At 36.4% G+C, this 71,855-nt stretch overlaps 2 protein-coding genes across 5 annotated transcripts; both read left to right on the top strand.

Annotated features, from left to right (window-relative positions):
• The first annotated feature begins 24,132 nt into the window (after window positions 1-24,132).
• Window positions 24,133-53,677, top strand: LOC139736283 (uncharacterized). Of its 4 annotated transcripts, none has more exons than XR_011711249.1 (10): window positions 24,133-24,316; window positions 32,836-33,147; window positions 35,372-35,713; window positions 36,161-36,286; window positions 45,272-45,346; window positions 46,387-46,551; window positions 47,764-47,937; window positions 50,403-50,586; window positions 51,305-51,372; window positions 52,218-52,249. XR_011711249.1 is itself a non-coding variant. In XM_071647014.1 (10 exons), exons 1-10 carry the CDS (start codon window positions 24,214-24,216, stop codon window positions 52,448-52,450), a joined length of 1,683 nt encoding a protein of 560 aa, XP_071503115.1. In that variant the 5' UTR covers window positions 24,133-24,213; the 3' UTR covers window positions 52,451-53,677. The 4 variants fall into 4 exon arrangements, 2 of the variants coding, with proteins under 2 accessions (XP_071503115.1, XP_071503116.1); XR_011711248.1 differs by having other exon boundaries at window positions 49,964-50,586; XM_071647014.1 differs by lacking the exon at window positions 50,403-50,586 and adding an exon at window positions 49,964-50,050 and having other exon boundaries at window positions 51,307-51,372; window positions 52,218-53,677.
• Window positions 53,678-66,243: 12,566 nt separating this feature from the next.
• On the top strand, window positions 66,244-67,926 carry LOC139736271 (uncharacterized). The gene has a single exon (XM_071647000.1). The coding sequence runs from the start codon at window positions 66,244-66,246 to the stop codon at window positions 67,924-67,926; it is 1,683 nt and encodes a 560-aa protein (XP_071503101.1).
• The last annotated feature ends 3,929 nt before the right edge of the window (window positions 67,927-71,855 follow it).

Genomic DNA, 71,855 nt, shown 5'->3' with positions numbered 1-71,855 from the left:
TATTTGAATTGAGATTTTAAATTCGTTCTCTAAGCATGGTACAAGACGAACAAAAGCTCTACCATCGCATTTGTACTTTATAGCTAGGATTTTTTTTAGGATCAAAATAAAGATTCTCAATTGCATACCTTCTTCAATTTTATACACACCTAAACAGAAACTGGTGATTTATGTTGTAATTTGTAAATTATAATCTTTGTAGACATTTCTCGCTCTATTAGACTTGACCACCATAAGATATCTTTATGTTGAAATTTCAAAAACAAAAAAACAAAAAAGGCTAAAATGGTCTATTAAAAAATACGCAAAGGAGGGAGTTACACCTGTAAGTCCGAGAAGTCGCATAAGAACGAATTGGTTGTTTAGTCGGATTCCAACTCAGATACTTCTTTTTATTCTATACACTGCAAAAATAGAGCTTATTCCCTCCAGAGGAATATGTGCGACACAAATCTTACAAAAGACCCAGAAAGTGACCAAGAATACTTTGCATTTTTGCTTTGATAGTAATCTCTCTCTTTCTCTCTCTCTCTCTCTCTATTTCTCACTCTCTCTATTGCATAATTATATGATTTAGTCAAAGATGCTACATTCTATTAAGATTGTTGATATCACCAACTGTTTTTTTTTTATTTAATCTGTTAACCGCAGGGTCCATTCCATAGTCAGCTACTTTTCAATATAAATGAAATAAATCTTTCCGCAAATAATAAGCAAAACATTATTTTGTTTTACTGCCGATGATATTTGACGTGCTACATAAGAACACTTTTTTTGTGGTTTGGGGGGGGGGGGGGGGTACAGCGTCTGTAGCAAGGGGAAAGTTCAAATACCATATGATAATTACACGTGGCTTGATAGAACATAATATGTGTTAGTGACACTTTGGATATCTTCACATGTCTGCATAAGGCCGCACGTTTGGTAGCCAAATGAATAAAGTAGAAACCAGGTTGAGCATAGCGCGCTGGGACGAGACCAAGGTTTCCTGTAGGACAAAAACCTCATGTAGAACAGTCCGTACAATTATTTTGCTATAGGGTGGGTTCAAAGTGTATTTTTTTCGAACGTGATATTTTACACATGTTTATAATTCATGTATTAAAACGAACTTTTTTTTTAGATGCCTAGTATCAATCAGAGATAAGGGACTATGACCTCAAAAATACGCCTAGCATTTGAAATATAACTTTACCATTTTGTACAAATTCAGTTGTAACTGTTCTATATTAGATCAGGGAACCCGAAAAAAGTTAGAAAAGGCAAAAATGTGCTATGTTTTATGTTTTCGTCTTGTTTTGTTTTTTACACATCCACGCAAAAATGTTTAGATCGTTATTTTTTACAACTCTAATGTGTGAATGTAGTACAAACATAGCCCCCAACTATGTATGTCAACTAAAATTTGATATAACATCCGAGACTATACTTTACGCTGATATCAAAAGTGATTGTCAGATTATACAGTGTACTACTGTTTATTTCATGGAAATGAAAAACAAAAATGATTATTGAATCTAGAATACTTATCACGTCAAATCTGATTTCCATCTTTACAATTCATTCGGGATAACGTAGAGGGCGATGTCTAACACATACTTCCAGTGCCGTATATTAAGAGAGTCTGGCCAACTCATAAATTGAACGCCATGTCGTTACCCAGCGTACAGTGCGCTTATAGTTTTAGCGTGTGCGCTTTGGGGTTAGCGCGCGCAGGCGTCCCAAAGGCGCAAGGCACTGTGTTGCTTGACTTTTTTTTTTTTTTTTTTATAGAGAGAGAGAGAGAGAGGGAGAGAGAAAGGGTGTACGTTGGGGGAGGGACATTCATTCATTCCATCCATGTTGAACAAAGCCAACAATCAATCATTTTTACACATTCAAATAGACACAAGCACACAGGTATATAAACTTAATAGGGAAGCTGTTTAAAGGACATAATTCCTGAATATTAATATGATAAATTATTGCTGTATAAATAAAAAAAGAATTCACAGTATGTCGTGTCGTAAACTTTACAGTATTATCTGTCGTAGACTGTAGGCCCCCTATGCTATATTGTATATTTAGCAAGTTGTCCAGGGAACAAGAATATTGTATAACAAAATGATACAATGTATATAATTACAATTCTAGCTGTATACTGTGCGCAGATGATAGACGAATTTCACAGTTTTACTGTTTCGCACATAAATAACCATCAATTACCATCCTATTTAGTACCATAAACTGACATGAAGGCCTACTAGTATAAGTAGGCCCTAATTCAAGAGGAATACACCTATGTACAATGTGTATACAACACCTATGTACAATGTGTAAACAACATCGGCAAGTGCATAATTATAACGGTATGTACAATTGAACAAGCACAAGCACCTGGATAACATGATAATCATGAGGGATATCCTCAGTGACATCCGTACCAAATATAAACTATGATCAGGACCATTGAATGGATATGAAATGAGTTTTAAAAAATGAAAATGTCCAAATGGCGACCGGTATAGCTCCGCCATATCACATTGTTCTTAGCAGATGTAGAGTACGCCTTGACAATGTTACACGACAGTTTCACATTTTGCAGAAAAATTTGTCACAAAATTTAATGCGTCGAGTGTTTACTATCCTTGAACTAGGTGTAAATGGATGAGTTTTATTCACTAAAAAGAGAAGTATTAAGGAATTTGAGCATTTTTTACTCGTAAGTTGACCAATCTATTTTCATGGCAATACTTTATGCGGTTATTTTACAAATCTGCGGAAATTACTGTCATTTTAGTATTTTCACTTGACCTTTGACCATCAGGGCCAAAATCTTTCCCTGTGCGTCATTGTGTACGAATGATGGCATGCAAATACCGCGTTTGGTTTTAAGTTTGTGCATTGGGTATAATCTCCAAGGTATATGGATGAACTGGGTAATGATATTTCAACAATAGATAGTAGAATTTTAACATTTTACCCGACATCGATCCTTGACCTTTGCCACCTCCCATGACCCCCACCCCCCCAAAATATCTTTCGTATACTTCACTAAAACAGACAACGGCAAGGACACTGCACCGTGACTGATATTGGGGATGTCCCAAAGGCAAGCAATATTAACGCGTAGCTGCGCATGTTCAACAATGGGCACTGCGTATGAACTCTGCTCACGCCCGCGTGATTGACTTTGGTAACGACATGGCGCCTGTAGATCACGGGACCAGCTTTTGACCAATCACAGGCTTCAAAACACATAAGCCGAAAACCGAGTTGGCCAGACTCTCTTAATATACGGCACTGCATACTTCATAAACTAAGGTCATGACATAGTGCCAATAGTTGACATGCTGTGAACACATTCTGGCCCTCTGTGAAGCGTCATTTTGCGTAACGAAGGATATGCATTATGAAACATTTGTATTGCGCCTTATCAGTATACGTAACTAGATGATGTGCGTTCCGAGTGCTTTATGATTTAGTTTCCATGCACCAATGATATTTAAAGTCTAGTATATTGACGCCATGCATAGGTTATTCACAATGTGGGAGGTGATAAACAGTTTCAGTTTTAGTTTGAATTTCACTGGGTTTATTTTTCTCCACTTTTACAAATCATTATGACAAAAACAACAATGCTAACACTATTAACATACAGACTAGAGTACTCAAAAGAACTATGTATGATTACGTATATAATACGTAAATAATTATAGGGGTCCTATACCTTGTCTTCAGGTATACTGTACAGGGAGCCTACAGGTGGAGGAGACCGTAATCAATAAGTGGCCACTGCACGATATTGTTTCTCACAATGTTACTTTATTTTCAACTGAAAGAAACAAAACACATACACACAGATTCAAAGAAAAATAAAACTTGATCATGCAAATATTTTCAGTATCACTTAGCCGACGAAGACAGCACAAGAGGAACATAACAAGACAGACACTATCTAAGGAACCAAGAAGGAGATACCGGAATGGGGACGAGTTGATAGAAGAAAAAAAGAGATATAGTATACAGTATAACTGAGTTCGGCAGCAAATTATTGTTTTGGTTGGGGTAAGCATTTTACAGGGAAGCAGATTTTGGGCCACCACTCACATGACGGCGAGAGAAATTACAGTCTTGTATCATTTGCGTCGTTTCTGGTTGATATACGTTTTCTAGGTTTTGTTGTCGAAGCATGGGCAGGACAATGCTTGTTTTGTTCATTTTCTTGTTGTAAATAGACATTGTAAGGTTATTATGGCTTGAAAGGGATGTATCGATAAATGTTAAATCACTCAAGTTTTGTGCGTATTTAATGTCAGGGGCCTGTGTTCAATTCCTATGTATTGTCATGACCTTCATCAACGTCATGAATAAACAACAATGAAATTGATTTATTGACAAAATAAATACCAATCGAGACCGCGAGTTCTCTCTTTACCACGTTAAACACGATTGTTTCCCTCTAACTATAGTTCTCCATTCATTTCCACCCAGAACTCCTTTGCTTGATTTGATTCAAGTTATTTTATTTCTTGAAGGTCCCAAGCCATTCTTGGAGTATTTGTGAACAGTGTCTCTCACGATTCCACGACTCAGTAGGTTGCATTTCCATTACATGCATGCCCGTCGAGAGACACAACATAAAGAAATATAACATGCTATTTTTTATCATGTAGTTGCAGTGGTGAAAACAATCTCGAGATGATATCCCACGTGTTTGTGGTGGGCATGTTGGTTAACCCGTATCAACTTTCAGATATCAGCCATATGATTTAAACCATAAAGACCTAGCGCGGTCAGGTGGCGGTTATGTTATTGTTGTTTGTTTGTTTCATTTTCTTTCAGATTTAGCTGGTCCGATCATCTTTGTAACCCACAAGAACGAATATCCTGATGTGAAGGCCGTTCGTCAGGATATCTACAGTCTCTTCCGATGGTGGGATTTGAAGCCTACAATCCTGATGTTTGAAAACTATACCCAAGCAAACAATGCGGAAGACGTTGAGAAAGACATTGAGTATCTAGAATTCCTCTGGGAGGCACTGAAAAGGTGCGACTGGACGCTCAGATATCGGTGACTTGCCTACGAATAAACCTATGAAAGTCATATTACATCATTCAGAAAATATTCCTTTAAAAGTCCCTATGCAAAAGGGTATTGCTTCGCATGTTTCTGTTTAGGTGTATAATGTTGTAACTAGCTTATTCATTTTCCCCAAGGCAATGTCAATGATTTCGAGTAATGATGTCGATGAGCATGCTCTTTTCTCAAATCCGTTAATGGATTAATGAAGATTTGTGTAGCAAGCATTGGAATACGGAGCACGCAATATTTTGAACATGCAATGACATGGGAAAATTTCACTGTCTTTCGTAGGATATATATATTCATATATATAATATATATAACATATATATATGTATATATTATATGTTATATATATATATATATATATATATATATATATATTATATATATATATATATGTATATATATATATATGTATATATATATATATATATATATATATATATATATATAGTGAGAACTTTGAGTAAAGAAAATGGGTTTTCATCGGGATTCGAATCCGAGACCTCCGGATTACTAGACCGGTTCTGGCTATTTGTTATTAATTTTATTTTGTTTCTGGTCAGTTTTCCCTTCCTTGCGATATATATACGTGTATACATATATATATATATATATATATATATATATATATATATATATTTTTTTTTTTTTTTTTTTTTTTCTTTTCCTTCTTTTGCCCGTTTCACCACTTGGGTCGGATAAAATTTACCCAGCGTTCTATAGGCCCAACTGACCATCTTTGACTGTGATCGGTCAATACCCGATATACTTTGACTGGGTGGTATTTTTTTTTTCTGTTAACAACATTCCAAGCCCTTACCAAACGTTTGCGATGAAACACCATGAGCCTTTGTTTGGATGATTGAAAAAAAAAAGTTCCGTAAAAGACAAATAGCACAAGCCGATATATATTTTCTTTTTACATAAAAAATAATGGGGAATCAATATTTGCATAAAAGGGGGATGTGGACAAACAGGTTGGAATAAATGTAACGAGGACATCAGTGCCATTTTAATCAAAAGCTATTAAAAAATACAATCTCGACTATCTTCATGATATAAACAATAACATGTTTATGTATGTAATATTATTACGTGCACGACTATCAATGCACTGAGTAAAGGTTTCACACAATTCATGCTAAAAGATGCATTCCGGGTGAGTCCTTGTCAGACACATTGTTCTTACACTGGGGTAAAAAAAAAATAATAATAATGAAAAAAATAAAAAAAATCGCAAAACGACCTTCGGGAAAGTCACATTCAAGAAGTCAGAAGGAACAAAATCTAAGATCGTTCTTCAACTCTATAACGTGGTAACATGTACGACTGCAGAGTCATGAATTATTCAGAACATTGCTTTCTCTCCCTCCCTCTCTCTCCCTCTCTCTATGTCTCTCTCTCACACACACACACACACACACACGACTTTTAATTGATACGAGCTTCCCAGAATTGGTGCCTATTAATATCGATTGTCAGAGAAAGTTTGATGAAAAACTTGATATGTTGTTTTGAACATAACAATGCCCTGCAAATCTGGAAATGAAAACCAGTGGCTATTATTTTCCTGTAGCAAATGCAATTAAGAGGATAACGTGTTTGTATTGTCTTTCATTTTCTTTCTTTCAAGACAGTTTTTGTGTGTGTGTGTGAAGCCAGTACGATTTATAGACTCTCACCTCAATTCGTTGCACTCTGTACGTTTTGTTCTATCATTCCCCCCCCTTTTTTTTTCTCTCAGGCAATTTTGCACCTGAGCAAGATCTAAGACAGACAAGACCTGCAGACCTAAGAATACACTGGCTTTAAATTACTAAATCTGCATTGCATGTTACCATTATAAAGTATGCAAAATTATCATAGCTCTCGTCCATCGGCCCCCATTAGGTGCACATGACTGATTCAAAAGCTATGGGCAATTAACAAAGCAATGCTAATTTAGTGATCAATCACAACGCGGCGGAAGTATGGAAGTGAAAAATGATGGAGCGTGTCAGTGCTCCCAACATTGCACCAAGTTCGAGTGTGATGAAATAAACCGTGTGCAAACTTTCCTTTTTATATTAACTAAATTGGCTTCGTAAAGGTATATATGTGACCGTGCACCTCAAAACGAACATAAAGTCGCACACACTGATTTTGCGTGAGGACTGAAAATAAGTGAAATGGGTCAACCTAGCCAAACTTGACTTTTTCATATTTTCTGAAAGAGCGGGTCTTCTTTTACATTATGCTAAAATTTGGTATCATAAAACGGGCAGGAAAATGTGTTTTTTAGCAGTTTATCTCGAACATTTTTGGTAGAATAGTGTGATTAGGTGTGTCTTTAGAATCCCTTTTTCATTTCTGAAAAACCTTGTCCACACTCTTCACTTTCAACTCTAATAACTTTTGAAAGGATAGTGCTACTGCTTTGAAAGTTGGCATTAATTATGGACAGAATGTGTTAATGAGGCATGCTTAATTTCAGTTTAATCTGATAATCCCTTCATTGTTGTTACTCTGGTGGTTTACTTCCTGTTTTTTGTCCCATTCATCGCACAGCCAGCACGGCTTGGTAAAGATTAAGCGCTTGAATAGACACTGTACTTCAGAGCCTCTTTTCTCAGTTCACACTTTTCCTGAGTTTGTGCTTTCTTTCCAATATTTAGATAGGTTAGGAGAGTCCATTTGATTTGAGTTATACGTCATTTTAAAGCTTAAAGTCTGCTCTTTCAGAATATGGTCTTAACTAAAAATTAATGTCTGGCGACTTATTGTTTGTTTTGAGGTGCAGGGTCACATATGATAAATTATAAACCTATTTTTCATTTTATAACTATTTTCCAAGCATGTGTGTATTTGTTATATCGGCACTGCATTCCGTTTTTGTGACAAAACTTCTTCTATAACAATAAATATTTGCGGTTTGACCCAAAATATGTCTGCACGATTTCAGTATTGTTGTACGCAATCAAACACAAATTATACACGCAACAAATCACGCAATGCGATGAAAAGTAACGTGAACTATACCATTCCCTTGGTGATCGAACGTGGTTTTCGAAATAACTGACATACGCATATAACATCAAAGCGAAAAAGAGAGTAAGTAAAGACTAATTAGAGCCTTATGGGTTACACGCAATGCCGAAGATCAATTTTCATAAAAAATAGGATCCCAGCAATGTACCGTTACACCAACACGTTACAAACGCTACCTTCCTCGATTACGCTTAATGTAGGTTTATGTCAAATTTACCGTTTTACACATAGAAAAAACCACTGAATAATCATGTCATGTAGGCGTTAGTTTTGGTAAAGAAATAGTCGTAGTCACTGTTCCAATAATATAATAAATCATAAGATTAATTTTATGTTTATATACAACCCGGTCAATTGACACACCTTCTTGAGATAATTTGATATTCGTTCTAAATCCACATAATGTCAAATTTGTATTTGTCTGTGAACGTGTGCGTGTTTGTGTGTATTTGTCTGTGTAGATGGTCACCAGAATCTCGATATCCTACCGATCTTCTGTATACCTGAGTTACAATGAGGGAAAGCCGTCGCGTCTGCTAACCCTATCCACTGTCAACTCATTGAATTTCATTGTTTAACTACAATTGCATACACTCATATCTCAGCTGTTTTGTACGATAACGGTCACTGTAAGGGCGTTTCCGCCTGGTAAAACTAGTTTCTCTTCGGTAGAATAAATGAACTGAACCACTATGAATTGCACTGTGAACTCGGGCAAAAGGGATATATATATATATATATATATATATATATATATATATATAACGAAGAATAAACCGGTAATGCAATATTTCGCCAATATAGAGTTTATTGAGCAACTCAAATTTTCGGTGGCTTCCATCCACCTTCTTCAGGAGTCTAGACGCGGAATGTCAATGTCAAAACATAAATTGAACATTAAGAGCGCGCACTCATATACACAGAATTGGTTGCTATGAGAGTGCGTACCCTTTACAATGATGTTGCCATGTAGACGCAATGTAGTCAAGGCACCCCACGCATAAGGAGGAGGACATTGACAAGCTTATTACGTAACAATGGTGTTCAATTACTTTGTATTAACACAAGTTATGATATCGACATACTATGTACTCATCAACGTACCATAGGTTACAAAAATAAGTTAAAGAGCGCTCCAGCAATTAAATAGTTTCATGTTGTGATATCGACACATGTAATCATAAGTTACAAAAATAGGTTGACTAGCGCTCAAACAATTAAATGACTCAGAATACAATAATCATCGGTAGGAAGAAGTCGATATAATAATTCCTGTTAAGAAACAGTTCAGTGTCTCACTGAAATCTAAACAGATTTGAACATACAAGTGTGTAATTGATTGTATCATACAAATGAGTATTAGGATGACAGTGTGAATCCATCTATAGAAAATAATACAAAGTAAGAGTAAATTGATTATTAAGATGGAGACATGAAATCATAATATTCGCTTTAATTCATCATAATCTCAGACATGTCAGACAGAATAACCCACTAATTTCTCTAAACACCAGTGGTAGTGAAACAGTTATCAATTAAATATCTTATAATCCTCGACATGACATATTCTTCTCTTTAACGGAAGAATGAGTAACCATTTAAAATGGATAAATCCCTGTTCAACCCTTCACCTTGAAAGCTCTTACTCTTTACGATTACTCGTAACTCGGCGAGTTTTCTTTCCTCTGCTGATGTGTAACCTCCTCCGAAAATGCACACTCTGACATCCGTCAGTGAGTGGCCGGGGAGGTTGAAGTGTTTGGCAACGGGGAGGTCGTTCCGATTTTTCAGGATGGACGATTTATGATTATTAAAGCGCATCCGGAATTTGGTGCTGGTCTCACCAATATAGACAGCGTGAGGGCATTTTGCACACATTAGACAGTACAGTACATTACTGGAATCGCAGGTAAGTCTCTATGGACGGAGGGTGACATTGTTGGAGATTTTCACCCTGGTGTCAGTAATAAGGTGTTTGCAAATTTGGCATCTAGGCTTAGCACATGGTGTGTTACCACTCGGTGGTAAAGGTGCTGGGAGTTTGGTGCTTACAAGCAATTTTCTGAGATTAGATTAGATGGTGACGAGTGTAACTAAACAGGAAGCAACAAGTTCTGATTCTATCATTGCAGCAGCCAAACAACATGCAATAATCCCACCAGGTAGACCTATTGTGTCCAGTGTCGGTTCCCTTACTGAACCAATGTCTCAATTTGTTGACGAGAAACTTCAACCATTTTTACCTAGAATCAAGAGTTACGTCAAAGACACGACAGACTTCTTACGAAGGATAGAATCGGTTCAAGTTGCCCCTGGTTCGACACTCGTCACCATGGATGTTCAAAGTCTGTATACTAACATCCCTCATGAGGACGGTGTACAAACAATACGCCGCTTCCTCCGTGACCATGCTAATGAGGACGAAGCTGTAGATAAAGACACATTAGCCCAAATGACAGAATTCATTCTGAAGCAACAACAAGTATTATCTACAGAAAAAAGGCACTGCCATGGGAACTAAGATGGCACCCGCATACGCCAACATTTACATGGCTGCCCTAGAGGAGGAATTTCTGTCAAGCTATCCTCAGAAACCTACGGTATATGTTCGCTACATTGATGACATATTTATGATTTGGGATCACTCTATTGAAGAGCTGGCTGCTTTCCACCAGGCATTCAATTCATGCAATCAAAGCATCAAATTCACAATGGAAAGTTCGCAAGAGAAGGTCCATTTCCTGGACGTATTGGTGTCGATAGACCAGGACAACCAAACATTACAAACATACGTGTACCGTAAACAGACCGACTCTTTCTCATATTTGAGATTTGACTCATTTCACCCACACCACATCAAACAATCGATTGTTTATAGTCAGATGCTTCGCTTCCGCCGAATCATCTCGGACGAGGATGTGTTTGACAGAGAGGTCCTTACACTAGGTAGACAATTCCTCAAACGAGGATACCCTCCAAAAATGATCGGGAATGCAATTCGTAGAGTAAAAAGGAAATCCCGAAGAGTTCTCCTCAACCAAACTAAGCTGGAGAAAAACAAGGAACGCCTTCCATTCGTGACCACTTACCACCCTGCTACCAAATCTTTCGTGAAACAAGTCAGGCAAGAATGGCCTACACTGGCTCTCGACCCCGAGTTAGGGAAACTTGTTGGAGATCAACCTCTACACGCCCAGCGTCAGCCCCCTAATCTCAGAAAATTGCTTGTAAGCACCAAACTCCCAGCACCTTTACCACCGAGTGGTAACACACCATGTGCTAAGCCTAGATGCCAAATTTGCAAACACCTTATTACTGATACCAGGGTGAAAATCTCCAACAATGTCACCCTCCGTCCACAGAGACTTACCTGCGATTCCAGTAATGTACTGTATCGTCTAATGTGTGCAAAATGCCCTCACGCTGTCTATATTGGTGAGACCAGCACCAAATTCCGGATGCGCTTTAATAATCATAAATCGTCCATCCTGAAAAATCGGAACGACCTCCCCGTTGCCAAACACTTCAACCTCCCCGGCCACTCACTGACGGATGTCAGAGTGTGCATTTTCGGAGGAGGTTACACATCAGCAGAGGAAAGAAAACTCGCCGAGTTACGAGTAATCGAAGAGAGTAAGAGCTTTCAAGGTGAAGGGTTGAACAGGGATTTATCCATTTTAAATGGTTACTCATTCTGCCGTTAAAGAGAAGAATATGTCATGTCGAGGATTATAAGATATTCAATTGATAACTGTTTCACTACCACTGGTGTTTAGAGAAATTAGTGGGTTATTCTGTCTGACATGTCTGAGATTATGATGAATTGAAGCGAATATTATGATTTCATGTCTCCATCTTAATAATCAATTTACTCTTACTTTGTATTATTTTCTATAGATGGATTCACACTGTCATCCTAATACTCATTTGTATGATACAATCAATTACACACTTGTATGTTCAAATCTGTTTAGATTTCAGTGAGACACTGAACTGTTTCTTAACAGGAATTATTATATCGACTTCTTCCTACCGATGATTATTGTATTCTGAGTCATTTAATTGTTTGAGCGCTATTCAACCTATTTTTGTAACTTATGATTACATGTGTCGATATCACAACATGAAACTATTTAATTGCTGGAGCGCTCTTTAACTTATTTTTGTAACCTATGGTACGTTGATGAGTACATAGTATGTCGATATCATAACTTGTGTTAATACAAAGTAATTGAACACCATTGTAACGTAATAAGCTTGTCAATGTCCTCCTCCTTATGCGTGGGGTGCCTTGACTACATTGCGTCTACATGGCAACATCATTGTAAAGGGTACGCACTCTCATAGCAACCAATTCTGTGTATATGAGTGCGCGCTCTTAATGTTCAATTTATGTTTTGACATTGACATTCCGCGTCTAGACTCCTGAAGAAGGTGGATGGAAGCCACCGAAAATTTGAGTTGCTCAATAAACTCTATATTGGCGAAATATTGCATTACCGGCTTATTCTTCGTTAAATTGGAGCCAATACGTGAATTCGCAACATGTTATATATATACAGGGCGTATCAAATAAAACGTTACACTTTTGAAAAAAATTGTCTAAATTACATTTCAAAATATTTGGAAAATTTTTTCATATTTATGGATGCCCAATAGTCTCATCTATTAAGTGCAATCAATAAAACAATTGTTTGTTCACGCTTGGCTGAACACTGACGCTCTTTGTCCAGAGTGTGAAAAATGACTTGCGCCAAATTGAAAGAAGATGGAAAATTCAGCCAGCAGTCCAAATAAGTGTTCTCATTCAAACAAATTGCTCTTTTGCTCACAGTTTTGATTATGTTATGATAGTTTAGGAATTTTCTGACGATTTTTTGTAACGTTTTAAATGATTCCATTGTGTTATGGAAGGTTGATTAACAACTTTAAGATCTTTTAGGCACAGGTATCACAAATCATGCACAGACATATCGAACCCACATGCCAGTTACTCAGTCAAGAAAAGTACAAAATTAATGCATCCTCAGATCATTCAATCAATACAATCAATCCAATCAATCAATCCAATCAATCAATCAATCAATCAATCAATCAATCAATCAATCATTCATTCATTCAATTAATCAATCAATCAATAAATCAAGCAAGCAAGCAGGCAATCAATCATTCATTGAATCAATCAATTAATGTGTCCGTGTATTGTGAAAACTGTGCTTTAAAGATCTTCAAGTAATTACAAACTCTAATTCTCACCAATTAATTTAGAAATGAAATCATTAGAATTACGATAAAGCTGACAAAAAAATCTCAGACTATCACAACATAATCAAAGCTTTAAGCAAAAGAGCAATTTGTTTGAATGGGAGCACTTATTTGGACTGCTGGCTGAATTTTCCATCTTCTTTCAATTTGGCGCAAGTCATTTTTCACACTCTGGTCAAAGAGCGTCAGTGTTCAGCCAAGCGTGAACAAAAAATTGTTTTGTTGATTGCACTTGATAGATGAGACTATTGGGCATCCATAAATATGAAAAGATCTTCCAAATATTTTGAAATGTAATTTAGACAATTTTTTCAAAAGTGTAACGTTTTTTTTGATACGCCCTGTATATATATATATATATATATATATATATATATATATATATATCACACACACATACACACATATACACACAGATATATATATATATATATATATATATATATATATGTGACCATGCACCTCAAAACGAACATAAAGTGGCACACACTGATTTTGCGTGAGGACTGAAAATAAGTGAAATCGGTCAACCTAGCCGAAATTGACTTTTTCCTATTTTCTGAAAGAGCGGGTGTTCCTTTACATTATGCTAAAATTTGGTATCATAAAACGGGCAGGAAAGTGGGAGTTTTTTAGCAGTTTATCTCGAACATTTTTGGTAGATTAGTGTGATTAGGTGTGTCTTTATATAATCCATTTTTCATTTCTGAAAAACCTTGTCCACACTCTTCACTTTCAACTCAAATAACTTTTGAATGAATTGAGCTACTGCTTTGAAAGTTGGCATTAATCATGGAAAAAAATGTGTTAATAAGGCACGCTAAATTTCAGTTTAATCTGAAAATCCCTTCATTGTTGTTGCTCTGGTGGTTTACTTCCTGATTTTGTCCCATTCATCGCACAGCCAGCACGGTTTGGTAAAGATTAAGCGCTTGAATAGACACTGTACTTCAGAGCCTCTTTTCTCAGTTCACACTTTTCTTGAGTTTGTGCTTTCTTTCCAATATTAAGAAAGGTAAGGAGAGTCCAATTCATTTGAGTTATACATCATTTCAAAGCTTAACGTCTGCTCTTTCAGAATCTGGTCTTAACTAAAAATTCATGTCTGGCGACTTTTTGTTTGCTTTGAGGTGCAGGGCCACATATATATATATATATATATATATATATATATATATATACCGTATATCCCCCTCAAATAGAAAATACAACGTAACCCATCGCAACGATAACTTGAAATATAGTGAATCAATCCAAGTACAATTCCATGTTATGAAGCTATAATTTATAATCCACATCTTACAGAAAACCCCATCCGATTTGCTTCTGTGGTCATCAGAGAGAAATGAGGATCTTTGTAGAGCATGTCAAGAATCCCTTCCCTCCAATTTCTGTCCATTGTGTACACACATATGAAGTTCCAAGAGCATTCAAGTGCTTAACATGGAAGGAACAGACACATGACATGGTTCACAACAATCTACTTTTCTCTGTGACCACTTAATCAAATTGAATAGGATTTACTGCAAAATATAGGTAAGATGTTATTTTCTAACATGCAGAAGTAGCATTAAGGTTTAATCATTTTACAAAGTTAACAATGCAGAGATCCGGTTTTTATTTTTAGGGGGGACATATTCTATTTCTATACATATACATATACAATTATTATCATAAGTATACAAAACTTATTTTACTCATGTGATTACTATTTCCCAAAGTAAAATTCCGTATTACATTTAGATCAGTGAATGTGTGACTTGGTAACTCTCTACAACCATGATGACTCTCCATTGGTGTTTGACATAGCGCCCAGATTCGCTCATGAGAATGGTCAATTCATGTTCAATCGTCTTTTTCTGTTATTCTATCCACTATGTATTTACGGATGCCTACTTAGCGATCTAATCCTGCTAAGTTGTGCTAATCCCAGGCGTGTCACCCTACCAAGATCATTGATCGGTAGGACTAGTACTGTACAGGTACACTGTACAGTATAAATGTACACACTGTGGTTGATGCCAATGGATATTGTGACGCAATGTCAAGTGCTATCAAGTACCACCAATCAGTCCTGTGAAACACTATCAATAGATAATGAATTCTAAAAGAAAATACGGCACAAAACCACCTCCACCTGAAAAAGAAAAAAAAAAATGGATTTGAAGACTTGATGGGTTAGACGTTAGATACTAGTTTGACCTTTGCAAGTTAGGTTACATTTACTTCATAGAGAAACACCAGCAGGAAACGCATTTATGACCAGTTTTATTCATTTATTTGGTACGTATGCAAGTTCGTTGTCTCTGGGTTAACGATTAATCAAGGCGTGTTGAATAGCTCAGCATATGTCAACTGTTACATCATCGATCTCTCTAATATGCAAACGCTGCGTCATTTGACTTCTCATTACTTTACACGTTTAACATGCATGACACACATACTAGGTAAAGTCGACTAAGGTCTTTTCTTATGATCAGCACACTGAAATGGACATCTCCGTGAGAAAATGCCCGTTGAAAGAATATTCCAAAGGATCAAGACTTCTATAGAATATATTTGAAATCTTCACCAAGGTATCTTGAGGAAAGTTACAACTAATACTGATGATAAGAAAAATAACGAAAAGTCACGATTTGTCTGGGGGAGAACTATATAATTTGATATACATTAAGAAATCAAGAGAAATCTGAACTACTTTTGTAATACCGAGTCAAAAGTGGGGTTCTGTTTGGGAACTTTTAAGAACTATGTCATCGCGATGCCGTGTACCGACGCATTTCTCATCTCGTGTACGCGTAGTTTAACTTCAAAAACTATTCTAAAATTTTGATTTTTCTGGTGTTCTATTTCCAAAATTCACAAGCACAAAAATAATGTTTCATTAACACCTGAGATATGATACATCTCTGCTGTGAATTGGTATGGCCTGGAGCTTACATGATGTTATTACAAAGTTATTTCTCCTGAGCCTTCTGAGCAGATTTGGTGACTTTGCCACCAGAGCCGTCGTCATTTTCCACAGCTTTAATCACGCCAACGGCTACAGTCTGCTTTTATGTCGCGGACGGCGAAACGTCCCAGCGGCTGAATGTCAGGGAAGGACTCCACGCTCATCGGCTTCTAGGGCACGAATTTGACCAAGCAAGCATCACCACTCTTGACCATCTTAGGGTGGTCCTCCATTTTCTTCCCCGACCGCCGGTCGATTGTTTTTTTCCAGTTTACAGTGTCAAATTTACAGGCGATGTGGGCGGTGTGGTAGTTGAGTACTGGAGAGTACCAGGCGTGGATCTCACCACGATGCTTCCTCACTGATCTGTATGCAGAGTGCGGAAGACAAATGTATATGTCTTGCTGGCGATGTCAATGATAACAGCGATTAATTGGTGAAGTCAGTTTCTGGCATTAAGCACAGAATGAGATCGTGAAAATTAGATTTCGTTGTTTTAAGACATTTTCTTTTCTTTCATTTTTTACTGTCATGAAGACAGCAGACAGGAGAGTATGAGAGTGCAGTATAAGAAAGTAATTACATACAAGTGTAAAGGACACACTGTGATCGAAAGTGAACAAGCGTGGGTTAAACATCAGCCAGACACACACACGCACACACACACACACATACACACACACCAACTATCCATAAAGGTTATCTGTTTGTTGCTCGAGTGGGCAACTAAGATTAAAATCTTTGATTTAAGGCCACTTCCTTATATTTTTTTCCAGAAAGATTCAAAGTATTTTGGCTTTTTAGATAAGATACAAAAGAGGGTGATTTTCATGTGCTGTGAAAGAATTGGGGCATGTGGGAGGATGGATCTCACAAACGTTTTAAAAACGCTTTTTCTTTAAACATTAATCCCCACATTGTTGCCATGCAAAGCTTCATCATTTCGTAGTATATTTCAAAAGATTTCACCTCTCCATTGTGGCGGTGCTTGGGGTCTGCATATTAGCTCGGTGCGAAACAGGAACTGTAATACCCGTCATACGAAGATATGGGATCGCGTTTACATACCTCATTACCTAATTCTTGATAAATAAGTGCAGTAGAAAATTCTGGTGCAATTATACATTTCTCTTTTTTTTTCTTTTTTTTTGTGGTGGGGGAGGAATAGGTGTAGTGTGAGGAAATGATATTCCATATGTAGAAAAGAATTGTAATGTCGTACGTCATCACATCATTTACTTCACACAGTTGAACGGCTAATACTACCAATGTTTGTATGGTAGTGAAATATTATGAGAATGTTTAACTCGTTCACTTTCGCATACCTCTATATCAAATGAATGAAAAAAAACACAATGTTGAGTCAGTGAAACAAAGAAACGACAACATCACCACAGACCCTCAAGGAAGATCACAGAATAATCAGAAAAGATATCTCTAGCAGTTAGAAAGATGCAGCGAGAATGAGTATTTGTTGTGCATTTTCTTTGATGCAGCTATCGATATGAATGAATTCATGTTTGTCATTTTGCTAATGGTATTTTTTTTATTTTATGTTTATTTGTGTTTTCTTTTGCTTTATCTTGTTTTTTTTTTCTTGTGTTTTTCAGGTTTTTGTGGGTGCATGGGGGGAGGTGGGAAGCATTCTGTAGTGATGTAATAATGAAATCACTTATTATGTTTCTTTCGCATAACCATACACAAACTCCCCATGTAGAAAGTTCCAAGATAATGTTGTGATCTTGCAATGGCATCCACATGTTAGATTTCCTCTTACATCGCTATCACTATCACTACAGTATAGTAAAGCAAAATGACTTGGGATTTTACAGCGTCTCTCATTTAGGTGACAAAGTCTCAAAACAAAAACTCAAAGTCGGACACTGCCCTTATTAGTGTGTCCACCACAATTAACCTTCAGTAGTAACACATAATTAACCAACATATCCAATGATTCTATGTGGCTAAGATTAAATTGTGACCCCCAAAAAACAGGAGGAACACACCTGTTTAAAATTCAGCCGTTTAAACGTCTTCATGTGTGTATAAATTCATACCAGAATGCAACGCATATAACACATACAAACAACATAAACAACAGCGAGTCTGTATCATGCAATGGCTCAATGGCGCCATTTCCTGTTTAAAAGACCACGTTATATTAATGTGCAACGTGAAACGCAGTCGCGCTGTGAAGCTCAATCAGAGAACTTTGTTCCTACATTAATATAGCACGTAGTATGCAAATATGTGCGTTAAAGAGTAAATACGGATCAAAAAAAAAATAGTTAAAATTGTTCCGGAGTAATATGCACGTTCATAAAGGCTGAATATGAAATGACTATTTGATGAGGTAGAGATGATCTCAACATACATCGCTCCACACACTACATTCCGATTGTTACCGCCAGTAGTAGGATGTGCACACAGTCATAAATTGCACGCACTAAATACAGTATCTTCGTATCGGTATACCAAAGCAGTGCAACCACAATCCATTCATAGGGATTACGCAGAACCACCCAACCACAATGCAGCACAACGCGTAGCAGTTTATACACAATATTGGTCTGCATGCGTAAGAAGGAACTGATCAATTGACGGACTGTTTACGTACGTGTTACCGATGTCAGCAGAAAGTCGATGCCCTAGGTTGTACAGGGCAAATTAAAGATACTAATTTTAACAAATGAAAAAGGAAATCATCTTGTGATGAATAAATACTGCACAAAGCTTCTGTTGCAGTCAGTAGTGATTGCTTCAGTAGTCTACCTACACGTTACAGAAGGTAAGTGACGGTAACCTGTTTAATGTATTTGTACTACATAGGCCTACTATAAGACAATGTGAAGATTTGTGTCGTTGCTAACACAATAGAACGTTTGGCCTGTTTGATGGCCATACATTATTATAAATTATTTATAACGAGAGAGAAAATGGTGCTTATGTAGCTTTGCAATTATCACTCCCCTTACAAGTGTTCCTGTGCATGAGGTGGAAATGCGTGTATACATTGTCTCTCTCTCTCTCTCTCTCTCTCTCTCTCTCTCTCTCTCTATGTGACCGTGCACCTCAAAACGAACATAAAGTCGCACACACTGGTTTTGCGTGAGGACTGAAAATAAGTGAAATGGGTCAAATTAGCAGAACTTGACTTTTTCATATTTTCTGAAAGAGCGGGTCTTCATTTACATTATGCTAAAATTTGGTATCATAAAACCGGCAGGAAAGTGTGGGTTTTTTTAGCAGTTTATCTCGAACATTTTTTGGTAGAATAGTGTGATTAGGTGTGTCTTTAGAATCCCTTTTTCATTTCTGAAAAACCTTGTCCACACTCTTCACTTTCAAGTCTAATAACTTTTGAAAGTATAGTGCTACTGCTTTGAAAGTTGGCATTGATTATGGACAGAATGTGATAATGAGGCATGTTTGATTTCAGTTTAATCTGATAATCCCTTCATTGTTGTTACTCTGGTGGTTTACTTCCTGTTTTTTGTCCCATTCATCGCATAGCCAGCACGGTTTGGTAAAGATTAAGCGCTTGAATAGACACTGTACTTCAGAGCCTCTTTTCTCTGTTCACACTTTTCCTGATTTTGTGCTTTCTTTCCAATATTTAGATAGGTTAGGAGAGTCCATTTGATTTGAGTTATACATCCTTTTAAAGCTTAAAGTCTGCTCTTTCAGAAAATGGTCTTAACTAAAAATTCATGTCTGGCGACTTTTTGTTTATATATATATATACATGTATATATATAATATATGTATATATATATATATATATATATATATGTGTGTGTGTGTGTGTATGTATGTATTTATTTTTGTAACACTCATATGTCATGTCTTCTTGGAGACATATAAAAATCATAGAAATTATGAGAATTACATAAAACCAGAATAATGGGGAAACTGATGTGAGACATTCAATTTCTCAAACTTTAGCTCTACAACGTTAACAGCGGGTTCACTTGGTAATGCAACATTCCGTCATATTTTGGTCTGTGTCAACTGATAGTGGTAGTAGAAACAAACATCATTGACTATATTGTCACCAAACAAAAATTAAAGATAGAAATTATACCATTGGTACGTAACATCTTCGAGAATAACAGAACTGACGTCTTGAAAAGTTTTGATGAAGTTTAAACGAGGAGAGGAATTGATAATATCACTAAAGTAAATCAAAAAAAAAAGAAAGTAGGGGCCCGAGGATAGATCCCTGAGGGAGACCACATGACACGTTAGAATAGGATGAGTGACTGGATTTAAATGCAACATATTTTTTTCGATGACTTAGATAACTTCTGAACCACGACAGAGTAATCCCTCTCACGCAATAATTATGTAAGTTTTCAAATAAAATGTCATGATCGATAGCGTCAAATGCTTTAAGATCCATAAAGACTCCAATCATGTGCTCCTTTTTAGTAAGCGCATCAGTAATATTGTCGACAGATTTAATTATAGCATAATCGGTAGAAAATCCTTTCCTAAAACTAAACTGATATGCATTCAATATTTCATATTCAATCATGAACGAGTAGAGAAGCTTGTTAACTACTTTTTCTAGAATTTTCGATATTGCAGGTACCAATGAGATGGGTCTATAATTTGATGGATCTTCTCTTTTATAGATGGGGATAACTTTGGCGATTTTGAAGGAGTCTGGATACTTACCGTTAAGTAGGGATAGATTGAATATAGGGGTGAGAGGGGCTGCTATGGGTAAATTATTTTTTTCAACAAGTTCACCCTTAAATTATCAGGCCCACAAGATCAATACTACATTTCAGAGATCGAGCAGTATCAATGATTTCTGATTTCATTAATTGGAGTAAAGAACAAAGGATTTTGATTATTCTCAAATAAGTAATCTTTATGTTTTTTTGTATCATTTATGGGAATAGATGCTGCTAGTGAAGGACCAACATTGACAAAGAAATTGTTAAAAATAATTGCAATTTGGTCAGAATTGGTAATGACATTTTCATTATGAGTAATACTGTCAAGACATTCCGTAGGTTTCTTTTTGAGTATTTCATTAACGGTCCGCAAAAAATCACCTTTATCGTCCTTATTAGATTCGAGTTTATTTAAAATATATGATTTACGTAAAACTCGAATCAAGGTAGTTAGTTTCTTTCTATATGTTTGATACCTTTTCACGTTTTCAGGAGTAGGTTTTCTCAGAGATGTTTTATAAAGACGGTTTCGAGTAAGAATGGAATGTATAAGACCTTGAATAATCCAGGGTTGCCGAGCTCTTTTCCTTCCATGTGTTTTGGGAGTTAAAGGAATATGTTTATCATAATAATCTAATAGTTTTTGTAAGAAAATTTCGTAAGAAGAATTACCATCTTGGAGTTCAAAGACGTCATTCCATTGTTCTTCGAATAAATCTTGATTTAATGCATCAATATTTTGTGGCGTTTCATTTCTATGCATTTTCAAGTATTCTTTGGGTTGGCGGCGTCGTGGGGTTGTTACAGATTTATCATCAATCACAAAAATCGGTAGGTGATCGGATATATCTGAATAAAGAATGCCGTTCGTGCATGTTTCAGTTATAACGTTAGACAATTATGTTATCTATTAATGTTTTACTATGGGTGGTGTTGTTTATTCTTGTGGGTTTATTGATGTGGGGATGCAGTGAGTTGGAAAGCTATTTGTCATGGAAATGGGTGGGTTGTTATAATCTATATTGTAATCTCCCATCAAAAAATTGATTTTCTCTCTCCAAGAATTTCGTTAGCACAATGGTCGAAGTTGTCAAAAAAAAGATTGAATGTCATTTTGTGGAGGACGGGTACCAATTATAATATTTGTCTCATTATCATTTAAGATTTCAATAAACAAACTTTCTGCTCCCTGAATACGCAAATCAGTTCGAATCTGGAATTTAATTTGATTATTAACGTACATGGCAACCCCACCTCCTATGCCATGCTCTCTGTCATTACGAGTAAAATTGTAATTTTTAATGCCAAATAGGTCGGGGGAATTGATGTGCAACCATGTTTCGGTAACTCCTATAACGGAAAATGGAATATCATCGAGGGAACTTAGAAATAATTCAAGCGTTTCAAAATTTTTATTTAAGCTTCTTGAATTGAGATGGATTAAACTGAAATTAGCACAAATCTGATTTGCCTTATTGAAAAGAAATTGACTGTTAAATTCATTGATAGTGAAGTGCTGGCTTGTGTGGTTGACTAGCTGTTGGTCATCTATTCCAAAATCAGAATCCATTTACAATGAGTGACATTAGTGATAGCAGCATATCATGGTGCAACGGGAAGTGCAGTGCACATCGTATACACTGGTTGTATACAATGAGGTGCATCGGTGTGTGATGTGCTGTAAGAGACTGTGGAGGAGTGATTGAAACGAAATACTTGGAGCCAGAGTCAACGTAATTACCTTACTAATCATTAAAAAACAGGATATCTTAGCTATAAATCAGCCTATAAATGCACATTTAAACATTATTGACCTTATTGAGTCCTCAATGTACTATACAACCTCTACCAAAACTCTTGCACTGGATTGACTATCAAAGGAATAGAACATGATAAAATCTGGTTTATCTGTAACATAATTAAATGAAGAGGTATTTAGCATTCAGCAACAACAATTAGGAATTAGCTTCTCTCGGAGCTCTTTGAGGGTGTGAAACGCCAAAATGCGGTTATTTCAGTTCATCCTGAATCAAAATTGCTTTCGCAACTACACTGCATGCATACCAACCACCGACATTTTCTAAGGTCTCAGCCTTCGATGTAGTGCAGGTGCATAGTCAAAGTTCAACATACAAAGCGTCATGCATTTCTTTTTTTGTGTGTGTGTTTAGAACCGTAGGATTGTGACATAATTACTAGACGCGATCTCCGATTCTACTTGTGGTAGCTTGTAAAATGGATCACCGGTTGTCTGTTGACCTGTGAAGAGGCCTACACTCAAGGTAAGTATCGGCAGAGAGTACATGAGACAACGCTACACGCTATTCAAAGTGACTTCAAAGTCCCACCAATCCCCAAGTCTCCAATGATCGTGTACTGATCGACGTGCACGCAGTAGTTACATGCATGTGAGGTTATGCATAAAGACCGATCATTTGTGACAGTGCACCTCAAAACAAACAAAAAGTCGCCAGGCATGAATTTTTAGTTTAGACCATTTTCTGAAAGAGCAGACTTTAAGCATTACAATGATATATAACTCAAGTCAAATGGACTCTCCTAACCTATCTAAATATTGGAAAGAAAGCACAAACTCAGGAAAAGTGTGAACTGAGAAAAGAGGCTCTGAAGTACAGTGTCTATTCAAGCGCTTAATCTTTACCAAACCGTGCTGGCCGTGGTATGAATGGGACAAGAAACAGGAAGTAAACCACCAGAGTAACAACAATGAAGGGATTATCAGATTAAACTGAAATTAAGCATGCCTCATTAACACATTCTGTCCATAATTAATGCCAACTTTTAAAGCACTAGCGCTATCCTTTCAAAAGTTATTAGAGTTGAAAGTGAAGAGTGTGGACAAGGTTTTTCAGAAATGAAAAAGGGATTCTAAAGACACACCTAATCACACTATCTACCCAATATGTTCGAGATAAACTGCTAAAAAAAGCACACTTTCCTGCCCGTTTTATGATACCAAATTTTAGCATAATGTAAAAGAAGACCCGCTCTTTCAGAAAATATGAAAAAGTCAAGTTCGGCTAGGTTGACCCGTTTAACTTATTTTCAGTCCTCCCGCAAAATCAGTGTGTGCGACTTTATGTTCGTTTTGAGGTGCACGGTCACATTTGACGGACCGTCTACATGTTGCCACCATCAGAACGTCTGCGCTCTACTGTGGATGGCTAGTTGCTGGACCCTAATTTTGACAAATGAAAAAGAACACCGTTACACTTATGATGGATAGACAGTGCACTCAGTTTCCCCTGCTGGTAATAGTGACTGCTTCAATGATCTACCAACAAATTACGGAAGGTGAGTGTGCGCAAATTCTATACAAGATCAACCAAAGATTTTGATTGTAACTCTCATTTTAACAAGATTGGACGTTCAACCTGTTTGATCATAGATCATGTATAAAAAATGTCTGTACCAGATAGCCACATTACAGTATGTATCATATAAATATTATATAGAGCGAGAGAGATAGAGAGAAAGTAACACAGGCAGAGAGAGCTAGGGAGGGAGTTTAATGATAAAACGGGCAACAGGTTAAGCGCCATTTTTTTAAAGCTGATTCCGACATCAGACAGACCACACAAAAATGAAAATCATTCATAACAGAACAAAACAAGTCTTTTGAGCGTTATCATTGAAAACATTACATATTTTCTATTCATGTTTCTGGGCTTTTTTTCCTTCTTTAAGCAGCTTCAAACTCAAATTGATAAGAATGATGTTAACTCGTTTTGTTATGAAACTCTTCATGTGTATGTGATATATTCATATAGTGTGTGTTCCTGGAGACATGAAATTTGTATGAAGACAAGATCATGATGCATGGAACAGAAGGGGAGAGGGTGAGACATAATTCCCTTAGGTCAACTTATCAATGGTATGAATACGGGCTTCTCTTGATGTGTGGGTGCTCTTTTTTTTTTGACCGGTAGTAATAGCAAAGAGAAACATTATTAACTAGATCCCATAAAATTAAGAAATAAACTTATACTCGGACCATTGATAACATTTGAGCAAAGAGCAGGCTTAAAATCACGAAAAGGGGAGGAAGGGAGGGGGAGGTAATACGAAGAAGAAACGAACGTTTACCATTTTCTTAAAGAGCATTTCCATTTATCAATACCATCACTTCGGTTTCTGGTGACAAGAGTTCCAACGTCAGCAGTGTCATGATTGTATGAATAGAAACCGGCAATAACAAGGTTATGGTGGTGAATTTTGCTAAAGGGTATTTCTTTCATGCAGAAAGAGATAACATGCACAATCCATGCACTTATCTCCTTTCACCAAGGGAAATTTAGAGGGCAATTTCCTACTATTATGCTTCTATTTTCTTGTTGGAACAATTTATGTTGTTTTGTGTGTGTGTGTGTTTTTTTGAATGTTTTTCTTTTTTTTTTTTTGCCCCGGTCATTGCACAGTTAGCATGGCTTGACTAGAACCTCTACTTTAGAAACTCTTTTCTCAGACACTTTTCCACAGTATGCGTTTTCTTTTTAATATTAAGACTGCTAAGGAGATTACATTTGAATTGAGTTATGCATCATTTTAACCCGTAAGATCAGAGAGGCGGAGGTAGAAAAAATAGGAGTCCTGAAATAATCAGCATTTTGATAGCATTTTCCTGTATCGATACCCTTATTTCTGATGAATGGAATTCCAACACTACAACGTAAGGAGTGTCATGATTGTACAAATGTGACCCTGCACCTCAAAACAAACAAAAAACTAAAAATGGTCTTAACTAAAAATGAATTTTTAGTTAAGACCATATTCTGAAAGAGCAGACTTTAAGCTTTAAAATGATGTATCATTCAAATCAAATGGACTCTCCTAACCTATATAAATATTGGAAAGAAAGCACAAACTCTGGAAAAGTGTGAACTGAGAAAAGAGGCTCTGAAGTACAGTGTCTATTCAAGCGCTTAATCCTTACCAAACCGTGCTGACTGTGCGATGAATGGGACAAAAAACAGGAAGAAAACCACCAGAGTAACAACAATGAAGGGATTATCAGATTAAACTGAAATTAAGCATGCCTCATCAACACATTCTGTAAATAATCAATGCTAACTTTCAAAGCAGTAGCACTATCTTTTCAAAAGTTATTTGAGTTGAAAGTGAAGAGTGTGGACACGGTTTTTCAGAAATGAAAAAAGGGATTCTAAAGACACACCTAATCACACTATTCTACCAAAAATGTTCGAGATAAACTGCTAAAAAACACACTTTCCTGCCCGTTTTATGATACCAAATTTTAGCATAATGTAAAAGCAGACCCGCCCTTTTAGAAAATATGAAAAAGTCAAGTTCGGCTAGGTTGACCCATTCCACTTATTTTCAGTCCTCACGCAAAATCAGTGTGTGCGACTTTATGTTCGTTTTGAGGTGCACGGTCACAAATAGAGATTATTTTTTTAACCAAGTTATGTTCGCTAATGAATTCATTTCTCCAACAAGGACCACGAGTAATATGAGAAATTGATGTACTACATCCTTTGATACATGTCAGCATTTGCTTGGAATTTTATTTCCTTCACAAAACATCGAAAAAAAAATAATGTCTAGTGGGTGAGGAAAGGGGTTTCAATCAAGTTGTGTTCGCCTATGAATTTAAGCTATGTTTGTTACTATTAAAGGAAGTCAGCAAACAGCCCTTAATTCTGCCTGATATTGAACAATCAATACACGTTTTACTTCTACTATTACATCTAGTTCAACTTCACATGCACCAGTATCTAGTGACGGTGTACGTTTCTGGGGGTATTTTTATTACATTTGCCAAAAGCAGTGTCGCTTCTCTTCAGTCAAGGATAATTCAAACTAACGAGGTATAGCTAGTGGATATAAACGCCCATAATAACGGATTAATGCCATAATGAGAATTTTGTAAAGTTGTCATTTGAGTAATTTATTATTCATATGTAGGTTTGCCATAGCTTCTGCTCGATATTGTTTTTTTTTTTTTTTGTAAATTATGACCCACTCGGTATATAATTATGACGGAATGTTTGCGCGTTTCGACAGAAGTATGCAGGAAATAGTGATAGGGTTGTCACTGTAAAGTCAACTGTACTAGTCCAAACTATTATTTGCTTATGTGCTTCGTGCATAAGATTGTACTGAATGCGCTCCAAGCAGAAACAAGAAAAAGCAGTATGTGGCGGAACAATGGCGTCGTGTTCTGCTTGGCACGTTGTGCAGTAGTAGTATAGTCGGTTGAAACAGTCTTTCTGGCTTTGAAGGACACATGAACTTTGGTCCGACCTTATCACATGCTTTAAGCATTGAAGACGGGTGCTAACGACAAAAGAAAGAGAGAGAGAGAGAGAGAGAGAGAGAAAAGAGAGAAAGGTCGGCAATATGCAGTAATGCAAGACATGTTTGAGGGTTGGAAATGAGACACATTGAGGTTTGTATCACATTTAGAGAGTTCATCAGATTCAACATAAGATTGTGACTCTACCTTTGTCGATCATAAGGGCAAGTTATTTTAGGAATAAATTTATTTTCAACTGCATATGTTAACACAATGTAAATGGTGCTATAGAAGAGTATCCCTTCAAATTTAGATTATTTTGTTGTTTCTATGTTGAGGAAACGTATTGAGGGTTGGAAATGAGACACATTGAAGTTTGTATCAAATTTAGAGAGTTCATCAGATTCAACATATGATTGTGACTCTCCCTTTGTCGATCCGAAGGGCAAGCTGTTTTATGAATAAATTTCTTTTCAACTGCATAATATGCATATTATGTGAACAAAATGTAAATGGTGTAAATAAGGGTATCCCTTTAAATTTAGATGATTTTGTTGTTATTAGGTGGAGGAATTTGTTCGTTGCTGAGGGTTGATCGAAATCGATCCTGACATTGGAAATCGCGAATTTCAATAGCTGATCGTCATACTGTATTCTTAGCGTGGATATTTCGAAATATTATAGACCTATACAGTTTCTTTTTAGTTAAAGTTAATTCACAGCCAAAATGGGAATCTTTCACTGTTCACTCGCTTTGAGCTACTGGAGCAAGATGTGGCACAGCTAACTTGTACTCTAAAAAGAAATCCCTCTTACAAAGTGGTCAGTTTTCACCAGATTGATTAGTCAATGGCAAGAGTTTTCATCTTCTCAGTTTCAGATCTTAAGTGCATTTCAACATTCTGTAAGCAGTAGGTTTATTTTCATGTAGTCGCACATATTTATTCAAAATATATAACTATACATTCTCTTTTTATCCGGCACAAACGTTAACGCGTGCCAACATAATTTGCTAATGTCTTTATTTGATTAAATTGGAATCGAGATTTCAAAGACGATATTAGCCACGAGTCTTTTCCTTTGGAAGCATTAATGTTCATGGCTCTATTTCTTCTTGAATAGCTGCATGGTCATTATTTTATGGTTTCTATTTTTAACAAAATGCAGTTATGTAAACCTCAAGGAAGTCAGCTTTATTTGTGCATTTCCAAACTATTGTTGCACTGAAGGTGACATGTGAAGTTAACACGTATTAAAAAACGAATGGAATATTCTTTGCACTGTTATGATAAACTATGTTTGGTACGTAAAAGACGATTTTTAACGCAGGCTCAAATGTGTTTGGATGTGTTTGTATTGCAGACACTGAAATATGCAACAGAATATTCTTTTGCGAATTAAGCTTTCAAGGTAGAATAACAACGAATAAACACTAATATGACTCAACCCAAGGCATGGTAGAACATGAATTACAATTATGTCGTACCTCGCCAGAAATACAAGGTTTTCTGGCTGTCTCTACTTGGGCAAGGATACAAGAGTAAGAGTAAAGTGTAAGACTTCATACTTTAAGTGTTTACAAGTAACAGCTTAAACGTACACTACATCAATTATTTCTTGCCTATTGAAATTTTTGGGAGATATGACTAATTTCCACATGTGGCTGTTTACGTTTAATGTCACCAAAAAATTAAAAAAACAAAACAAATAATGTGTATGGTTTATCGTCACCCCGTCCTCCTCGGGGTCAAAACAGTCTTTATTAGAAACTTGTGAAATAACGCTATAATAACATGATTTTCGAACATGCGAAATGTTAGCCAAAATCGAGCCACAGCAGTATCCTCCGATCTTCTGGTCCGAGAGTCCATCGCATGCAGTTTAGTGGAAAATACGGTTGCTATGGGGCACTCATCACGTAACATTTACCTTCCCGTACTGAATGAGGCGGACGCTTCAAAAATAAAAGCCGTGTACTATGATCCAAATTATTTTACACCTTTGATCTAAGTATACGAAAAGCAAGCCAATATCTTATAAGTAGATGTTTTCTGAATTATGCGGGCAAATTCAAAATAGTGGTCGATGATTTTTTAGACCTTCTGAAAACTATGTTTTCTTTCAAAAAGTTAAGTACAGCTTGTGAGTTTGACAGCCGGCAAATACATGGTACAACAAACAATGATAAATGTGCGATATGGCATTCCAGACATGTTAATCTCAAGTCTCCAGTGATATTTTTTAGTTGCTAACTTTTAGCAGAGCATAGCTAGACAGAAAGACCCGTATGTTCGGAGGAGTCTTTTATTTATTTATCTATTTATTTATTTATTCATTTATTTATTTATTGGCGTTATCGCCCTCCTGAGGGGATCCGTGAAGCCAGACGCAGTCTCCGCAGAACATATGTGACCCTGCACCTCAAAACAAACAAAAAGTCGCCAGACATGAATTTTTAGTTAAGACCATATTCTGAAAGAGCAGGCTTTAAGCTTTAAAATGATGTATAACTCAAATCAAATTGACTCTCCTAACCTATCTATATTGGAAAGAAAGCACAAACTCAAGAAAAGTGTGAACTGAGAAAAGAGGCTCTGAAGTACAGTGTCTATTCAAGCGCTTAATCTTTACCAAACCATGCTGGCTGTGCGATGAATGGGACAAAAAACAGGAAGTACACCACCAGAGTAACAACAATGAAGGGATTATCAGATTAAACTGAAATTAAGCATGCCTCATCAACACATTCTGTCCATAATTAATGCCAACTTTCAAAGCAGTAGCACTATCCTTTCAAAAGTTATTAGAGTTGAAAGTGAAGAGTGTGGACAAGGTTTTTCAGAAATGAAAAAAGGGATTCTAAAGACACACCTAATCACACTATTCTACCAAAAATGTTCGAGATAAACTGCTAAAAAACACACTTTCCTGCCCGTTTTATGATACCAAATTTTAGCATAATGTAAAAGCAGACCCGCCCTTTTAGAAAATATGAAAAAGTCAAGTTCGGCTAGGTTGACCCATTCCACTTATTTTCAGTCCTCACGCAAAATCAGTGTGTGCGACTTTTATGTTCGTTTTGAGGTGCACGGTCACATATCCCCGATACAGACCTATCTTTCGGTCAAGGCAAGTCAATATGTCAATGTCATGCATGTCTGTACTATATAAAGGTTAGGAATGAAACACAGACACACATGGTAACCATTTCCAATGATACTGAACTATAATGTGTCAAGTATCTTGAGACTACGCTTCACATGTTTTTTGTTGTTGTTGTTGGGTTTTTTTTACGCAGATATGGCAGAGATGAAGACTAATCACATAGGAGAACTTCTGCGTCTGTTCAGGCGAGATTGTTAGCTTTATAAAAGAGTTGGTTAATTAAAATATTAAAGAGCACGTAACTGTGAGAGGAAGTGAAAAATTATTCGAAATTTCAGAGATATAATAAAGTATAACAAACTGGCTGTAATAACAGGTGATGGGTGTCACCTTTTATCATGGCCTCTTTATTTTTGTTTATATATCTTATCCATTTCAATCCGATTTTTATCAAATACACTTTGAATTCCCTACTACAATTGTGTGCTCTTTCACATTTATCAGTGGTTTCTCATTATTTTACTAAAAAATTCAGAACCTAAAGACCTATCTCAACCAAGGCTATACCATCCCTTTAAGAATTCCAGAGCACTTTGACCCAGGACGTCATGAAAAAAAGTAAAGCTTTAAGAGTAGACGGGAACTTATCACAACTACAAAATATTAGTGGAATTGATCATGCATAAAAGTTTGTCAAGATGCACACAAAAAAGAAAGGAACATGAAAGCATAACACTTTAATTGGTAGAATTCAAAGTCTAATTGAAATCATTACATGACCATATATACATGTGGTAGTTGTAGCCCTTCTTTCATACGTGTATGAAAGAATTAATAATAAATAATTAATTTCTTAATGTATGGGCATGTTAGCACCCAGCCATTTTTAAAGCATGTAAAAGGAAATTACTATTGCTATTGCAAGCAATTGATATTGATTATCAAACATTTATTTATAGTACGAACAGCTTTGTATTCTCGCGGGTTTTTAATTTTTTTTTTTTGGTTGTTTGATTGATTGATTGATTTTTAAGCTTATGGTGTACATGGATTTGAGGTTTAGCAGTTGAAATTTGGTTTCGCTTTGTTTGGAATATTTCTCATTCAGTTGTTTTTTTTTATGTGTTTGTGTTTGTGTGTGTGTATCTGTGTTTGCACCAAAACCTGGTCCCCAGATTGTACCCTCGGTGCGTATTATATATGTATATGTGTGTGTTTGTGTGTGTTTGTGTGTGTTTGTGTGTGTGTGTGTGTGTGTGTAAGGGGGTTCGGTATCCTCATTGTTGTTGGTATTATAAATTAGGCTTTTAGCTCGTTCTTAAGGTTGAAGCAGGCACAAGTGATGTGGGCTTTAAATGGATACATCATGACTCTATCTTTAACATTTCCTATCAGCACATTAGCAGAATAATGTGGTGATGGACTCATGTCTACAAGAACTACAGCTCTTCGAGTGAAATATCACCTCTGAATCCCTAAAACTAAGACAGTTATTAAATATGTTTCATGAACGGTACTGTCTCATTTCAACTTAACAACGACATCCCATAATACATGAGGAAACAAGTATGGCTTCATTAGCATTAGGAAAAAGCAAATAATTTCCGTGGTCTGTTTCTTTTTTCTTGTGTGTGTGTGCGTGCAATTCTGGTTTGTGTATTCATTATTCGTTACATTGATTCGGCTTAAATGTAGGCATTACAAAAATATCGCTTTAGAAATTTAATTTATTAGGGTTGACATCACTTTTGGTAAGAACATAACAACTATTGATTTGTGAGATAATAGTTCGGATGAGGCCACATTCGCAGTTTAAGTGATGTCTCTTTGTTTGTTTGGTTTTTTGTTTGTTTGGTTCTTTTTTGTTTGTTTGTTTTTTACATAATTTCATAAAGAATCAGAATTCTTTTCAGTAACACCGCAAACACATTACAATGTATATGATTTAAAGGAGAAAATATATAAATTGATTCCATTACGAAAACATATTTTATTATCAAATTTGCAAATGATTACCTAAGAAATAATGAACATGGATCTAATTGTAATTGTTTATAACAACTTCAATTACGAGAGGATTGAACGTCCTGTTTTGTTTGTTTGTCATGCAATCTGCTTTGTTTCAATGCAAATTCACAAAGTCAATAAATGTAATCGATATTAGCAGTCACTGTTACTTTGCTTTTAAGCATAGTTAGCCCTCGTGATGAGACTACCTTTTCTACAATATGGCATTGCAAGATACAAATTAAGAGAGAGAGAGAGAGAGAGAGAGTAAAACATTTCTCTACTCTATTTAGGAAAGCAGGACAGAAGAATTATTGATAGTTAAATCCAATCGGTTTTCATAGTGCTCACATCCAATTGAATTGTCCATGTAGCCAATGACGTATACTGAGTAAATACATCTCTGGAACCAGACCAAAGTTTTCTTGCTTCCAATCGTCTATAGCCTCTGTGTTAGCTACCTCTCCCACGTTTCGGGTATGGACAAGGGAAGACGTCCGACTGCCATGTGATTTCGAAGGGGCGCCACTGGCTGCTGCCTGGTTCAAGGAGACCGTCTCACATCAGCATCTGAAATCGAAAAAGGCTTCATTCTTCGATGGAAACTTCGCGAGCACAGAGGAACGATTCCAAATGGACACACATTTTGGTCTCGTCATCACCAATTTGCAAGCGGCAGATGAGGGTCTCTTCTATTGCCAGATATTGCTGAAGAATTTTGAGGTTTTCACGAATTCCACTTTTTTGACGGTTAGCTGTAAGTAGTCATTGTTATCATAACACAGTGTTCTCAGGAGTGTTGATCGATAGGGGAATATTACTAGCAACTGAACTAGCTTGTATCAAAGTCCCGAAACGTTTCAACCATAGAGACTTCTTTCATGCTTACAGGTGGTGATGTCGATTGCATTTGATTCGCTAATATTATTTGAATATGAACTAACTCTCGTCCCAATACAGCAAACCATTAAATAAATTGTGATTGGAAGTGATACAGCCTTTTTTCGCATAGGAAACTTTTTGTCTTGATCAAATCATGCAAATTGACACAGCTTACTAACCACAGCCTCATCCATTCTTTCAAGTAGTCAAAAATCCACTAACAATATTTTCTTCTCAGAATAAAAGGATATAATCACAATATTATCGTATAACCCCCAACCCCCTCCAAGAAAAGACAGAGAGAAAGAAGAAGACAACTTTTGAAACGCTGTGTCAAAGAGTAGTCCTAATTTCCGCATAGCGTTGCATGAAAAATTACTTTTTCTCAACTTATTCTCTATCAACATTAAGATTTCTTGATTTTTTTTTTTTTTATATTAGAGGCCATTGCTAGTTTCTTGTATAACATATTTTCTTTCTTTTTTTCCAAGCAAGGCCTTCCCAGATTTCTTGCATGCTCTGTACGAGAAAACCTTACATTAATTTGATCCACTTCTGTTCTATGATTTTTCTGATCTTTCCCAAGTGATTCCTCTTTGGGAACAATCACCACCAGATTGAATAATATAAGTCAGGTTGGAATCATTTTAATGGTGTGTTAACCGAGTATGCTGCCACCGGTAACATTGTAAGTTAAAAGATATGGTAACTATACTATTGACACGTAGTACCACCAAGCCGTCGAAAACAGCAGTCAAAATATTTGTTGGTTATATATCGCGTAAAATTGTACGGGTTGCTTAGGGAGAGGATATGGTGCCTTATGGGGGTGCAGGGTAGTATATTGGAGAGGACCAGAAGACGCTTGAACATACATATTTCATCCCCTTTGAAAGTTTATCCAAGGCTGAAAATCACCTCGTATTCAAATTCATGTGAATTATAAGAGCGAAGTCACGTGAAAAAAAGTACAATCATCCCACCATTATTCCATTAGTTTCTTCAAGTAAGAAATTGATATTAATTATACGGTCATTGGAAAGACAGACACTATTTATTAAGTACGGCGGTTTGTTTTTGGTTGTTTGGTCGTTTTGTTTTTGGTTGTTTGGTCGTTTTGTTGTTTGAAAGAGGTAGCTTTAGCGCGGGACTGATATCATTTGTAATACCTGTTGCAACTGCATTCTGCTTTAAGTGACTATTACATGGAAATATTAAAAGCACATCGCAGAATTATTGTTTTTTATCGATACATGTTAATTCAACAAAAGTGTGTTTAAATATTTTCTAACTCTCAAGCATCTCATAATATTATCATGGTAATATTGGGCCCTATGAGCACCACATTTCTGTACACAATGTTGTTGATTGCCTAATTGCATAATCATATTTTGAACATTCTCATAATGTCTAATTGCCCGTTAAAACTGGCAGGGGCCTTATATATATTATATATATACATATATATGTATATATATATATATATATATATATATATATACATACATATATATATGTATATATATATATATATATATATATATATATATATATACATACGAACAAAGGTATATCTATATACAGAAAAAAACATCTCCCACACTGACAAGAAGAGCATAATATTCACAAAACGGCAGCCGTACTCATACAGAAAATAATGTTCATCTTATGCTAATATCAGAACAAGATGCACACTGCAACCCACGTGACGTCCATGAGATCCATAAGCCATGAAAATAGAACTCATTTTGATACTCGTCTTTATGAAGATTCTTGCACAGTGACAACCTGTGAAAAATTGAAAGTTTATCGAAGACAGACGGAGTGCTTGTGACACGTACGGCTTGAGATACTGAACTCAAGATCAGGCACGGAGCTGTCTCGTGTTATTATACACATCGCAAGTGTAGGCTCTAATGTCTTTTTGTCATAAAGATGATTTGCTCTACCAATCAAATACATCTGTCTACAGGCACTTCTTCAAGCATTTACAGGTACCTTAGAAAGTAGTTAAGTAAGGATGCGAAATCCATCACAATTGCTTTATATTCTTTTTCTTTTTATACATTCAGCATGATTCCGTGGTGCTTTTTTTTCAGCGATGGCATCAAAACATGCAATAATGGAATGTGTCGAAAAACAGATGCTCAGTCAAAGCCAGTGTACATACATACCTCCTTCGACGACTTCTTCCGTCAATCTTACATGTGTCGTGAGTGGATTCAAGCCTAATATCTCAATGCTGTGGTTCGATGAATTTGGAAAGAGACTATTTTCAGCAACTTCCCGACAGACAACACGTCAGGACGCCACGTACGAGAGGTTCGAGACGATTACTGTTTCAGCCAAACTAGGGGCCGAGCGTACTTTCGTATGCAGTGCTTCCGGAGACTCGCTGAACGGAACGTCGACCACAGAAATCATCGTCCTCCCTTCATCAGGTTTCTTGAAACATTGCTATTTTTGTGTTCCCGAACGTTGTTGGAGTCATGAATAGGGAAGCATTAGAATGCTGATAACAACAAATATGAATAAATATTTGAGTTTTGATTTGCGGCGGGAAGGGTAATTTGCTCGCATGTTCCTAAATGAGTGAAGGGTTTGTCCAATAAATCAAATACGTTTTAATTACAATGTTACAAATAAGTGCTTACAAAATGTTAATTTAATTCACTTTATGATAACGATAAAAGATATTAACTTTACGACATTTGTTGGTCTATACAGTGAGTCAACATGTATATTTACGGTACTACACGTACAATTTTCCATTACTGGTTTGTTTTCTATCAACAAAAAATCTAAACATATTGAAATTGTTATTAAACTATAGAATGTTCACTGAATATACAAAGCAATGAATCAGTTGCATCTGCATCAAATTTCAGGAACACGTGATAACTTGGGACTTATTATTGGACTGGCTATCGGTGTACCTGTTGTCCTAGCTGTCCTGTTTCTCCTGGTTGGAAAGATTTTTCAAAGATATCATCCGGAGTATCTGCCAAGAAAAGGTGTGGAAATTGTATATATAGGTTTTCCAGGTCAAATATCCGCAATATCAGATCAGGCATCACATTATACAATTCAAATGTGAATAGGGAAATCAAATGTCCACTTAGCAAACCAATATCCTGTAAGGTAAGTAAGATGTCCATCGCCATGTCAAATATCCACACAATGTAAATTTTCGCGTAAGCTCAGGTCAATGAGAGCATCTCACTTTATTCATAGGATATTCAGATGCCAGGTAAGTAATTTTTAATATCAGTTTACTCCAAAACACAGCAAAGAGAATTATCACTCTCAAGAATATGAAATTCTGATGAATATTATCAGGCGCAGACAGCTGCGTTTTCTGCACAGACAATCTGTCATGACTTTATTAAAACAAAGCGAGTCTCGCTCATTTTTTTTTCTTTTTCTGAAGAACACTGTTTTTTATTTTAGACATTTGAAACTCGAGCAGCAATTTTGCATTTGCAGTAAAATGACAGTAAAATATCCATGAAGTGCAAGAAAATGAACAAAAGAAATATCACGTTTCCAAGGGGTGAAGCAAAAGAGTTAAGAATCATTATCATGAAGAGTGACTTGCATTGTTTTTCCTGACCAAGGAAATAAATAGTCCGACCCTGAAAAATTTTATTCTTAAAAGATAAAGATATTAGATGAAATTCCTATAATAAGATTTACAATTTTTTTTTTGGTAATTATTTGTACGTGTAAAAAAAAAAATAATAAACTTCGTATTTCTTGCCACCGGAGCCTGGCATTTGATGTATGTTGCTCTGCAGGCACAAGAACATACATGTAAAATTGTAGGTTTTCAGAATCAAATTCTTTAGCGAAGCAAGTATGAAATAGCCATTCTAATGCCATTAGGGAAATCAAATGTCCAAATAGGTATATAAGAAGTCTATAGTCAAGTCAAATGTCCACACAGTAGAAATTCTTTCGTCATCTCAGGTCAATGAGAGCATCATGTCGGTCATAGGGAATTCAAATGTCACATAGGTAATTCAAATATCCTTAGACTCGAAAAACCACGATGATAAGCATTGCCTATGGAGACTATGCCAACATTATGCAACACGATTAAAGTGACATCAACGAAATAACTTCGTTTCTCGTGTTGATTCTCAATTTCCTATCTAAAAAAAAAATCAAGTAATACAAAAGCAGGACTATAGAAATGAATGGCCAGGTATGCAATGTACCACTTTTTAACCGGAAAAAAAAGAAAAGGGGAGGGAGAAAAATGGGGAAGAGAAATGAGAGGATGGAGGGAGGAGTAAAGAGTTAGAAAAAACAAGAAAGAAGATAAAATGTGACTCTGCACCTCAAAACAAACCAAAAGTCGCCAGACATGAATTTTTAGTTAAGACCATATTCTGAAAGAGCAGACTTTAAGCTTTAAAATGATGTATAACTCAAATCAAAGGGACTCTCCTAACCTATGTAAATATTGGAAAGAAAGCACAAACTCAGGAAAAGTGTGAACTGAGAAAAGAGGCTCTGAATTACAGTGTCTGTTCAAGCGCTTAATCTTTACCAAACCGTGCTGGCTGTGCGATGAATGGGACAAAAAACAGGAAGTAAACCACCAGAGTAATAATGAAGAGATTATCAAATTAAACTGAAATTAAGCATGACTCATAACACATTCTTTCCATAATTAATGCCAACTTTCAAAGCAGTAGCACTATCCTTTCAAAAGTTATTACAGTTGAAAGTGAAGAGTGTGGACAAGGTTTTTCAGAAATGAAAAAGGGATTCTAAAGACACACCTAATCACACTATTCTACCAAAAATGTTCGAGATAAACTGCTGAAAAACACACTTTTCTGTCCGTTTTATGATACCAAATTTTAGCATAATGTAAAAGAAGACCCGCTCTTTCAGAAAATATGAAAAAGTCAAGTTCGGCTAGGTTGACCCATTTCAGTTATTTTCAGTCCTCACGCAAAATCAGTGTGTGCGACTTTATGTTCGTTTTTAGGTGCACGGTCACAAATGGTAATAACTGATAATTGGTTAGAGCCCCGACTGAAACCGTCCCACTTTAAAATTCTGTCCGACAAGCCGGACAGGAAACGTTGTTTAGAAAACTGAAACTTAAGAATTGACATCAAAATGACAGGTTTGAACTGCAGCACAATCGCATTAGAGGGAGTACAAGAATGGCCGTTCTATATTCTGTATATATATATATATATAAATATATGGGATGATGCGACATATCACACAAAAAATGACATCAGACTCTGAAGATAATGACTTTCTACATGTTTTAGACATCAAAAGTGAATAGTCTCATACCAGAAATATTCATTCTTTCGTATGAAATAATAAATTTTACGTAAGGAAGTTACACCGCTATCATGAGATCATGTCAGTTTAGCCCTACTGATTTTGACACGGTATGGACCTGTGTTTGTGTATAATAATAGCAGGTACAAGAAAGACTAATTACTGAGGAATGCGTTTATGCATGTAAGGTTACGATTTATATGGTTTAAATAAGCAGTTTTAAGACTATGGACATTTGACATCACTATGTAACATTCGATCTCCCTTATGGGACATTGCTCCAGTCATTTGGACACTTATTTGGCTATGCGACATTTAAGCTGCCTAGTTTGATATTTAACATGTGCTACATGGACATTCCATACCTACATGGACATTTCAACTGCCTATTGCTAACCGCATTGTATTGTGGCCATACATTCATCACTCTTACGATACACATGTACATTTGAACAATGTGTTTGAGCCAGTGGACATTTCACTTGGAAAATGTGTCCTAAACGATACAATTACCTATGTGAAATAATGATTTTGTGATTCAAGAAAGCACTGTCTAGTAGGAAATGGACACTTGAAAACATTATCTGACAATGGTATCCCGGATCATTGTTCTCTGTAATATTGTGCTATGCAACATTTGAACTGCATTGTCTCTTGTCTGATATTTGTGCGGATATTTCATACCTAAGTGGACATTTGAACTGCCTAATATGATACCATATTCTGTCATGAACATTTATTCAGCTGAATGGACATTTGAACTACCTATTTGACATTTGGTTTATCTCGGTGGACATTTGACCTGGAAAACCTATACACTAACCATTATCAAAAAGAACAACATTCGAGCAATCAAGCCAAGCATAAAGGGGAGTCGGCTACAATAACTGTACTTTCTGGTTGGAATAACAGTGTCTATATAATTGGAATTGTGTTTATTCAACGACTTCTGCATGATGCTTTTAATATACTATAAATATTTTCAAAAAATCTGAAAATAAGCGAATTAGCGGAAGAAAGACATAGATAGAAAAATGATAAACTCAAACTTCTTTGCCTTAAAATCACATTGATGTGCACGATAATAACAGACAATAAACCCGTTTATTCTACCTTGCTGATGCAACACGACAAAATCAGTTGCCCAGAAATCCAGAAAAATTCTTGTGCAGTTATTTGGATATATACAACTACAATATTACGAAACTAATTCACGCCCAGTGTAATAATGCCCATTTTAATCTGTTTGTATTATTTTTGTTTAGCCCTTCGTTTGACACGTCATGTAAGATTTTACACAAGGCCCTTTTGTTGCCAGGGTCGGACCACACCCTTCAATTGCCCTTTGGAAAAATAGAAATAATATATGTGTATGTATATGTATATATATATATATATATATATATATATATATATGGGTGAGAATTTTGAACGATGTACAATTGCCAATTTTCGCACCTTATGACATTCTTTCCCTTAGAACACGCCAGGATGATCTAAGAAACCAGATTTTTTCATGTCATCTCAAAGATTGGTAAATTTCCTTTCAGGAAATATATGGTTTGGTTGACTTTTGCCTGATATTTTTCATTTGACAAGGACTTAAAGCGTAAAAATACGGTAAAAACGCTATTTTCACAATACTTTTTGTTTTTCAAACTAATGATGCGCATTTTTAAGCGTACGTGGCATCTAATATCTGACCATGTTCTGAATCTGACATATCATGGGTATGAACCACAAAATTATTAGAACTTTATGAGCACGTATAAAATCACACAGAACAATTGAAATATCAAAGTCCTAAACAGACGAACGTCCGTGGTGCTTTTATTTCTATCGCTGCTGCAAATTCTACTTTGTTGTCCCAACTGTAATGTATGCGAAAATTTGGTGTTCCACCTGATGAACATATCCTGCAAAAATTGTACGTCTGCTGGCTGTACATGGGACGTAATATTCTTTTATGCAAAATTATACTCAGTTTTCGTCACGGACGTGCTTCCGCTGTTTTCTAATAAAAATCGTATCACATTAAACGCTATTGGTGATATTGTTCTGAGTCGTAATCAACTAAGATCTAGCCACACGATAATATGCTTGTTTTGAGTTTCTGTCCATCCTTTGTCAAATAGGAACCGAAATTATATTTTTAGACGAACCTCCGAGAAAAAAAGAACGTCCGTGATGATTAAAACGTTTTCGAGTGGGACACCATCTTGCTTTGATGACGAAGGTGCATTTTACCTTTGGCTCTCTAGCCGAGGAGCTGTATGTTATTTTTGGAGCGGACTGAGGCTTGTCCGCAGTTTTTGGACCATGCAATTCACCGTAAACCAAGCAAATAATTAATATTTTCTCTAAAAATTCACCTCCTGATCCCCCTCTGAGCAATACATATGTTGTAAGGATGTCAAATTTCTTATAATTTGCATTGACAATACCTTTTCAAATTTTTGAAAGATTTAGGAAGGCTAGGTACTCTCTGCCGATTAGTTATCCGTCTTGGAACATGACCCTATCAGTAGAACGAACGTCCGTGACGTATGCAATCCCTTCGATAGGGATAACTTGTCCCGAAAGTGTCCTATATTCTTTAAAACTTTTAGCTCCAATAGTCACAAATAAAATTTTACAAAGCAAACAATGAGTTTAAGGCAGTAGTTTCAGAATTTTTAAGGCGTTATGTGATCATGATGAAGAAACAGTTGAAAATTTACTTACAATTTTACGCTTGTTTTCCCTCTAATTATACAAAAACAGCTAAACATTGAAAACAAAGTTGTAGGAAAGTAGAATTTTGCGTAATCTGTAATTTCTGTGCATTTAAATTTCTTTCTAATAAGGATCTGGAGACAATTTGTACTGTTACAGGTTCTGAAAGTTTCGCTCACGGACGTTCTGTCCGAGAAAGGAAATTGCTGATAATTACAAATATGTATCACTGCACATAAAGTTAATGTTAGTTGAAAATATTACCAAATCACCGAGCTGCTCATACCCAAAAGTGAATAATGTTCAGCACTCAATTTACTTGTAATGACAAAAGGAAAACGTTTTGGTCACGGATGTTCGTTGGTAAAATAAGTCAATGGATTACATAGTAGGAGAAAGAGGATCAGTGCCACTTTTTAGTGACAAGTGCGCCAAGTGTTTATCTTTTGAGTATGGTAGCTGCCGTCTCAAACAGAACACATCCAGTTTTGGCCTCCATAACGGATGTTCGCTGTAATTGTCATGATATTAAATGCCTTAATTCATTCTTATTTTTCTCTTCATGACGATTTTTCTCTCATTCTTTCAATAGCCTGGACATGCTGCGACCAAACAGAAAACAGAAACAAAACAAAACAAACCAAAATAAATCCGAAAAGTGCTACGTAATCACATGCAGGATAACGACGGAAGAAGTCTGTAATGGGCATGTGTTGAATAAAAAATTGAAAAGTTTCAAAAGTATATGGAAGCAGTTAAATAAAAGTGACTGAGAAATAGAGAAGGGATCGAGCTCCAACACACAGAGAAAAAAATTGCCAGTGCACTCCCGTTGTACCAAATTCCTCTGGAGAAGTTTTTGTTTGTTTGTTTATGTTTTTTATTTTTCGAAATGCTGTCACATGCGAACAAAAATAATGCAGTATACAATTATTGTCTGATGAAAACAAACAAATCCTCCGCTTATCATCACATGGTGTTGTTTTATACTCATCAATGAAAAGCAATGTTCATTTGTAATTCTTTCCAAGATCTTATTTTTCTTTCATTTTACATTTAAGAGACAGAGAGATCATCAATTTGTTTGTGCTTTTGTGCTTACTTTGAAAACACATGTTAAAAAAAGTAATGATTAAGAATAGGTTTAAGGTTGCACTTTCATACGTTCGCTCTTCCTAAGATTCTTTACTCTGATGTCCAAAGGTTTGTTATTCCGAAAATGAAAAAAAAGTTTGTAGTTAATTAAGGAGGTTTGTTATTAAAAATTTTCTTATTCCGAAAGTTTGTTAGTCCGAAAAATAAATATTAAGGATCATTATTTTTAGGTCCGTTCTTCTAAAAGTGGAAAGGGCCTGATATTCGTTTAGGTGGAAGTGGTTATCATGAGGTTTTGAAATTTTGAGGATTTTAGTTGTTAACTTAATTGTTTCTCCACATTTGGATAAGCGAACATGATTTTTCATGTTCCAATTAATAAACCTTTCGGTTAACCTTCGGAGATTCCTATCATTTACCGAATAAAAAAAAGCTTCATAATTATACGAACTCTATCAATTTTCGTATTGACAAACTGTATGAATAACGAGCCTCCGATATGACGCGCTACAACATGTTTGTTATAACAAACCATATTGTATAATATCGAAGTCACAAACATCCATCCAAGTAATATGGACTTATTGTGTCTTGTTATAACGAAACTTCGTAGTATCGAACCTATTATCATTTCTGACTAATATAATAATACAAATTCTCCTCGGTAACTGTGTGTAACACAAGGAGCAAACATAGAGGGATTTCTTTCCAACGTATTCGTTTGCCCTCCCCAGCTAAACTTCCTATTTCTTTAACAGAGCACATTTCTGTTGTCTTTCTATGTTAATTCTTTGTCATAATTTTAGCTGTGACCATGTTCGTTATAAGCAAATTTTGCATTGTAGACTTTAGATAACAAATTTAGGACCTGAATCTTTACTTCATTATAAAGAAATTTTGATAAATATATTCGTTCTCAAGGATGGACTACGTCACTGAGATTACACGTACGGTTGTACGTTCATTTACGAGAGATGGAAAAATTGTTTTCTTTGATTCCTCAGTATGAGAAGATAAACAAGCTTATATAATTGAGAATTGGTAATATCTGTTCAGGATTTTGCAGAGGAGTTTGTTCTCGACATGAAATTGCTGTTTGTTGTGAGTAGAATGCGTTTCCAACTCAAGAGACCTGCATCTTGTTTGTTCCGAACGTCCGTGAGCTACATGCGAACCTCCGTGATGAAAACTATGCTATGTTCGTTGGGTTATAGAGACTGCCTAGATCAGATACATCTTAAAAAGGTATGTTATTATTTGGGAGTGGGGATTGAAGTATGGGATAGTGAAATAAGAGGTCAAAATATTGAGTTTCTGTAAAATGCGCGTAAAGTGGAGAAAGTGTTTAGCGGAAGAGCAATATTTCTACAGAAACGACGAATTTAGTTAAATCATCAGTTGTCTACCATTACGTACAGGTTAAGAGTACAAGCTTAATATTCTGCAATCACGTACACATGTCCCTTAAGATATTTTGTTAGGATTTTGAACTGAATCAGATCGTTGCAAACTATGTTAAATGGTATTCAAGTGTATGTGCTGTACTATTCCTCACGGACGTTCGCTGCTCTGGACATGGTAAACTTCAGCGGTGAATAAAAACTTGTTCCTCTGGGAAAATCCTAGTATAATTGGGTTCATATTAAAGCTTGAGTTATACTCTTTCAGGTAAGATGAATAATTTGGAGAATTTCCTACTTTTTAAATTTTCCGTTGTTTTGGCTCAATTGTACATCGTTCAAAATTCTGACCCATATATATATATATATATATATATATATGACCTAATCACTCAGTCCGCGCATCTGATTCTATAATTGGTAGGCCTTGCTTACGAGTCTGGTAAAAAAATGCATACAAACATGTGGGAATTCCATTGTTTTACTTGATGTTGGCATCCCTTTTACGTAAAGCCACGTAAAATGTTTAACATGCATCTAGCCCTTTGTTCAGACTTCTTAGCTTATTTATCAGCCCATGAAGCTAGGGACTTTTCTTAGAAGAAATAATAGAAATCATGCACTTGTTCGTGTCATTCAAGCATATTTCTCACGCAAGATCGCCAGGAAAAGTGGTCAGCAAGACAGAGATTTGTATGTAACAAATATATCAATTGGTCTTTATCTAACGCTTACGTCAGCTCCTATTGTACATGAGAGCATGGAATCACAACAACACTTGCAATGAGATGAGGCGATGATATCTCCAATATTTCATAGATATTTTCTTTCCATTTTGTGAAAATGATACAAAATTCATGCTCTTGGGAAATACATTAGCGAATAAAACTATCTCATCTAACAGTCATCGTTGTTAGGTTATTAAAAAGAGAATAGCTTGCTACCTATACCGCAATCTTTTCATTTTTTCCTCATTTTGATCATTATAATTATATTATATATATATATATATATATATATATATTTGAAGATTTCTTATATTTGAAGATTTCTGTACAGATCAGTGACATGCTTGTGAGGTGACATCATCATCTCCACACTGCATTTGGATCGCTAGTAATGTTGATATGTGAAACTTGGACAATAAGTTAATCTCCTATTTTAGGTTTGTTGTTTACTGACGTTTAAGTGGTTGTTAAAGTATTTCAGTCTGTATTTCGACTTTGTAAATAGGATAAAGACTAGATATGCGGTTCTCTCAAAATCATTTTTTTTTTTTTTGGTAGCAGCATTTTTGTACATGTCACCCTTTAATCGAAGGAGCATTTACCTTTTGATATTCCTGGCATTTGCGTGTCGAAAAAAATGTCTATGCATTTATTGATTGATAGTTGCTAAACTTATACCCATATCAAAGTGGTCAACTTTTGTATGATGTATCCTCTAATTGTAGTGTTCTTTATCAATCTTTCACAGGATGTGGATGGAATCCCTGCTGGCGGAGACCGGACCAAACAGAGCAATCTGATCAGGAGGAGGAATTAGAATCGCGTATGCCAACAAAAAACAATAAACAAGATATTATAGCAAATTCTTAGTCCCATCTTTGTGAGAAATTGAGGGGAAAGTAGGGGCCGAAGGCCATGGTTAACAGCTTACAATAACATGTACAATGAACGTTGATGCTCATCAATTTTGTTTATCTTTATTTTCCAAGGATTATGATACGATGTTAAAAAAGTAAAAAAAGAATGATAAATGAATAAATAAATGAATGAATTGTAACCCTGCTTCACAACCCAACAAAAAGTCGCCAGATTTTTAGGATTTTAGTTAGAAGTAGTTTACATATTAAAGCAGACTTTAAGACTTAAGATGAATATAACTCAATTCAAATGGCCTCTCCTCCCTTCGGTAAATGTGAAAGTCGCATTCTTTCATGGCTCAAAAACTGCGTTGCCATGGTATAAGCATATTAGGCCATTGATTGGGTAATATTAGGGATCGAAAATAGTTCCCCATTTTTCAAACAAAATGCTTACGAAGCTTGGCACACAAATATTAGTGTTTGGATGAAGATGTGCAAGATATTTTTCGAATGTGTGGGGAACTGCGTTGCCATGATAACAACACATTATAGTAATACAAACGGCATATTATGGCAAGAAGTCGGGAAAATATTGTGGATCGCAGAATTTCCTCATTTTTTCCTTCATTTTCATGAAAAATGGACACATCGATTTTTGCGAACAAACTCTTCACTTAATTCCCATTCAATTTAGCAGAATAGTCAACACTGATGTTTTATCACAACAATTCAGAAAAACAAATCGAAGGAGACTTGACATTTTTTGGTGTATATGACCTTACTTTTCCGTTTTTCTTGATTTGTAGATTTTCATAATAAATGAAAAGATAAACCACAATTACCTAGAATCATTAGTTGCTGAAATCCCATTCTGACCTGTACGCCAGCGTACAAAAAAACAACAACAACACAGTGTTGACATGTTCCCTTAACCTGCAAATATTTCACATCATTTGGCTCTGAAAAATCATTCAGTAGCTAGTAATCTTTCTTTTACCCTCAGTGAATCCCTTGCAGAATCAACGAGACGAACTTCGACAGAAAATAAAGGAGTTTGTCCCCTCGGGTGATCTCGGAAAGACCACATCAAAGGTGAACATCAGTTTCTTCGGTAAAACTGCTGCTGGCAAATCCTGTCTCATCAACTCGCTCATCTTCGCTCTTACTGGTAATGAAGGTTTATTTTTGTTGCTGTTGTCTTTGCGTGTTTCTCCACTAAATTCAAGACTTACTTTTAATCGACAAGCGACCTTCACTTTATATTAAGGAAAACGCTCTTTCTTTCAGTATTAATTACAACATTTAATCCCAAACATGGCTCATCGACCCTTTGGTTAATCCATTGATCGACAGCCAGATTGCAGTAGTGAGGAAACATTCTAGATTCTTTATGAAGTATGGAATATGAAGGGTCTTTGCATTCTGGTTTTAGACCAATTTCAGTCAACATCATCAACAATCACTCCTGCTTTCAGCGAACATATCCATGACACAATCTAACCTGGCACTTCGCTTGTTAAGATTTAAAACATCTTCCTATTATAACCTGATTTTGTATCCAGTAATCTTTACAAATATTATGATTGATTCAACATTTTTCTTGTTTATTTTTTTATTTTTGTTAACTTTTTTTTATTTCTTTCTTTCTTTCCTTTTTATTTATTTTTTTATTTTTTTGGCTGAGGAAACCGTAACTTGTCATTTCATTTCAAAATGTCGAATGACGAATATTTAATTTGACTGTTTTAAAATTGCCTGAATAACTTAAAAAAATACACAGTCAAGTGTATCCCGTATCAGGATTTGAAACTGGAGCATGACCATATTAATTCTACGAAGCCCAGGCCCGGGGAAGTTACAGTCTGCCCTTATATAACACAAACTCTACGTTGCCCACATTTGAGCTTTTTCAAGGTCACCTCTGGTGACTCTATTCTCTACATTACAAAGAAATACTATGGTAAAACCAATTTTATCCCAGTGTTTATGATTATATTATTAGACTAATCAACTCTATAATGACCACAAAGAAGAGCAATGGAATTTTACAGTTTGAAACAATTAGAAGTTTAAGGTCACCACAAAGGGGCGCTATTCATTTTTAAAACAAAATATGCGACCTAATTTGATATATTGTTCGGAATAGGTTCACGTATATGTAACACATTTGATATTTCTATCGGAAACTTTGACTTTGCAGATTGATTACATTTAATTCTGCATTTACAAAACTACCTGTCCAAAAAGTCGCCAGACATGTATTTTTAGATAGGAGCAGATTCTGAATGAGCATAGTCTATTAAAAAGCTTTAAATAATGTACGACTCAATTCCAGCCCCTTGTTCTTGGCAATGGTTTTTGTCTTTTATTTCATGGACAGGCGAGTATTCCACCGTGACAGAGGAAAATGATAACGATAAAGGGATAGGACAAGCAGGAGGAAAGACCCGGCACCGCTTTCATCACATCTTAGCTGATAAAATCGATTTGATAGACTCTTGTTGCATACCGGATTTCTTTCTCAGTAATCTGAAACGCCTGAAGGAGGAGCTGAGTACGTACCTTTTGTGTTGGTTTGTTTTAATTTGGTTTGATTTGATCCTTTATTATCGTACATGCATAAAAGAGTGTATAATTACCATGCGATTGCCGGAAATACAATTCGTTGTGCGCGACAGGAATCCGGAATATTAAACTGAAGCGATGCATTACACACCCAAAAGGGCTACAGTTTGGTGCTCGTTTTCCTAGTAACATTATTTTGCCTTTACATGCTCGAAGTGCCTTGCTTCCAGAGAAGAAGACAAGGAAGGAAGGGGGCGAAGACGTATTCTCTTTGTTGAAATTGGAAAGGGTGATTGGAAAAGATTTATCTTACATGCATTATCGACTTTGTAGTTTTATACATGCCCATCTCAAAGCGCCCGCCATACATGCCAAGTCAGGACGGGTCACGCATTAATTCAATAATAATCGTATGTTAAAGAGATCACCTAATTGGGTAAAGTAAACACCCTACGAATAAAAGTTGTCAAAACTTCTATCATTATTTTTTTCTACAGCTTTCTTATAATAAGTATGCATATCTCAAATTTCTAGATTTATCTAAGGCAATTATTACACTTCAAGACGCCTGGACAAGTATGCCCAACAGCTTCCAAAGCTGTTACAGTTTTAATGGTAAATTAGCTAATGTTTCTGTGAAACGATTGCTATCCAATACCACACCCCAAGTCTCCAGTTTATTGTTTAATAGAAAAGATTATATTCTCTGGAGTAAATGCTGGAGTTGACGTTTCAGGGCACTAATGGTGATATGCATCTGTGTTTGTCAGACTGTGATCATCATACAGTGGTTATACGGTCACTACAAAGTTATATTAAAGTGCTCTCGCTCCATTTAGGTGATGGCCATCGGGTTGTGTTCTCTTGACATGAAGCTGAAATCAGTACTCTTTCGCCTACTTTTAACCTTGAAAATAGTTTCCCCGTACTACAGACTTTAAGCTTTAAAATGATGTATAAATCAAATCAAATGGACTCTCCTAACCTATGTAAATATTGGAATGAAAGCACACACTCAGGAAAAGTGTGACCTGAGAAAAGAGGCTCTGAAGTAGAGTGACTATTCAAGCGCTTAATCTTTACCAAACCGTGCTGGCTGTGCGATGAATGGGACAAAAACAGGATGTAAACTACTGGAGTAACAACAAAATAGGGATTATCCGATCAAAGTGAAATTAGGCATGCCTTATTAACACACTCTGTCCTTAGTCAATGAAATCTTTCAAAGCAGTAGCACCACCCGTTAGAAAGTTATAGGAGTTGAAAGTGGAGAGTGTGTACAAGGATTTTTTAAGAAATGAAAAGAGGACTCTAAAAACACACTTTATCACATTATCCTGCCAAAAAAAATGTCCAAGATAAACTGCTAGAAAAAACACTTTCCTGCCCGTTTTATGATCCCAAATTTTAGCATAATGTAGAAGAAGACTTGAATTAAAGATCGGCTCGGTTGACCCATTTCACCTATTTTCAGTCCTCACACAAAATCAGTGTGTGCGACTTTTTGTCCGTTTTGTGATGCACGGTAACAAATTTCAAACAATAATTTATGTACAATTTCGTACATGCTTTTTATTGATTAATATTGCATCTCTTGTATAAGGAATCAATCTTTTTTTTTTAATCAACCATACCTGTTTTTAGATCCTCTACTGACACTGTTGAAATACACGCACATTGGCCTTCTTTTCCTGACACAGGTCCGGTTTAAAAAAAAAATGAAAATGAAAAATGCTCTTTTATTTTGTCCAAGCATAAAAGGCATTGATTTTTTTTTCTTTTTCATAATTGTTCTCAATTATAAACATACTAACTCCGAGAATTCTGAGCACCAACGTAATATGCATAGTTTTCGGAAGTGTCAGCATAGGTTGTAAAAATTCTGATAGTCATTATCGGAAATAAATACACCTGTAAGTGTTTTCATTAGTTACAAAGATTATTATTATGACGGTATTTTTTTTTTGTGTGTGTGAAGTGATATCCTCCTTTTTCTTCTATGTCCTGTTTCCCAGATGGTCTATTCCGCCTAAATGGGAAGAAACCTTTTAAAAGAACCTGCGAAGAATGTCATTGCGCTGTGTTTGTTTATCATTATAGATGAGAGATGTGAAATATTGTGTCTGTGGTAAGCAGAGTAAATTCATCGTAGGTACGAACAGGTCGGGGAGATTTGTAGTCTCTCACTGCTGTGTCATCTCCAATGAAGTAAGAAAGACATGAGATACAAAGCAGTGAGAAGATAGATACAGACAAACAGATAGGAAGATTCTCTCTTTTGTGTGCTATGTCTTCACTGAAATGAGAAAGTCAGGATACAGAGTTCACATGTTTTTAGACTGCTCGGATTTGCATTGTGATGTGTTTATTATACGAAGAGAGATTATGTCGTCAACATAATGGTAGTCAAACATAGGAATGTTTGTATTTTTTTTTCTTGGTTGTTATAACAAGCGGAACCACAGTACAAGCAACTGAGAAGCTGTACAGACGGTCACTGACTTAAATCTATGGTCGACATTTTGGAGCAGATTGCTTGTCCGTCAAGATGAAGCGTATCAAGAAAGGAGGATGGGGGTAGTCTTGTTGGTGTGGACTTCGAATTTTTGCATGATAAATTAGAGGCCATCTTCGAATGGTGTGTTTAGTCACTATTTTGAACTATCTTCTATTTCTAACTCTTGGCCGCAGTAAAAGTAACACTGCCGTTATTATAACAATCGTTATAGTTAATCTCATGAAATTAGTTTACCGGGCAACGCAGTCATAGATATCTTACATTTACTTCTATTGGCATTCAATTGAACATTCCTTTTTCATGTTAATAAGAATCATTATGTTACAAATCAGGTCCAAGTAGAGTACCAGAAAAAAAAAAAGGCATGTAGAAATAAAAGCAAATAATGTGTTATTCGACCGAATGTCACCAATTCGTGCTTGGCACAACTGATATTACATGCTTCTATGTAGGCATTTCACATGTACATTTTCATACGTCTGATTTCTCATCTCATTAAGTTTGATTCAAAAAGTTAGAAATGTAGTTTTGCGACTTGGTGAGGACTGCCTTTATTTAGTGCATATATGCACACTGTATTATCTATTTGACTAAAGTACAATTATATAAAATATACAATATTTGAAAATTTCAATAACATAATCAATTGTTATTCTCAGTGCGATATCAATATGACGATATTGTTTCTGATGAAATGAGAATTCATCAGGACTCCACCGAGAGATTCGGGATTGTCATTCCATGCTAAAACAGACTTGAGGTTAAGACGATGTTGCATGCAATGAGTATTTTGTAAAATGTCAAAAATTATTTCTAGGATATTTCGTTTTACTTTCAGATCAAGTGTCACGTGGAAAGCGAAATGGTTCATCACACTGTTTTGCATAATGGTGAAATATTGTCTCGGTACGCATATCAAATTTTCCTTTTATGTGTTGTTGCTGCTGTTGTTGTTGTTGTTGTGTTCATGTTAGTCGGTAATGTGAGCAGAAAAAAAAAACATATCTTGAGTATTTTTTGATTGTTGATCGTCCTATCTGTATTGTACTCGTCCGAATGGGCAAGCAATTAATTGGAACTGTGACAGTCATTGAAGATCCTCTTGTGCAGATTAACAATACTTGACTTGACTCTGCTTATTGTGGTTTAGTTTTCTCCATTACCTGTTGTTGAACATTGAACCATATGGTGATTTAATGATTGCTTTCATGTTAATATTGGGATGGAAGAAAAAGAAATTCGTTTTCTTTTCTTTTTTGATTTGCAGGTAGTTAACATGCTAGCAGAGTTTATTTAAAATGCGTAGTAAATACGATTGGTATATAAACACTATGAGAGACATATGGAGCTATCGTGTGTAATTAAGTGTAGACGGAAATTGACAATGTTTAGATTCAGCATAGGCCTAACGGCGTTGGGAATAGGCAAACGACCCAGCCCCTCTGTATTGGTGGGGCCGAACTAATCATCATTGTGCATGACGACCTCCATTATGCTATGTAAGAAAACCGTGATGTACATACAGGTTTTACGAGGTGGTGCGAGGTAAGTTTTGGAGTCTAGCCTGTGTCGTTTTGTCAGATATATATGTATATATATATATATATATATATATATATATATATATATGTGTGTGTGTGTGTGTGTGTGTGTGTGCGTTTGTGTGTTTGTGTTGGGAGTATTCAATGTTTTTATATTTTAGTTCAGTACATTTTCCTGTATTTTTCTCTCTGTTGTTCTCAATCATTCAGGTACAAAGCCACTAATTGCTATAACTCACAAGGGGGAACATGAGAATCCGCCGGCTGTTCGCGAAGAGATATTCAGGATCAAAGGAACAAATACAATCTGGCTTTTTGAGAACTACACTCCCGCAAATAATGCAGAAGATATCAGAAAAGACGTGGAATATCTACAGTTTATCTGGTCCGCCCTGCAGATCTGTAATGACACCATCACTCACCGTCAAAAAAAGGATCAATAGTTCTTCTAGTTTTATCCTTCTTCAAAGCGACATTTCATGAAACAAACGCATCAAATAGTTCTGTTCGAAAAATAATAATGAGTTTCTTTTTTGTATAGGTCTATATTTATGTTTATGTTTATATTATGTATGTGTCCGTGCATCACAAAACGAACAAAAAGTCGCACCCCTTGATTTTACGTGAGGACTCAAAATAGGTGAAGTGGGTCAACTGAGTCATTCTTGGTTTTTCATAGTTTCTGATAGAGCTATATCCATCATCTACATTGTTTTTTTATTTTGGAATCATAACATGAATGGGAGAGTGTGTTTTCAGCATATTTTTTCAAAACTTTTTAAGGGGAGAATAGAATGATGTCTTAGAGTCGCTTTTTCATTTCTTGAAATCCTTTGTATACTCTTCACTTTCAAGTCTAATAACTTTTGAAAGGACAATGCTACTACTTTGAAAGTTTACTGCTATAGTGTGCAGCATGTGGTTACTTGTTGTCATTTTATCACACACATAAATTATATGTGAGAAGAATCTTCTGTACCCCCGAGTATTAATAGTCATTCTCTTTTGTTTATCCTTACTTTTGGTCTTTAATTGTACCCGTGCTCCTCATCCTGTTCCCCACACTAGACTTTTGTTTGGACCTACACTCAACAAGCTTTGCTTTTTAGTAGGTTCCATCGTATTTCTCTTTGCATCCTTTACTTTGATTGAAAATGACACATCGACCGCTATATTATGTTTGTTTTCCTATTTCTTTATGTATCCAAGGTGGACATTTTGTATAATTATATTTTGTTATATATCATGTATTTTCCACCGAGAAATACGAAAATAAATTGAAATTGAAATTGAAATTGAAATTACCATGAAAAGAATGTGGTAATGAAACATGGTCAATTTCAGCCTAATCTAATAAACCCTTCATTGTTGTTGCTCATGTGGTTTGCATCCTGTGTTTTGTCTTTTTCATTGCTGCACAGCTAGCACAGTTAGCACGGCTTGGAAAAGATTAAGGGCAAAAATAGACCCTGTACTCCAGAGCCTCTTTTCTCTGTTCACACTATTTCAGAGTGTGTGCTTTCTTTACAATATTTAGATAGGTTAGAGGAGTCCATTTGAATTGAGCTGTACATCATTTTAAAGCTCTTTAATCTGTCCTTAACTAAAAATTCATGTCTGGCGACTTTATGTTGGTTTTGTGATGCAGGGTTACATATATATATATATATATATATATATACATATATATATATATACATATATATATATATATATATATATATATATATATATACATATATATATATACATATACATATATATATATATACATATATATATATATATATACATATACATATATATATATATACATATATATATATATACATATACATATATATATATATATATATATATCACATAAAGGATCAACATTAGCCTCGGACAAGTGGCACGGCCAGGACTACTAAAAATTGATGTCTTCCAACCAAATTTCCAAGAAGTTTATCCGTTGGTGTCTCAATTGATATATTGCAAAATGTAAATGTAAAATTTCTTCTATATTTAACCTCTTTATTTCTTTGATTTTTTCTTCCCCCCCCCAAAAAAAAAATAATAAAAAATAAAAAATACCCTTCAATTGCAAAGATTCTAGTGGCCCGAACGAGCCACAAGAATAAAAAGAAATAAGATGTATGGACTTGTGTATGTGATATACCCAGTATTCGTTTTTCTCCGAAAGAAACGATTCTCTAAAATATCTCACTGATCTGTTGGGCAAGTATCCAGAGTTGTGACGTTTTCTCCCGGTGCCATGATCACAAACTATTTTGAGTAAGATAATGTATTTCCAATTAATTCGTACTGGACACTCTTATAAAAAAAAGTGACTATTTACCCTAACCAGGGGCCCGCTTCATAAAACTTGTTATCAGTGACAACTGCCACATTTGTATGACAAATTTCAGCCAATCTCTCAGCCAGTCAGATGCAAGGATTTCAGTAGCTTGTCACATCTATGACAACTTGTCACTAATTACAAGTTTTATGAAACGGGCCCCCGGCAAATTTTGTATAAATCAAATTTCATAAAAGCACGAATATTCTGGGGTTTTGGCGGCTCTATCATCTACCTAGATAGCCCGGTTAGGGATAGGAGACGAAATTGAAGCCATTGTTTCACCGTGTATCTGGACTAAATCATTATATTATATTATGTTATGTAATGATGACATTATATTATGTTATAATCATTTACTAAAACTGTCTAAAGACTGACATTTCCAAAAGTCCAATGGTAATCTATTCCACAATCTAGGGGCTGCACAAGGAAATGATCGGTCACCTAAGGTAACTTTCGTTTTGATTTGGGGTATCTGCAATATCAATCTATCATTTTGTACTGCGGAAATTGTGACCGTGAATTTGAGATTTAAAGTTCAATAGTTCACTAATATAACTAGGGGCCTGAGCATTCAGAGCTTTATAAAGCAGCATCAATATCTTGAAATCAATTCTTTGGCGGAATGGCAGCCAGTGCAATTCCCTTAAAAGTAGTGTAACATGAACAAATCTTGGGAGATTACAAATTAATCTTGCAACTGTGTTTTGAACCCTTTTAGCTTTGCAGTGATGCAAGCTTTTAACTACAAAATTTTGACCTGTTGTTTTTTTTTCTTCTTCTTCTTCTGGGAAATGACACATTGTCCAGGCATAGGAGACACAGCTTTTGAAAACACTATTGCGACAGAAAATTTTAAAATTAACTTGAAAAAAAAACAACACCTGTCATTCAATAAGGTAACCATGATACATGTTTCAGGAATGGAATCTCAAGTGAAGATTTAATTGTACTATGTCATTTTGCGATTTATCAATCGATTTTTGGGGCTTTGTGCATTTAAGCAAAATATGCAAGCTTGAAAGCCAGGTGTGCGAACGTGGCAAATTATAAGAATCATCAACTTCGAAGCTCAATAAGCAACGACAGACCCAGACATAAACAGGGTAATTCAACACGTAAACCTACGCCACAGATGACAAAAAATCAACCAAAAAGGGAAGAGTACAAGAAACCTTTTTTTTTTCGTTTACAAATCGCAAACAATTTCATTTTAAGTCTCTCCTCAAAGAACATGTTCCAGACATGGGAATATGTAAACATATTCGACTCTCTATTTTGATGTGTATTTCTCTGCACTATGTTTCGGTTTCATTATGACGCATTCAATATCTTTCCTACATTTTCACTGCCTGTAAATACGTCAATGTCTTCACATTTGTGCATGTAAAAGCGTAAATTACTTTTTTTTTCAATACATTTTATACAAAAATGTGTTATAGTGTTCAAAATGTATTTAAAACAGTGGTGTGTGTTTTGTTGTTGTTTTTTGGATTTGCTTTTAACCATTCTGATAAATGTGAATTGAAGTTCATTCCTTGCACTATCTTTAGTTTGGTAATTTTATATTCTGTAAAATACTGTTGAAGGTTCAGAAAAATGCTAACCTGCTGTTCTGCTTTGGTATTTCTTGTGCTTTTCTCTTGTGTATAATTACAAAAGAAAATGAGCAACCATTCGGATCTCAGCCACATTATTCAGTGGGTATCCTTGCACTTGTCCGTACGCAAGCGTATGGACTCTGAAATGTGTGTGAGCGGCGTCATTACGCTGAATGACATGAGACACAAAATGAACATCTGTACCTCATGTTGAAGCGTTGCATACATCTTAATCTTGTGGTCGATGAGCAATGCTCATGATCGGAGAATTGTTACTTTTTCGAAATGTTAGAAACAATTACAAACGGTTTTATGATCTTACCAAACTAAATTCCTTGCGATTATACCCCTAGTTTGATATTTCCAAAATATATACCTGTACTTTGATCAGTATTTATGTTATTTCAACAACTGTATATAAACGTCGAGTTGTGAGGCGATGTAAAAAACTGTTCATACAGGAGTTCTGCGTGACAAGACATGTTTCATGATAATGCTGAGCTATGAAAAGAAAAAGCCAATGTGAATATGAAAACAGGAATTAATGAGAGAATACATTTTGATTTACCTGAGTGTGTTAGTGTATGTAAGGGTGCGAGTGTCTGGGTGCGTGTGTGTCATTGTGTGTGTGTGTGTGTTTTTTTTTCTCGCCCCGGAAGGAAGGAAAGGGATACCTTTATCGTCAGTATAGTTGATGAGATCATTGGTACATAATGAATAAGTCACTAAGGGGAACTAAGAACTAAGGGGAGGGGAGGGGTTCAAATAGAAGACAAAAGCGTGTGATTGACAAGCAGCGTTAGATACGTTAGAAGGACTAGTCAATGTACCCGTGGAGTGCCAGAAATCCTCTATGGGTCCACGGAGGTCAAATAACTGTTTTGCGCTACTCCTTGGTCCGATCTTGGCCAAACTTGCTGAAAGCATAAGTAGGCGTACACCTGGGAATCCCCATATAAGTAGGCCCAGAGCGGGTTGATAGGTAGAGTTGCGAAACTGGGGTACAAAGGTCACGTCAAATAGTTCCCCCTGGTCGTCGATGTCGACGAATTATTTCTACAGGGTTTTCACATAGGCGCGCAGTACCATACGGACCAAGAGATGTCGGAACTAGGGTTGGGTATTGGTATAGCAGAGAGTAGATTGGTGGACTGATAACAAGATATGCTTTCAAGTTTCCGGCAAAGTGCTTTGAGTACACCGCATTAGTTTGCGTCTTGGTTCTTGGTTCTTGCTCAGTTATGGCACAATAATTTTGATTTGAGTTTTTAAATGACTATGAAATTTCATGAGAATGATTATTGGGCCAAAGGTACAGACAATTTAATTGCATTAGTGAAGTTCCATCCTGATATTGCTAGAACGTGAAAGGTAATAATATATCTCTTGTGGAAATGAGTTGTGGATAATCAAATGCCAATGAGAAATCTCCTGTCTTTGGTGGTCATAGATGCTGTCATTTTTTTATGTTGTCTAAGAAAAGCATGTATGCTCTGAAAGAGCACTTTACATGAGACGTGCACAGTTCGTCGGTTGCCCTGCAGAAGGGCCTTAGCTTAGGTAAATGTTCCAGGCAGAAAGGTCTTAGCATAAAAGTGAGTGTATAGCGTAAAAACTATCAAAGATTATTAATTCAAATTCTGAAGAACAGTGTGCAACAATATTGACTAAATGGAGATAAATTTCTAGCCCAGAAAATTAAGAACTCCATTTTACAGAGACATTCGAACATCAAAAATGTGATTATCTAAAGAAGTACTTTCTTGCGTGTATAACGCATCAGGTAAGGCCCCTCTGCAGGGTAATTGACGAGTTGTATGCCAGAATCATGCAATTATAAAAGTGAACAAATTGAATTTAAATTGAGGTATTGGCTTCAAATGAATGTATGTTATAGGTGCACAAGATGAATGTTGCAGTGGACTTTGAGGTAGAGTGAAACTTGCTATGATGTAGTTGAGAATTACACAGAATGTGGGAATGTTTCTTTTCGACAATATGAAAATTGGAAACATGGGGATGACTATGTTCCTGGTTGTTTGGAGGTGAGAGGATGCATTACCTAAGGGAAATGCACCCTCTCACCTATTGACTTCAAATTTGACATGATTGGATATTTGCAAATGTGTACATGAGCATTGTAAATGCTGCCCAAAGGAAATGCATCCTTTCACCTATTGACTTGAAACTTGAAATTATTGGAAACAGTAAAACTGCGATTATAGGCGGATGTAGACACATTGTTCTTTAGGGTATTTTTTAAGAGTTACCAGATTCTGGTAAAAAATAATACAGACTTTTAAGTTTGTCAACCTCATGTATGCCAACTTCATTGTCGATGACCTACAAATCCATATTCCCAACTTTTCGAAATAAAATGAAAATGATGTTAATATAATCGTCACCATCGAGAAATTGAACATCGTGATTGAATCGTGACTCGAACTCGGGTCCTCCGATCGGGAGTCGAAAGTTTTACCCACTATGCCACAGAACCGCCAAGAACCCACAAGTTAGCATTCCCAAATTAAAAAAACAAACAAACATTAAAGTAATTTAGGCCTCTAAAAGTCCATTGTCTCTATTATGCATCATGTATAGTGTCATTTCGGTGACAAGTTCAATGTGGATGCAATTTCTGAAGAAAATAGAGGGAAAATCATGTCAAAATATCATCCATGCCTGATACAGTATTTAGAAATGTGCCAGTGCGTGCAGCGTAGTTGAGATAAGTGTTTTAATTGTGAAACTAGTTATAAGCCTTTGTCTAAAGGGGAAATCCAGTCCAAATAAAAACGTAGTCCGATAAGAAAAAGTAAAACATTACGAGCTCAATGGTAAAATTGTGATCGAAATCGCACGAAAAATATGGAAGTTATATGACATTTTGAAGTTTCGCTATTTTTGAGGAAATAGATCTTGAACGGTCGATATGAATATGCAAATTTATGACAAAGTGAGCATGTCATCCCCTCACATCTTGCCATATAGTTTGTGCATAAAATTTTGACCTTTCCGGTTTTTCATTCAAACGCAATTATGCTCGAGGCTTAAGTCATGATATATCTAACATCCCTATTACCAAGTTATGCAACCAGGAATAACATCATTTGTCAGACTTCAATGACTGAAACATTGGATTTTCTTTATCTTTTGTACACGATCAATGGGAAATTGTGAGGTTATGACATGGTCAGATTACTCATTTGCATATTCTTATCCACTGTACAAAAAAAAATGTTTTGCAGAAATTAGCAAAAATTAGTAACTTCATTATTTTACATCAGATTACAGTCAAATTCTTACCATTGAACTCGTAAGATTTTACTCTTTGTTCATCAGTCTAACTTATTTTTAGACTGGATTTCCCCTTTAAGCGGGATTTGCGTCTATTGCAAAGAAACAAAATGCCAGTAGCATTGAAAAATTCATTATCTTGATTTCTTTTACTGTGAATTTATCGCTAAAATCAATCAATTGAAAATGACATTTGTAAACGAATCCCTGCTATGTCGTTTTTCTAGTCTTTGACGTCGTCTTCATCTTCGATGTCGTGACCAGCGTCATTATCAAAAAGAACCATAGTCATCTTTGATTTCTCATTTTAAGGCAACTTTTATTCAATCAGGTGATTGCTGATTGCAAAAATTGATTAGAGTTTTGAATTTACATGATAAAAAGAATCGTTGTAACTCATTGTTGATACTGGACATAAAAACAAGGCATTTCGGAGGCTAATTTCCAGACACCGAGCATGCGCACTCGAATGTCTACAGAAGATCGGAATACAATTAGGCAAAAATCTTTTGTTTCATAAAAAGGGATATTTCTTTAATACCCAGACCAAATTTCAAGTCATTTAACAAAGTTTTCACAAAAATATACAAACTTAAACGGTGAAACTTGAAAAATTGCACAAATTTTGTAAAATTTTGTTGAATTTTGTCGACATCGTTGCCCATTTCGTTGTCGATGACGACAAACTGAGAGCTTCTATTGCCAAAATTTGCTTTGCATCATATTTCCCATTTTTTGAGGAATCTAGAAATATCAAAATCTTTGGTTATCAATGAAAGATAAAGGCATGGGGATTACTTTATTAGGATAATACCCAAATGCTATTCCCCCGTATTCGCGAAAAGGTCGTTCCGGAAGTGACGTCACAAAACGTCACGGGGCGGGTCTTGGGACCCAACCTTTTTTTTTTTTTTGTCAACATCAATTTTCTGACTCTCGAGACCAAGGGCTACATGGAAACAACAATTAATGTTAAGTGCAGAGGGGGTGCACGTTGACCCCACCATCCCATGGCCTATTATAAAAGTATGTCTTAATGTATACAGGTTAAGGAGACCGTTTGGTTTCGGTAAGCAAATCGCTTGACTCGGATAAAGGACTCTGGACATTAGGGTTTGTTATAGGTCTCTCTAATTTTTAATGAAGGAACATTATTAACAAGTAACCGCATTTTCTTTGAATTCCCACATAAACAAATAGACATCCTGCGATATATACTATCCACGCTTCATCGTATAGTTGAAGAGCTTGCTTCCAACAGGCACTAAATCAATCATTTTTCAGTGGATTTAGCCCCGTTTTGGTTGCAAGCTCTTCATTTCTTATTAAATATATTATGTTAATTTTTTTTTTGTTGTTGGTGTCATATTTCTTGAGGTGCTCACGATAATACTAGTACTACTCCTTTTTAGTTTTATTTTTCGAAGTGTGTCACTAAACCATGGTTTATCCATGGTTTTTCAGCTGTGGGCAGACTTTTGCACTAAAGCACTGGAGACCAAGCCATTTCAGTTGGATGTTCTTCCATAATACATCAGATATATATCCTTGCATCTTAAGCCAAGTTTTTGATGCAGCATCGAGTAAAGCGGTTTCTAAAAGTTGGTAAAAGATATGTCAACATTATAATTTTCTTTTGTCTTCATACGTCTACAATTAAAATGGCAGATCGATAAGTGGATGTCTAAAGCTAAATCTTTCATAAAGTTATCAAATTCCATTTGGAGATAGTAGTCACTGATGTGTTTATAGTATCCATTTCGAGTGTGCTGGCTTAAGTTATCACAACAAGTTTAGCATTACCCGCTGCCGTCATTCGGATCAAAATTATTTTTTTGGTCTCAAGTAACACATACAAGTAAAGAGTTAAAAGACTTCACTAGAATTACAAAGCATATTCATATGTGAAATAAATATAGAAGAAGCTAAAATTTGAAAAATGCCCAAATTTCATACCAGGGGTAATGTCTATTGAATTTTAAACATATTATAACAACTGTAACACTAAAAAGATAGTATGGTGACATATTTTATGAATGTGTACAACATAATGAATTTTGCCTGTTTGATGCTCAGCTCAGCTTTAATCAATCTGTCCACATGGATCTTATTGTGCATCTGTCTTCGATACGTCCTTCCTCCAGGTATTTTGACAGAGACCAGGATTCTTCCATCTACAGACCACGCATATTGTTTTTATATTTTTTATATTTTTATTTTTTTGCTTTTTTTTTGGCTGGCAAGAAAGGCTTATCGAAATAGCTTTCGGTTGAGGTCTGTAAGATCTTCACAAATGCTCACGCGAGTACCTTTGAGTTTTCTCCAATTCCTCAGCAGGTGTTGACGATGATCGTATGACGTCAGTTTCGCTATCACAGCGTTTATACTCTATAGCTGTTCAAGGCGTTGGGTGGGTACCACTCTCGCAATAGATGCAATCGATGTCCACTGATTTCAGTTCGACTCCGAGCTGTTGTTTGGCAATAGGAAATAGAAGTGTTTCTGTGTTCTCATTGCAAGGCTGACGCAACAATTTTGACAGAGCCCTTTGAGTAAACAAGGTAAGGTATCTCAATTTGCAATCCCAATCTATGCCCAAGTTGACGTGAATTAATAGCCAATTATGTCACTACCACAAATTGACGATAAAAAGCATGAAAAAAAGCTTAAAACGTAATTACAGCTTGCCGAGGTTGTAAAATGAATCATAATGCGACAGGGTCACTTGCCCTTCCTTCTGAGAGGATTTGACAGTAAAGACAAGAAGGTGAATTGTAATGCGAAAAACTCAACAAGTCGGAAGAGATGATCAGTTATGACAAGAGGATTTCTCTGCAATCATTGCCTAAATCAGAAAAAGAGACAAAAGCTATGATACGCAAAGGAAACATAGTGCATTCCATGTTATTACAAGCTATTTCTTATAAATCTTTCTTTCTTTTGTAAGGTTTCCTCTTCAAGTTCAAGTTCAAATTTATTTTTATTTCCATCAAATGAACAGAGAAAATTATGTACAATGTATAAGCAGAACATATTAGTAATAGCAAAAAAGAAAAGAAAAGAAAAAGAACTCCGTAAATTAACAAACTACATGTGATAGTGAGTAACGCAATATAAAAAAAAAAATAAAAAATGGTATTTCTCCGACGTAGTAAGTAGTGCATCGATTTCGCAGAGAACGATGTCAACGATTATAATCGATTCTGGTAGTCTCTAATTAGCCGCTTACTAACAATATCGAACACGTAAGACTCGTGCAGTATGTGTAGGCCCTACTTTCTTTTTCGTATTATTTTTTTCTCATTGTTTTCATTGCCATTATCATGATTATCACTATTCAAATCATTGATACAGATTATTCATACCAGGATTTAGTCTTTCTTTAGTCTATCTTTAAATATTGTGGCAAGTATTGATTTTATCGTGACAAAAGTTGATAATTCAATTTTGATAGTGTTGGCCTGATAATAATAAATTGATGAATAATGTTTTAAAAAATTCAATCATGAATTAATGTTGTATACTTCTTATAAAGTGTACATTCTACCTAAAAAGATACTCATGGCGCTGTGGAAACAGAATATTTAAATTGAAATAGTATTAGGTTTTTAATTGATAAGTTCGATTTAAAGGTAGGGGATACCTTTTACAGACCTCCCAAAATGCAGCAAAACATTAAATATGAATCTCCGGGGACTTGTTTAGGCCACTGCTGAGAAATTTGGAAGTCAACAGTTATCTACAATTTGAATAATGCACAAAACTCAACTACTCAGTAGTTCTGTGTATCAGCCACACTTAAGCATTTTTGTTGCAGTCTTCTGTATCTTTTATCTATAAACACAAATCTAAAAGAATAAGAGCTGATTTAATAACAAGTAGAGTGTGTGGCAAGAATGTATATAGAAATGTTTGTAAGTTTTGATGAACTTTCTTCACAAAATATACATGATGGACACACATGCAGTGCATGGGTCTGCAAAGGTAGCCTAGTAATGTACTGGAATTTACGGTGAGCCCCGAAAAAAATTCAATTCAAAATCTAACGGTCAATAAAAATGTACTAAATGTTACCTTCCACTTTCAATACTTTATGGGAGTTTCTAAAATGATACTCTCTTCAACATACCACTGTATTTATACAACTCTTCATTTAAGGCATGCAAATGGGATTCCCTACCTTTAAAGTATACATGTTATTGTTTTTATGACAGTATTTAATTTTCCATTTCATTCTTTTAATTATCTATACAAGAACTCTAACCCTAATACTTTTTTTTTATCAAAGGTCCATTTTATTGTGCAATATTTATGATGGATAATTTTTTTTTTCATATATCGTGTACTGTTTTGTACATGTAACGCCCGTGTTTCGTTGCGAGCGCGACAGCTAACAGCGCACTTGCTCTCCTATGTGTATATAGTCGTAGCCTGCTTGTGGGTAAGGGGATGCAGGGGGCGTTCACTCAACAAAAAAGGGGGGTGACGATGCAAGAACAGGTCCCTAACCTTGCGAGATATGACACCTGTATAGAGAGCAGGGGGAGAACACACCTGGCTTGATCAACACAGTTCTGCAAAGTGAAGAACTTGTGCTGACCCACGCCAGATGATGTTCATTCAGCTCTCAGGTAAGAAAGGGATTTGTTTACAAAACACACGCCGGGTGCTAAGGTGGTCGCCTGGTGGCCTTTTCATCAGGAAACAAAAGAGTTTACCAAGGAGGGAACTTGAACTCAAACTAGAGCAACTGTATGTTCTCCAACATACCCGTGTTACATCCACATATATCCTTCTATCATTTAGTCAGCAAATTATCTTGACAGGCATACGGTCACACGCATGGGAAAATTAACTAAAACGACAAAAAGACAGATACATCAAGATCACTTTCTTTAATCCACTTTTCACTGTCGAGCAGACGTAATTATTGTGGTTAAACACCGCGGCTCTATCACAGACTTCAACAATCGATCATGATCGTTATATTGCTCTTCCACATAATCGATCATCCATCATGCTACCCTGACACAGTAAAAATTAGCTACTTTTCTTCTGTAATTGGTTATGAACTTTCATGAAACCATCAGATATGGTCCATCTTGACATTTCTGATAGCCACAAGCATTTTTCATAGACAAATTAGGAAAGAAATGGCAGGTGTGCATGTTGTGCATTTCTACATAATTACCTGTTTATCTACTTGACTTCGCATAAATTATTTGTAATAATACATTATGATTACGTTGCCACTGTAAAGTTCATTCATCTCGTGGCATCACACAACCATTTCCCAATGTCTAGCGCATGCAAGAACCACGTCATTCGCCACTGCCAGGTCCCTCTCGGTACAAGGTTGTAACATTGCATTGCAGCTCAGAAGATGAGGCATAGTCTGGCTGCCCTGCCCACACTCACACTCTGCAGAGCTATCAGTGTACCCCCACTTCAGCATGTTTGCCTTGCACTTCCCCATGCGCGATCTTAATCTGTTCAAACTACGCCAGGTGATCCATGACTGTTTGGAACCTGCAGGGAGTGACTCGGTTGGATTGATTTGCATGTGATTGTCGTATCCAGATTCCCTTAATCTGTCATCCCACAGTTTCATACGTTCTGTTGATACGTTGCTTTCTAAGGGGGAGACAGTGGCCAGGAAGCTTCTGCGTGATTTCAAGCGTTGTGGTATCACAGCATGGCCAAAAAGGGGATGTCTTTCGTCTTCCATCTGCCTGAGGCGTTCCTTTTTGCTTGCAACCGCCCTTCTTACATCAGGGGGGGGGGGGATTCCGGAGAGAATGTAGATGTCGTCAGTCTTGGTAGGCTTCATGCAGCCAGTGATACAGCGACAGCTTGTGTTCAGCACTGGGTCGATCTTCTTCGCATGAGCTGAACGCTCCCACACTGCGCAAGAATACTCAGCAGCAGAGAAACAGAGAGCCAAAGCTGTTGAACTGATGGTTGTTGGATTTGCTCCCCACAATGATGTGCTCAGCTTGCGAAGTAGGGTATTCCTGGCGCTCACCTTCCCTTTCAACTTCATGACATGCGATTTGAAGGTTAGGGAACGATCAAGGGTGACGCCAAGATACACTGGGTTGTCACAGTGTTCTAGGACTGTACCATTTCATGAGATCTTTAGTTTCCGGTTTGAGTGCATGTTCTTCAGATGGAAGGCGCACACCTGTGTCTTAGATGGATTTGCTCTCAGGTGATTTGCGTTATAATAGGAGGACAGGTTGTCAAGTGCCTCAGTCAAAGTAGTTTCCGTTTCAGGAAAGTCCACAGTCTGGGTGGTGATGCACAAATCGTCTGCGTAGATAAAGCTCCTGGTGTTGTGGTGAATAGGCTGGTCATTCACATAGATGTTGAACAAGATGGGTGCCAAGACACTCCCTTGAGGTAGCCCATTCTTCTGCTTACGCCAGCGACTTCTCTTTCCTGACAGCTCAACATGAAAGCGTCGGTTTTGGATCAAACACTCCACCATTCTGGTTAGGTGTGAGTTCCGAGTCATGGCAAGTACTTAATGTATCAGTACCACGGTCGTGTCATGGTAATGATAGTTTACCATGGTTTTTCTGTGGTATCACCGTGCATCACCATGGTTTTTCTGTGGTACTCGTAGCAATACCATCGATACCATGGTTTTACTATGGCAATTGAGGTTTTACCATGGTTTTTCTGTGGTATCACCATGCATCACCATGGTTTTTCTGTGGTACTCGTAGTAATACCATCGATACCATGGTTTTACTATGGCAATTGAGGTTTTACCATGGTAATACCTTAAATTTCATGGTTATTTTTTGTAAGGGTTTATGTAGGAGTCGACGGTGGTTTACAGTGGGGGGGCCATAGTAGGAGCGTTCACGTCGCGGTCCCTGTCAGGTTCTTCTAAGTCCCTGCGAATCCTGCTACCACATTGCACACCATTTCATTAACAACAGACTCTATAGAAATGCAAGACAGGAGGTCCTTTTCAGGACCCGTGATGTCAGTCCTGTCCTTCAACGTTGAGGGAACTTCAACAGCCAAGCAGGAACTTCTTGGTGATATATGTGTCCAGAAGCAGTGCCAAGTACTCTGTTTACAAGAGACCCACCGCGGCCAAGATGACAACCGGCCTCGAGTTCCTGGGATGAAACTGGTTGCCGAAAGGCCCCATGATAAATATGGGAGTGCTATCTTCGTTAAGACAGGCACCCATGTCCGCTCTACTGCTGTATATGCAGAGAACAATATCGAAGTCATTACACTCATCCTTGATGATGTTTCTGTCACTTCAGTGTATAAACCACCCATGCAGGTGTTCCAGCTTCCCCCTGGGTTGGTTGGCCAACACAGAAATGAAATCTTAATCGGAGACTTTAACTGCCACAGCTCACGTTGGGGCTACCAAGACACAGATGAGAATGGTGAACTCTTAGAAGACTGGATGGACCTGAACAACCTCCATCTCATCCATGATTCCAAGCTCCCTCCTTCCTTTAACAGCGGCCGATGGAGAAGAGGATACAACCCAGATCTCATCCTTGTCAGCTCCAACCTTGCACCTATGAGCACCAAACTAGTCCTAGACCCAATTCCCAAGTCTCAGCACCGCCCTGTAGGGCTGCTACTCCAAGCAGTAGTTCAACCCGAGATAACACCCATGAGAAGGCGCTTCAACTTCAAGAAAGCTGATTGGAAAGGCTTTGCTGAGGACCTCGACAAGTCCATCGGGGATTTGGAGCCCATACCTGAGATGTACGAACAGTTTGTTGTCAAGGTAAAGGCGTCGTCGAGAAGACACATTCCTCGTGGATGCCGCACAGAATACGTCCCTGGTCTTTCCCAAGATTCTGCTGCCCTCTATGCGTCATACAGGGAGAAGTTCGAAACGGACCCTTTCTCAGCTGAAACCATCGCTGCGGGGGAAGGGCTTTCTGCTGCCATCTCAGCGGACCGGCGAAAGTCATGGCAAGACCTGATTGAATCTGTTGACATGACGCACAACAGCAAGAAGGCCTGGTCCACTCTCAAACGTATCAACAAGGATCCAAAGAGAGCCGCAACACTTCATACAAAGCAACCGACGGCTGATCAAGTAGCCCACCAACTCCTTCTCAACGGCAAGACAGGAACAAGAGAGAAGCGACACAAATCTGCTGAATATCCTGAAGCCAATGAGGAGCTCTGTAGACCATTTACGATGGGAGAACTTGATGCCGCTATCTGCACAGCCAAAGCTGGGAAAGCTGCTGGCCTAGATGACATCATGACCGAGCAGATCAAGAACCTGGGTCCAGCCTCGAAACATTGGTTGCTGTCTATGTATAACAACTGCATGGAGAGGTGCTATATACCAAAGATTTGGCGCCGTGCCCGTGTCATCGCCCTTCTGAAGCCTGGGAAAGATGCCGCTGCAGCAAAGAGCTACAGGCCGATATCACTTCTTTGCCATACATACAAGCTATTTGAGCGCCTCATCTTGACCCGCCTCGTAGATGTAGTAGAACCATCTCTCATCAAGGAGCAGGCAGGGTTTAGACCTGGAAAGTCGTGTGTGGGACAACTCCTGAATCTTACCCAACACATCGAGGATGGCTTCCAAAAAGGCATCATTACAGGAGCTGTATTTGTTGATCTGTCAGCAGCTTACGACACTGTAAACCACCGTCGACTCCTACTGTAAAGTATAATACTTATAGTAATTCATGTGAAGGCACCTAATACAAGCACAAATGCTTTCAAGGCTGCCCAGCTCTCATTGGTGTAAACGCCACTATCATATTTTTTTTGTGTTTCATTTTGCCAAATAAATGACCTAAATTGGACCTAATCAATAAAAATCAACAACAGCAACAAAAAGAACAAAATGAAACTACAACACGATTCCATGATGTATGAGTAATGCTTAAATGCAACCCGTCTTGAAATTATTGTAAAGAATTGTTTACATAATCATCGGTACAGATTGTGCACATACATTTTACACAGTCAGTGGTCTTTCGAGATCTTTGTGAAATGTTCCATCTTGTCTTCGCTAATAGGGATTTTCCAGTCTCCTGCAGCCTGAACGTCACCAATGATCCTCAAATGGTCACGTGATGGGTGTATTATTTACACAGAGACTACACTAAGTTCGTGGGCTACCAGAAGAATAAGCAACTGACAGGCTTGTTACAGCCGTTGCAGTCGTAGTGCCTACGTACCTATTCTCTTCCTAGTTGCATCATTATTTTGACTAACAAACCATCGGTCATTCAAGCTGCAATGGATATAGAATACAAGCGCCTCATTCTGCCACTTATAGTGGTTGTGTATACAATGTACTGTCCCGTTACAGAAGGTAAGAGGTGTATATTTCTTTTGAATTTGGATTACACACGAGAAGAATGTTGACATGTCCATGAAGGGCAGGTCCTATTTCAATGAATAGGGTCCATGGCAATACCAAACTGAATCAAATAGTAACCAAATTTTGAGAATACAGGTAAACCCTAGCTATCATAGTTTTAACTGGTCTATTCTGTGAAACAAATCAAAAGCAGGTGGAACAACAGTTATCACCATTAGGCCCACACCTGACATGTATGTCTATGCACATGGTTCCCTTTGTTCGCAAAGATCAATACGTCTCTAAACTTTAACTGGCATGACTGGTAATGACAATGCCTGACAGCGCCGTGAAGGATACTTTTTCAGAATAGCTTTAGGAAACAGTAGAAACACTTCGCAGCATTCTATTATCATCGATAAGCCGTATACCTTTTATTTCTTCTAAGGGTTAATTACTAGTAATTACGAAACAAATTGTAAATCATTCTATAAATGTGACCGTGCACCTCAAAACGAACATAAAGTCGCACACACTGATTTTGCGCGAGGACTGAAAATAAGTGAAATGGGTCAACCTAGCCGAACTTGACTTTTTCATATTTTCTAAAAGAGCGGGTCTTCTTTTAGATTATGCTAAAATTTGGTATCACAAAACGGGTTGGAAAGTGTGTTATTTTAGCAGTTTATCTCGAACATTTTTGGTAGAATAGTGTGATTAGGTGTGTCTTTAGAATCCCTTTTTCATTTCTGAAAAACCTTGTCCACACTCTTCACTTTCAACTATAATAACTTTTGAAAGGATAGTGCTACTGCTTTGGAAGTTGGCTTTAATTATGGACAGAATGTGTTAATGAGGCATGCTTTATTTCAGTTTAATCTGATAATCCCTTCATTGTTGTTACTCTGGTGGTTTACTTCCTGTTTTTTGTCCCATTCATCGCACAGCCAACACGGTTTGTTAAAAATTAAGTGCTTGAATAGACACTGTACTTCAGAGCCTCTTTTCTCACTTCACACTTTTCCTGAGTTTGTGCTTTCTTTCCAATATTTAGATAGGTTAGGAGAGTCCATTTGATTTGAGTTATACATCATTTTAAAGCTTAAAGTCTGTTCTTTCAGAATATGGTCTTAACTAAAAATTCAGGTCTGGCGACTTTTTGTTTGTTTTGAGGTGCAGGGTCACAAATATAAAGGTGTTGAATTATAATTTCTTCAAGATTTGCTACTTTAAAAAGGGACAGAAAGCGCAAGTGTTGCTTATAGCGAGAGACCAATATCCCTTGCCTTTCACAAGGAATAGTATATTGTGAGTGTAGCTCTCCAGGGTAGCTCAGTTGATAGCCAGCATGTCTTCGTTTTTATCTTAAGATATAATTAATCAAACAACAAGGTTAACAGATTAGGAGATCGGGACGGAGAATAAATGTGTGGAAAACCTAACCAGAACAATACTTGGAAACTGTTCTGACATAAAATAGTATTGTCAAGAATTATGTCGTAATGCAAGGACCTTACTTGTATATATCAGTTTAACTACCTCAAACTACATCTCACGTAAAACTCCAATTCGGTCACGTAGTTTATGGGCCTATGCATTGTAAAGGGTGCACCGAACACACCGAATGTGCTTTACACAGAGTCAAGAAAGAGTCTAGGTGCCAGATAATGGAACAATGGCGTCGTGATCTGCCTACCCACGTCGTAGTATGTACAACATCGAGACATACTGTACATTCGAGCCGTGAAAGCCAAGTGAACTTTGATCTCATGTTATTTGCCAAAATATACGTTGAGAGGTGGAAATGATATTGCAATTATTTGATATGCGTGGAAGCTATCATGAATGATGGTCCGTTTTGGAGTTAAGGGGTAAATTTAACACAAACAGAAGTAAATAGAACAGAACATGAAAACAGTAAATGATAATGCATTCTAAAAAATTAATGAAACAAAGTTGTTCCGAATGCAGGTGAATATAACATAACAGTAAAAGCGGCAATCACGCATGAAAGCTCTAATGGAAAGATGTTTCATAAAATAATACACTTTCTTACCTGCAACTTAATAGCAATCAACAAGAATCAAAGAAGAAGCATATTATGGATATAATAATGCCTGACGGGTACTTTAAATGATGTAGATTAAAGGGGAATGTCGTACCTAAAATGAAGAATGCAATTTTCTAAATGCAACAATGAATATTGATAAAAATCGGATAAAAATCGAGATGTAGAATTATGCTTATTTTCACGAAACAGTTCTTGAGTAGTCAATACAAATAGCAAGATAGGAAACTACCTGACCTACAGTTTGTATACAAATTGTTGGAATTTCCAAGGTGTGTTTTTTAATCAATATTCTAAAGACATTACACCACCAACAACATTATGTTTTACTCTTCTAAAGTACAAATGATGGGGGTTTTTTGTAGACAATCAATGGGAAAATGTGGGGTGATGCCATCATCAGCTTGCTCATTTACACATTAATATCAACTGTTCAAGAAATTTTTGTGGTGAAAAAAAAAAGTGATTCTGGTAAAGACATGCCATAGTTAACACTTCAGACATATAAAATGTGTGGGGAGATTAACATTTAAAATCACCTTTTATCGTTGTTTTTGTCCTTGTTCTATGATTATTGTGAATATATCAAACCGGGAATGGCATTTTGTTTTACCTTTAAAGCAGAAATGATTTTTTGCATCCGTTTTTTGGTACTCGATCAATGGGGAAATGTGAGGTTATGCAACCATCAGCTTGCTCAATTACATATTCATAGCAATTGTTCAAGAAATGTTTTGGAAAAAGAAATAGCCATGTAAAAAGTAACATTTTAAATATCTTAAAATGTATGTACAGGTTGAAAATTTCAGTTCACCTTAGCTACCACACACCATTGCACGGATCTTATATTTCATGGTCTTTTTTTTTCTCATATTTCTTCTGGATCAAGAAGTACCACGGCAAATTTGATGTTATATGATAGCATGAAATAACAAAACTTAATGCTTGGCACAATAGAGGTTAAGAATGATAAAATGTAATGCTGATACGAGCAAACTAAACAATTTACAAGTAGAGAGTACTACTATACTCAGGTGTACAGAATTTATTGATTTTTCTTTTCGGAAAAAAAATAGCTTACATTGAATACTTCCATCAGATGATAGAAATATATGAACAGTTAAGAGAGAATCTTTGACAATGTACATATGTAAACGAGCAGAGCACACTTTCACAATTATTGTAGAAAAAACAAAAAAACCTTTACAGAGTATTG

This window comes from Diadema antillarum, unplaced genomic scaffold (assembly GCF_040938485.1).
Source record: "Diadema antillarum isolate AM-2024a unplaced genomic scaffold, OU_Dant_1.0 seq00000635_RagTag, whole genome shotgun sequence".
NCBI classification, from domain to species: domain Eukaryota; kingdom Metazoa; phylum Echinodermata; class Echinoidea; order Diadematoida; family Diadematidae; genus Diadema; species Diadema antillarum.
The sequence above is the reverse complement of the archived record's forward strand: the minus strand, read 5'-3'. Positions and strand labels throughout refer to the sequence as shown.

Coding starts and splice junctions, on each gene's coding strand:
- LOC139736283 (XM_071647014.1), top strand. CDS start 24,214: ATGAAAAAGAACACCGTTACACTTATGATGGATAGACAGTGCACTCAG. Junction 24,317..32,835: donor CTACCAACAAATTACGGAAG/GTGAGTGTGCGC, acceptor AATCGTCTATAG/CCTCTGTGTTAGCTACCTCT. Junction 51,373..52,217: donor AATGGTGAAATATTGTCTCG/GTACGCATATCA, acceptor TCAATCATTCAG/GTACAAAGCCACTAATTGCT.
- LOC139736271 (XM_071647000.1), top strand. CDS start 66,244: ATGTCAGTCCTGTCCTTCAACGTTGAGGGAACTTCAACAGCCAAGCAG.